This window comes from Schistocerca americana, chromosome 3 (assembly GCF_021461395.2).
Source record: "Schistocerca americana isolate TAMUIC-IGC-003095 chromosome 3, iqSchAmer2.1, whole genome shotgun sequence".
Classification (NCBI taxonomy): Eukaryota; Metazoa; Arthropoda; class Insecta; order Orthoptera; family Acrididae; genus Schistocerca; species Schistocerca americana.
The window spans coordinates 168,700,278-168,772,366 of NC_060121.1; the positions used below are offsets into that span (position 1 = coordinate 168,700,278).

Here is a 72,089-nt window from a genome sequence, read left to right on the forward strand (position 1 = left end):
GGCATGATATTAGTTTTATTGTACCCCAGTACGACCGTAACAAATTATAAGTAGCTCTATGGACTTCCGATCATTGTATTATTAATAACAGTAAGACACGATAATAACTGGTTGTAGTAGAAGATGCAGTTATTGTTTGTACGTATACACCTAGCTACTTATTACAGCTGTAGAAACGTAGTCTGCGTGCTGAGAGAGCGAGCGAGTGCAGGCTTATCTTCCTGTCTTCGTGACGTATGCGCCGCGACCTGTCTTTCTCGTAGGCCTCGGTCCCGTTGCGAAAGGGAGCCTTTAGGAACTGCCCAGCTTGCCTTTTGCGCATGCATCCTTCCTGCCCTCTCCGCCAGGTTCCTGACGCTGCCATTAAATCTGTATAAGCAGAACACCGTGGCAGCCCCTTTAGTCAGTGATTTTAGGTCCTGATGACGATGACGGAGATAGCTGTCAATAGTTCGTACGACTTATTCGAAATGGCGGACTTATAAACCCAGTAGATTTTGTTGAAAAATCCTGCTGTATTAACTGACAGCAGATCATTTGGGTGGTGACCTAATGGAAGGAAACTGGTGCAATTATGTACCACACGGAAAAGAGGTGGCGCCGAAGTGGTTATGCTTAAGCCCCTCGTGGCGAGACTCGTATCACAGGGCACAGCGGCGGATACAGAAGGTTCGGTTTAGACAAGCTGCCATGCTCCTGTTGCTGCACATTATTTCCATCTGAGCTTCAGAGGAAGAGTCATTGGAAAGTCGGAGCTGCAGCAACCCCGCTAAACGCGACTGCATGGTTGGTGGCTGTGCATACAGCATCACTTCTCACCCACCTCCAGAAGGGAGAAATCGCCCAACTATATCTAAGAAAACATGGCTGCCAAAGGCAGGAGGTACCCCGAGCTCAGAGAGGCGGTCCCTGGGATGGATCCTCAAGGTGGCAGAGGCCTAGACGTAGGAAATATTGTCAAGTGGATCGGATGCAGCCACCGCTTATGGATCTGACCCAGAAGAAAACTGGTACGAGCAAACTGGAGGAAGATTCTCGTGCAAGATTTAGCTGACTGTTACAGGTGGCAACGAAAGATAATACCTAGTGACTTTTGTTTGCGGCGAATCTTCCAGGAGTGCACAAGCGGAATGTCAAGTCCTGTTGGTGGCATGAGTAGGATCTCTATATGAGATTCACTGTAACCCTGCACTACACATGAGAAGTGGCCCTTCTGGCAGACGGGACAGCGAGTTGATAGGAGACGCGTGTGAGATCCTGAAAGATGGTACGGAAGGTCCGCAACATGGGTAGGTCACCAACAGGAGCTACCAAACTGAGACAATTCTACTCCCTGTTCTGCACTCATAGGCAGCACACCGCGCCTGGTACACGCGGCGCTCGGGGACCACAGCACAGTTACGACACCTAAGGATGGGCTTATAACAGTCCGATACCGGTCGTGTGACAATAAAGTAACTTACAACTGAAGGGGTATTCTCAACCTCTACTGAGACAATTGTGCCATTCTGGTGATGGTGCCGCCGGATGTTCTGGTACCATTGGAGGTGGTACTTATGCCAGCCGGCCGTTGTGGCCGAGCGGTTCTAGGCGCTTCAGTCCGGAACCGAGCTGCTGCTATGGACGCAGGTTCGAATCCTGCCTAGGGGAATAGGAGAATGGATGTGTATGATGTCCTTAGGTTAGTTAGGTTTAAGTAGTTCAAAGTCTAGGGGACTGATGAACTCAGATGTCCCATAGTGCTCAGAGCCATTTGAACCATTTTTGAACTAGTGCCACTAGAGGTGATGGTGACATCTGAGGGGATGGTGTCACTGGAGGTGATGGTGACGCTTGAGATGATAGGGCCCGAGGAGACAATGGGGGCAGCGGAGGCACGATGCCCTCGAGATGATGTTGCCAGAGATGCATTTATCACAGTAGTGGTGTGGATGGTCCGATGAGATTGCCCTGGAAAGGGCTGGAGCCCACAGTAAAAGTGGGAAAGGTTATAGAGGTGGCCTAATACATTGGATTTATGGGTATTTAGTAAGATGTTGCACCTGGAGGAACGCCGAAGACAAATTATGCTGATAAGAAAGAAGGACTGGCAAGATGTCAAGGGAAAGCGTCAAGCATGATGCAGAATGTATACTATGAAGAAGAGCACTGACAATGTGAGAAGCAGGGAGGGCAGGCTTCGAGGAAGACGCCTTGCAATCTAGAGTGTCTGCTGGAACACGAAAATTGTTATAGTAGGCATTGAGATGGTCACATAAGTAAACATACAACAGGATGAAAAGCTGTACCTAGATTAAGGAACAGGTTAAGCTGCTAGGTTATGGAACTGAAGAGGTCGACGTAAGCAACAGAATAAGCAAACAGATCAGCACATTGTCCAACTTGAATAGTGGCGGGCAGAAACAGCGCGAGGAATGTAGGCATGGCTCTAACTCGTTTGAATTCCTGAAGGTTTAACGGCTGCGTCGTCGCTGCCTGGGTTGGAACAACAGACAGATGGATTAACATGTGTACGGGAAGCTGAGAGTCTCGTTGTAGGCACTGTGAGCGAGGGCTACAGTGCCGTACTGAAAGGTGTGTGGCGAAAAAGTCAGCAAATCCGAAGTAGAGCATGGAGAAGGAAGCTGACTCTAGGTAAGCATGAAAGCACAAAACGCCTGATAGTCTGGATGCTAGTCACTGTTGGGTCATCATTTCCCCAGCAAAGTGTCTTAGTTGGTATTGTAGTGGATACTATAATGTTCAGTCCATTTTGTGCATACCAGTTGAACCACCGAAACACTTCGTCCCACACGAGTAGCAATTTCCCGGATGAATTTCTCCACATTCCATCATGCCAATAATGCGCCCCGTTTCGAACTCGCTGATTCGATGGTACGGTTCGCGTGTACTTCTGCGAGACATCCTACACGTCTGCTCGATTCACACTGATCTATTACCGTCGGTTTATAAGACAACGAGAAGCGCAGGCACATTTTACCGGTTGGTGGTACTGCGCCGCAATTTCGATATTGACCTTGAACCTGCGGGCCGACATAGTTCAAATGCTAATAATTCCTGCAGAACATACTAATGTACATGTCCTGTGAATATGAACAACCCATCTCGTTCGAGGAGTACTGTTACTTTTCTCAACTACAGTGTATTTGTGGTAATTGGAAGTTATCACCAAAAACAGCGTCGGAGAATACCGGGTTCAGCTGGGTAAACTTCCGACGTAACAGCAGGAGACAATTACCATAGCGACAGGGTACAATTAGAGGCACTATTACTAGAGAACGTGACATACACTGAGATGAAAGAAGTCTTGGGAAAGTGATATGCACATATACAGATGGCGTCAGTATCGGGTGCACAAGGTATAAAACGTGCCTTGGCGGGGCTGTCATTTGTGCTCTTGTGATTCATATGACTACGTGTCCGAAGTGACTATGGCCTCACTACGGGAATTAACAGAAGTTGAACGAGGAATTGTGGTTAGAGATAGGCGCATGGCGTATTCCATTTCGGAAATCATCAGGGAATTCAGTATTCCAAATCCACAGCGTCACCAGTGTGTCGAAAATATCAAATTTCTGGCAATACGTCTCACCACTGACAATGCAGTAGCCGACGGCCTCCACTTAATGACCGAGAGCTATGGAGTTTGCTAATAGACAAACAACACTGCGTGAAATAACTGCAAATATCGATGTGAGGGGTATCCTTTAGAATGATGCTGCGAAATTTGGCACTAATGTGCTCTGGCGGCACACGATCTACGCGATTGCATTTACTAACAGCACGACCTCACCGGCAGCGCCTCTCTTGGGTTCGTGACCATATCGGTTGGACTCGACTGGAAGATGTCCCGATTTCAGCTGGTAAGGTAATGGTGCTGTTGTTCGAGTGCGGCGCTGACCTAACGAAGCCATGGACTCAGGTTGTCAACAAGGCACTGTACAAGCTGGTGTTGTCTCTGTCCTCGGGTACAACTGAATCCATCATTGACTGGAAATAGTTACGTTCGGCTACCTGTAGACCATTCACTGCCATTCATGGACTTCATGTTCTGAAACAATGTTGGAATTTTTATGGATGACAACGCGCCATGCGACTGCTTTGAAGAACATTCTGCATATTTCGATGATGATTATGTTTGGTTTTTGGGGCAGTCAACTGCGTGGTCATCAGCGCCCGCTCCAGTCTTTACACAGTCCAAAGTTTTTTACTCAGTCCAATATATCCACTGTCATGAACGACGATGATGATGACGATGAATTGATGAGGGCAACACAAACACCCAGACCCCGGGCAGAGAAAAATCCTCAGCCCGGCCGGGAATCGAACCCAGTACCCCGCGATCTAGAGGCAGGAACGCTAGCCACTAGACCACGAGCTGCGGACTGGACAATTCGAGCTCATGATTTGGAGACTTACATAGGCCAAAATCAATCCCATCGAACATTTACGGAACATAATCGAGAGGTCAGTTTGTGCACAAAATCTTGGGCCAGCAACACTTTCACAATGAAGGACTGCTATAGAGGCAGCAGAAGACTTCCAGCGACTCCTTGAGTCCACGCCACGTCGAGTGGCTGCACTACGCTGGGAGAAAGCAAATCTGACTTTATATCAGGAGGTATCGAATGACTTTTGTCCCCTCAGTGTATAAGCACAGTTCTTAGACGTCTGGAGCAAAATCGTAATAACCGAACAACAGGTGATCAGCAAGTATCAGAATAAAAATGCTTAGTTACACGACTAAATCATAACAGGGACATAAACTTACTCGCTGTAAGAGCACTATTTGGTGGCGTAACAGAACACCTGATTTACGTAATCCCTAGCCTCCACTATACCATACTGAAGTACATGATGACAGAAGATAATGAGAGGAGAAATGACAAAAGTCAAAGAGAAAGTTCTCTCCATTTGCTGGACCATCCTATAACTCCTTACATTTAATCCGCTAGCTGTCTCACGTGTCGTTCTCTGTTTCAGGCTGGTGACGAGCGCTGGGTCCTGCCACAAGCCTGGATACGCCCTATGGGTCCCCTGAGCCCGGTAAGTAGTTCTTAAGTAGGCTGCTAACGCTGTATTACCTTAGTAGCCTTCACTCCAAACAACTTTCCTCTCTGCAATAAGATATTACTTCTAGTACAGTGCTATACTGGTTGGCACAAACTCCTGATCGTAGATCGTAGAAAGCCACATGAATACTAAGTTGAAGAACATGAGTGAAACTGTATATGTTAGAGATAAAGCAGCATAATCGCAGTACAAAATTATTATGTTTGCAACTAAGTTACACAATCTGAGCAGACGTATGTGGATACCTTTTAGCAGATATTAATATGAGGTGCGTCAATCCTTCGTTTTTATGACGGTCTGAACTCGGTTATGGTCAGGTGTCTCATTGTCTATGGAGGAATGACAGCCCATTGTCTTTGAAGAGCCGAGATCAGAGGAGGCAGTAACGGAGGACATCCCAGAGGTTTACCATTTGGTTCGTATTTGGACGTTAGACAGGCCAGTCCATCTCAGGAATGTTGTTTTCCACAAAATATTGACTCATAATTTCTGTTTTATGACATCTGGCATTAGCAAACTGCTACCAAAGAATTATCCTCTCCTAACCGTTCCTCCGCAGCATGCAGTACACTCTGCTGCAAAATTTGTTCATGTACTTCCGCATTTAGCGTCATCTTATCTAGGAGATACAACCGTAAGAGCACCTCTTTGGTACTTCACTGTTGACACCATACAGATGCAGACAGTTTTCTTCAGGCATCAGGCAAACTCAAACACTTCCACGGGATTCCCACAAGATACAGCACGAGTCATCAAATGGTTAGTTCCCACCCACCTACTGTCCAATGGCGTTTGTCTTTATACCACCTTGAGCGTTGTTTAGCCTACAGATACGTCTGGGTTATGAAGACGTGCTCGACCTTAGAACCCCGCTCTTTGTAAGTCCCTACGCACGGTCACTGTACTAGCTGAACTGCTGGGAGCACTTCGGAACCCATGACCGATTGCTTGCGCTGACTTCATGATGAAGTTTTTCACAGCAAACCCTCCCCCCCCTCTCCGCCCCACACACCTGCGACGCTCAACAGTCCCTGTCCGTCAGCATATGAGGTCCACGTGGTCTTAATTTTACTGTGGTTGTTTCTTCGAGTTTCCACTACGCGACAGCATCAACAGACGACTTTGGCAGCTTTATGAGCATTGTGATGTCCCTGATGGATTTCTTACTTATCTTATATTTCTGGAGAACATTCGAAAGAATGTGATTATCTTGTTCAACGCCCAACCAGTTGAAGATTTTCAGCGTTACTACCAACACAGGGTAACAAACGCTCCGACGGTATGTAGTTGCCAAAGAGAACTACTTTGGGGGGGGGGGGGGGGGGACAATACTGTTGCTTGAAAAAAAACCACTCTCATTACTTTTCCACACACCTCGTATATTACCGAGGCACAGTATACTGAGTACGTCAGCTATAGGTGTTACTATTTTTATCGTAACGTAATTCTTCTGTGCTAGACCAACTGTAATGTTAACTCACAGAAGGCATCTTGTTAAATCTGTGATTAGTCTGGTATAGGAACTGGACATGATACACAGAAAGAAGGAATATGAAACTGCCCTTTTAAAAATGTGTCCATGCGTGAGGATATCGCACATCAATCTATCACCACCGCACAATCGTACAAACGACAAATACTGATGTAAGAAATTCGCTATGGGAAACAATTGTATGTACTCAATCTGGACACGAAATTTACTGCGAATACGATGCAGAATTAGCTCCTGTCCTAGCTTGTATTTACCGAGAACCTGTTGCGCAGCGAATAATGCCACATATTTGAAAGATCACTCCCGTTTACAAAGAAGAAACGCATTCAGAAAACTAGAGACTAACGTTGCGGACCTCCGTCTGTTGCTGCATCCGTGTGGGCTGTCTGAGTTCAAGATTACAGACGTTCGTGGAGGAAAATAAGTCTCTGTCAAGAATCAGCAGGTATTAATGTATAGCCGACCGTATAAATGGTTCAAATGGCTCTGAGCACTATGGGACTTAACTTCTGCGGTCATGTGTCCTCTTGAAATTAGAACTACTTAAATCTAACTAAATCACACACATCCATGACCCAAGCAGGATTCGAACCTGCGACCGTAGCGGTCGCACGGTTCCAGACTGTAGCGCCTAGAACCGCTCGGCCACCGCGGCCGGCCCGACCGCATAAACTACAGCTTGTTTCACTCATATACGATGTCTTGGAAGCAAAGAATGCATTTGTATAGGTTGACCTACTCTTCGTAGATTTCGGCAAATCATTCGGTTATATGTCATATCACCAGACAATAAACGAGGTAGGACTACCTTCGAAGACATGCAGTTGACTCTACAAATATGTGACAAATAGAATCCAATACATTATACGGGACGGCGAATGTTCAACAGGAACGAAAATAACGTGAGGAATTGAGATGTTCTTGATGATATGACGTGCCCTTCATGTTTGCACTGATCTTGGATTGATAATTATTGATTTCTCCTCTTGTTTCACTTATTATCTTACGTTTCTCCGTATTTATGGGATAGCTGCCAATCATTAGACTGTGAGGAAATTTGTTTATTTTAAATATGACATGACGATATGCAATGATGTTCATGATCTTCACATGCATGTTTGTGATATGACACGATACGTAGCACGGATGGAGGAGATTGTGTGAATTTGTAGAGCATAAGATCCAAAGATGACAACTTTGTCTTACCGGAACAGGTTAACGAAGTAAACGCTTTACTAACGATCTTGGTGTTTTGAAGTTTTCCTGAGTTTATGCGTGTTTCTTCGTGGCCTTTTCAAAAACTGCACTGGATGTAGATAGACCTCATTTAGTTAGCTGCAATTGTCTGATCGTGTATCATCTCAATGCAGTTCGAAATTGTTGTTGCCTACTCTGCGCAATTTTCCCGTTTTCTTCTGAACAACCTACCCTCTGTTAAAGCATAGAAGCGAGTTCGTGTAAAGCATCTTCTTCAGGTGCTTTCTGTGTTTCATCCGAAAGCTGTCACCTGTCTAGATACCGAACTCCTGACATGATATTTCACGACACTGTTCATGCTACTATTCAGAGGTTCACCTTTCCACCGACCATTCCAGTTCGCTTCTTGTCACTGGAAGCCTTTGGTCCAAATTTGATTTCACATTGTTAATGCCTATTCTGACGTAGCAGAACATTCCAGCTGATCTCGGTGCTCTTTTTAATTTCTGGGTTAAAATCATGTATTAATTCATTCTTACTTTGCTCAGTTTCCGTTTTCATTTCTTCTAAAATGGACTGGGTTCTGACCTGTTCCGAACTGTTCCCTACTCTAGTGAATCGCTTTCCTTACAGCTAAGGTGAAGGTTTCCTGATTCCATTCCCGAAGACCCCTCAGTGTATTGTTTATTGGAATGGGCTGGAAATGGAATCACTCGGGCTCGTGAGGTCAAATTATGAGCTGCTCATTTAAATAACTCCAAAACTTCACACGTGAAGTGTCGAAACGACGTCCGATCGATAGACTTCCAACTATATGAAAGCCGAACTGATCGTCAAGTTAGGATCTCAAGTAATTAATTATGTTCTTTGATGATTGACATATCAAAATAAGTATCATAATGACATTGGTTTTATTCTTTGGTGTAGATTCTCCACACTAAACATTGTAGCGTTGCTACCTGAATATGAATTGAGCAGTCCTGACGTCAGGTATCACATAAAATGTTGCTCAGTAGAACACACTCTCTAGGTCGCATTGTAGTTAATTTGAGCAGATGACCGGTTTCAGCCCAACAGCTGTTGATGTCTGTAAAGCTGAACACCTGCAACTGCTGAAATAAAATAAACTGTGTTCAAGATGCGAAATTTATAGTTTATGATGTTTTGTCGATCGTTGGTCGTTTCCAAAAGTCAAAGGGGCCTCACTGCAGGATATAAAACGGTATAAACATAGTCATATTGCATCTTGAATATACAGTACTGCTAACTGTTTGTAAATCATGTTGCTTCTGAGAAAATATTTCTTTGTGCATGCTAAAACATGAAACAAACAATGCATTCAACTACGTTTACAAATAAAATGAGTGCAATAAAGAGATGCACTTTAACGTTTATTATTGTAATAAGTGGCAACTGCCATTCAGTTGTGCTTTCCCAGATGCACTGATAACAAGTACATTCTGTCGATTTTTATTATGCAAAATATTGATTGTGTTTGCATGCAAGTGATCAGATGATATGACGTCTTGAAATATTTATAAAATCTCTTTGTTTAACATTTGTTGTTGCTTCTATTTCAAGTATAACGCTTCATAATGATTTTTGTATACCTTGCACTCTTTCTGTCACCTTAATGGACCCTGATAGTATTGTTAGATCGAAATGCACTTCTGTCACATAAATTGTTGAACCCTGGAAGCAACCAACTGATACATATAAATAACACATGGACATGGATCTAAAAATGTAACTGTAAGCAACAAACTACTATATAAGCAATTACAGATCATACATGCAGGAGTCCACAATAAACCTTTAGCTTCGAGTAATTAGTCTGCGGTTTTGTAACTTACATTTGAGATTTACTTCATAGTATCTTTTCTCTCAAGTTCAGGATAGGTTTCTTTCGTTAACATGATAACATTTGTCATAGTCGGCGATGGTGAGAAAATGGTGCTTTAACCCACCATAATTACTCTTCTAGGATTTTCGTTCGGCTGTACCAATAAAATTGTTTTAATCTAAGTTTATTATTTCTTAAACTTTCTGTCTCCATTGTAAACGTCCATTAAATACAGTTGAATGGTGGTTTCTAACAAATGACAGTGTAGCGTAAATCAGAATTTGTCTTCCTTCCCGTGTCTACAACTGCGAAACGATTCTATTGAGATATTTGGCCCACTCGGCATGAGGTTGGGCCATTACTTACCTGAAATGTGAGCGCGATCTTGAAATCATTTAATTAAAGTAGTTAAATTAATTTTAAAGTTACTGCAAAACTTGAAACATGCGTAATAATACCTGAAACTCATTATATGCAAATCAGTTCTGCTTCATTTTTTATGAGAGGTGGAAGGAAATATTATGTGAATAAATTTAGTGAAAATGTAAACTTCTAGAGGTATCCAAAAGCAGCACGAACTTTGAGGCTGCCCTTTATTGAGCTCAAAAAGAATCACATTGCTAACTGCAAGCTAAATCGCCTAATTAAAGTGAGACAAATAGTCAAGGCTTACGCGGCAGCCACTTGTAATTCGCCGCATTTAACTTTTCTCGTACACGAACAAGTAGAGTTGAGATTCGTAGTAACTGCTTTAAGAACAAAAACCCAATGCATGGCGTACAACGTCGACAACAAGAGGTTCTACGTTTATGGAGCTTGTATGTATTCATGCACAGTACACTTCACTTTAATTGTTTCCTCCTTGGTTCTCCTTTTTTTCATTTTTCTTTTTTTACAGCAGCGTGTAAATCTAAACCGATCATGCTAAAACCGACGCTTTCAGAGAGAGAGAAATATTAATAAAAAACAGTAAGGTATGGTACTCCACATCAACTCTGTGGCTAACATCACCATCGACAGTACACGCAACATTCACACAAATTTTGATATCATGCATTCATGTTAACTCTCTACCGCCGAATTCCTCATCAGCGATAGAGGGATGGATTTTGAAGTTTTTTTTACCTTGTTCACTAATTTTTTTCCTCAGTTCTGGTGGGGGAACAACCAGCTATGTGCGATGCAGTCTTCTTTTGATCCCATTTCAAGGGCTGTTAAATTAACATTTTGACCGAACGCTACAAAATTGAAATTCCATGCCTAAGGATATGTTAATTACGTTTATTTTCAGTATATTCCGCTCGGAAGAAAACTATTACTACAGATGGGGAATGGTGTGACTTTATGATGCTGTTAGCAGTATCTACTGCTAACACAATTCTTCAGTTACGTACTGCAACGCATTATATCCAGGGGAGGTGAACGTGAAGCTTATCGCCATCTTTCAGACTTCACTAGAGTCGAGTGAGGGGCGTGAGGGACATTGGACAGCGTGGCAACAAGCTAAGGAACGGATTGTTTAAATGACTCTGATAACTAGACATCTTCATCCACATCTACATGGATACTCTGCAAATAACGTCTAAGTGCCTGGCTGATGGTTCATCAAACTATCTTCACAATAATTCTCTATTATTCCGATCTCGTACAGTGCGCAGAAAAAAACGAACACCTATACCTTTCCATGCAAGCTGTGATTTCCTTTATTTTATTATGATTATTGTTTCTGTACATATGCGGCAAGAAAGTATTTTCGCATTCCGAGTAGAAAATTGGTGAATGAAATTTCGTGAGAAGTATCTGCCGCAACGAAAAACGCCTTTGTTTCAACTGTGTCTACAACAAATCCTGTATTATTTTATTGACACTCTCTCCCCTATTTCGCGATAATACGAAACGTGCTACCCTTCTTTGAACTTTCCCGATTACTCCGTCAGTCCTATCTGGTAAGGATCCCACACCATGCAGCAGTATTCTAAAAGAGGACAGAAAAACTAGTGTAGACAGTCTCTTTAGCAGATCTGTTACATTTTCTAAGTATTCTGCCAATAAAACCCAGTCTTTGGTTAGCCTTCTCCACAACATATTCTGTGTGTTCCTTCCACTTTAAGTTGTATAATTATAATTCCTAGGTGTTTACTTGTCTTTATGGATTTTAGATTTGACTAATTTATCCTGCAAAAGAAGTTTAATGGATTACTTTTAGCACTCATGTGGATCACCTCACACTTTTCGTCATTTAAGGTCAATTGCCAATTTTTGCACCATACGGATATCTTTCCTAAATCTTTTTGCAATTTGTTTTGATCTTCTGATGACTTTACTAGTCGATAAACGGCATCATCATCTGGAAACAACCTAAGACGGCTGCTCAGATTGTCTCCCAAATCGTTTATATTTATAAGGAACAGCAGGGGGGACTATAAAGCTGCCTTGGGGACTTACCGTCAGTTACTACGAACTGTGACCTCTCTGACAGGAGATCACGAACCCAGTCACATAACTGAGACGATATTTCATTAGCACACAGTTTCACTACAAGCCGCGTTTGTGGTACGGTATCAAAAGCCTTCTGGAAATCTAGAAATACCGAATCAATTTCAAATCCCTTATCAATAGCATTCAACAACTTAGGATGAGTAAAGAGCTATTTCAAAATTGCTAAAGCTTTCGTGACCACTTGTTGACAAACTGCCTATTGACTTCTGTCTCGCGTTCTTCGGCCGACGTTCGTCTGATGATTTTACTGCAGCACGAGTGGCTGGCATTGTCGAAGCTTCACCCTCCATTGCTGGTGGAGAACTGGAGCCGAGCATCCGGTCGTGATTTCTTAAGGCTTCTTGCCTTGGTGTGTCGTAGGTTAAGCAGCCTATACTGCTGCTCCTACAACGGCCTGTAGACTTTTCTTTCTTCTCATTTACGGATTTCCTTCTTGGTGTCACTGGTATTAGCATTCTTGATTATTTTGCTGCTGGTGCGTGTTCGCTGCCCACGCTCCACGTCCGGCCAGCGTGTGGTCGGTCGCCAGTAGACTTGGTTCCCAAAGCCACTGACAAGCTGATTGTTGGAGTCTGTCGTTAGCGCAAAAAAACTTGCAGCTAGTTGCTGGAAGCGCTGTTTAAGCGGCGGTATCCCGCCAAGTACGTGTAGTTCCTTCGTGTGGAAGTCACGTGGCAGGCGTAGTGAAAGCCTGAGGGCTTTGTTCTGCACGGTTTGTAGCAGCTTGACTGATGTGTCGGCCGCGTTTCCCCAAGACCATGGCCGCTTATTCCAACATTGGCCTGATGAGGGTCAGATACAGTGTTCTGCCGCAGTGTGGAGATAGTGTTGACTCTGTGTTCAGCAGCGGTTACAGAAGGCGCATTCTGGCCAGCACCTTTGCCCAAATCTCCGGAATATGCGCCTTCCACGTCAGGCGCTGACCATTTAACGCCGATGACAGATCAGTGCGTGACCATTGGACGGGGCCACCCATGATCTACACCGACCCGATGTCCGCGTGAAAATGATCGCCTGGCTCTTCCCTGCTTTGAATTTCAGTCGCCATTTGGTGGCCCAAGCTCCGAGCTCGTTGGAGCCGAGCTCGCGGCCGCAGACCATATGTACCTGGCTCTCCAGCGTGCGAGAGCTTCTCCCCGGTCATTTCCGCTGCGGTTCTTCTCTTGCTCCCTGCGAAGGTTGTTCGTTGAGCACGGGAGGCCAGGATCCGTTCACCTTAAGGCTTTCTTCTTTGTTGTTAAAACACAGGAATAGCTTCAACAAAAAAGGAGACACCCTTAAGGTGAATGGACCCTGGCTTCCCGTGCTGCAGCGAACGACCGTCGCAGGTAGCAAGAGGAGAACCGCACCGGAAATGACAGCGGAAGAGCCATCGACGTTGGCGCTCCAGGTACATATAGTCTGCGGCTGCGAGCTCGGCTCCATTTAACCACAAGCAATGGAGGGTGAAGCTTTGTCAATACCAACCATTCGTGCTGGTGATACGTCCGAAAAATCATCAGATGAACGTCGGCCGAAGAACACCAGACGGAAGCCAACATGCAGTTTGTCAAAGAGCTATTTGTGTTTCACAAGAACGATGTTTCCTTAATCCGTGTTGACTGAGTGTCAATAGACCATTCTCTTCTAGGTATTTCATAACGTTCGAATGCAATATATATTCCAGCATATTTCAGGATATCAACGTTAATGGTATGGGCCTGTAATTTGGTGGTTCAAATGGCTCTGAGCACTATGGGACTTAACATCAGACCCCTAGAACTACTTAAACCTAACTAACCTAAGGACATCACACACATCCATGCCCGAGGCGGGATTCGAACCTGCGACTGTAGCGGTCTCGTGATTCCAGACTGAAGCGCCTAGAACCACACGGACACGCCGGCCGGTGTAATTTAGAGGATTACTCCTGTGTGACCTGTGCAACGTTCAAGTCCTTGGGTAAGGATCTTTCGTCGAGCGAACGGTGGTATATGATTGTTCAGTATGGAGCTACTTTATCAGCATACTCTGAAAGGAACCTAACTCATATACAATCTGGACCGGAAAACTTGCTCTTGTTAGGTTATATAAGTTGCTTCACTCCTCCGAGAATATTTGCTTCTACGTTACTCATGTTGGCGGCTGTTCTTGATTCGAATTCTGGAATATTTACTTTGTCTTTTTTGTGAAGGAATTTCGAAATGCTGTGTTTAGTAATCCTCCTTTGGCAGCTCTGTGATCTATAGTATCTCTGTTGCTATCCGGCGGAGAAGGCATTGACTGTGTCTTTCTGTTGGCGTACGACCAGAATCTCTTTGGATTTTCTGACAGGTTTCGAGACAAAGTTTCGTTGAGGAAAATATTATAAGCCTCTCTCATTGAAGTCTGCGCTAAACCTTCAGTTTCCTTAGAAGATCGTCAAACTTGGAGTTTTTGAGTCCGTTTCAATTTGGTATGTTTTTTTCGTTGGTTCTGTCACAGTGTTGTGACCCGTTTTATGTACCAAGGAGGATCAGCTCCGTCATTTGTAAATTTATTTGATTTAGGAGTGGAGATGGTCTCTCAGGAATGCGTCAAGTGAATTTATATCTGCTTTTTTGAACAGGTATATTTTCCGATTGTTTTTGGAGGATTTGGGGATTACAATATTTAATATCGCTACAACAACCCTGTGTTCACTAATCCCTGTATCCTTTTTGATGCTTGTTATTAGCTCATGATTAATTTTTTGCTGAGAGTTCAAGTGTGTTATCACAACCGTTTACTATTCGTGCGGCCTTGTGAACTAATTGCTCGAAATAAATTTCAGAGAATACATTTAGCATAATTTTGGATGATGTTTTGTGTGCACCTCCTGATTTAAACACGTATTTTCGCAAACGTATAGAGGGTAAATTAAAGTCACAATAATCTATAATCGTATGAGTCAAAGTGTTTGAAATTAAACTCAAGTTTTCCTTGAAATTTTCAGCAATTGTATCATCGGAATTGGGAGGTTAGTAAATGAATCCAATTATTATTTTATTCCGGTTGTCAAGAATGACCTCTGCCCGTACTAACTCTCATAAAGTATCTACTAAAATTTCGCAACAGGCTAAACTACTTTTAACACCAACGAACTCGCCACCGCCAGCCTAGCTTAGCTTATCATTTCCGAACACCGTTAGATTCTTCGCTAAAGCTCCGGCAAAACTTACCTCCGGTTTTAGCCACTACCTATAACGATTTGGGCATCAGTGGCTTCTATTAGCACTTGGAGCTCTGGTACTTCCGCAATACAGCTGCGACAATTTACAACAGAATTGTTATACAGATGTTTCCTGTATCTACGTTCTTCCTGTGTTCTGCCTGCACCCTTTGAGGCTAAAGCTCTGTGTTTTCCCGAGACCCTCTAATCTAAAAGAAACCGACCAGTCCACGCCACATTGTCCCTGCTACCAGTGTAGCCGCCTCCTGCGAGTAGTAGACTCCTAACCTATTCCGCGAAACACGAAATCCCATAACTGTGTGGTGCAAGTCGAGGAATCTGCAGCCCACCCCGCGAAAAACTGTTTGAGCCTCTGATTCAGACACTCCACTCGGCTCTGTACCAGAGTTCCGCAATCGGTCCTGCCGACTATGCTGCAAAGGGTGAGCTCTGCTCTGATCTCGCAAGCATGAGTGGCAGTCTTTACCACTTCTGTTAGCCGCTCTCTGCCTTTCGCCATGTCTACAAAAACGTAGACTGAGAGCTTTCCTCTGAAACAGGACAGACGACAGCATATGGCTGACCGAAGGCGGCGCATAGACAGCACCTGGAACTTGCTTTTCAGACTGGGAAAGTCGTACATTGGGCCTCCTGGAAGGCAGATGACAACAACCGAATTCCGGACGGAGACTACAGGCAGAGTTTCACTAAGAACCGCTGGAACAGATCTCTCGAAGTATTGTTGATGTCTTAAGTTACTAGGCATCACTTACTACTAATGCCGTACCACGGGCAAGAGTGCCTTGCAGGCACTGGAACACTGAGTGGCATTATGTTATGTTCAGCGATATCTCTTATCATAGCTAAGGTCAGATAGACACCGACGTTTTTGTAGACATGGCGAAAGGCAGAGAGAGAAGCGATTCTCCAGATCCATACAAGCAACGAAATAATCGTAGGGGATGTACAAACCGTTTAGTTCAAATGTGTGTGAAATCTTATGGGACTTAACTGCTTAGGTCATTAGTCCCTAAGATTTCACGCTACTTAACCTAAATTATCCTAAGGTCAAACACACACACACATGCCCGAGGGAGGACTCGAACCTCCACCGGGACCAGCCGCACAGTCCATGACTGCAGTGCCTGAGACCGCTCGGCTAATCCCGCGCGGCAAATCGTTTAGCCATAGCCTACATGGCCAGTGTATAAAATGGCAGATTCCTGCAGGATAATGCACTGCACTGCAGTTCACCATACAAACTTGCACTGTACTAATCTTTGGCAGGCCTGCCCAGTCACCATAGAGCATGTCTGGTATCAGTGGCAGGACATACATGTTCATACCAGCCACTAGCAAGGGATCTTCATGAACTCAAACAGCATACTCATACTGACTCTCTGAAACCTCCCACGTTTCAGATATCAAGGGAAAAAAATACTATAGTAGATGTGATAACTACATTGTACCATATGGTAATCCATATTAAAAGTTATTTAGAAATTATCAGCATATCTCTACATGTCTATATCACGAAGACTATAGAGTCTGTATTTAATTTCTTGCTCTGTTCTTCGTAAAATGCCCTCTGTCACTATTGCAATCGTATCAGTCATACGACGTCTTAACACACTAATATCTTACACTTTGGTCATCGGAGTACATGTGATATTTGCAGTAGGAGAAAACTGACGACACATTATTTACATATAATAAAAGAGTACAGGGCCTAATACCGAAACCCAGGGCGACTGATACGACCTGCCTCCATCGCGATTTTATGAGCGGACATGATGCACTGCTGGCGAGACGTCGGATATCAGCGAAAACATTCTACATCAACATCTAATCTAAATCCATATACATACTACGCAAGCCGTCGTATGGTGCGTGGTGGAGGATATACTTTACCACTATTACCCACACGCTTTGCTGTTCCACTCGCAGAGAGAGAGATCGAAAAACGACAATCTGTGTACGGATGTATGAACCCAAATTTCGGTACCTTGTTTTCTTGGTCTTTACTCGAAATGTACGTTGGCGGCAGAAGAATTGCTAAAGTCAGCTTCAAATGCTGGTTCTCTAAATTTTCTCAGTAGTTTAAACGTCTTGTTAAGTCAGTTATCAGCTTGTAAAAACTATACAAAATGCATGACACACAAATTCTGACTGCATTTATGTTTTATTCCGACCAGTTTCGGACATAAACTACATTCACTGTCCTCTACGAAATATAAAACAAAAATCATGTCAAAATGAAGAAAGTAAATGACCTACAAGGTCACAAGATTATTTCGAACGTAAGAGCTGAAAAACCATTTACGTCGAAAAATTTATCTGCACCCAACATTACATATGAAGACCACAAGTGTCATTTATTACGAACATCACAAATATTATACCTGTGTAAAGTGCAACTAACTGAAGAAAACCAACACGAGTCATATGTTGGCATTACAGAGTAAACAGTTCAAAGATCAAGGACTACAGAGATATTACATTCGTTGGCAAGATGAATGTAGCACTAATCAAACATCTCATAGGAAAATCATATTCTAACTAATCATTTTCAACAGTACAAAAAATAAATATTTAATTAAATTGTATAAGTTTTAAATACTTAATTACTCCAAGATAAGAACATCCTTTGTCATCATGAAGGCTAAAGGGTATCATCTTTACAATAAAATATAATGAAGTTATCAGAATACGTTTTAGCTCAATTTACAAACTTTTGGGACAAAAGTAACATCTAGTAACACAATAATTATTAAACCAAATATCTGAAACATCCTCAGCAAAGAAAATCAGAAAGTATCATTGTCACAATCATGTGAAACGATAAGAAAAGGTCAGACCCGTGAGGCGGCTGTCCCATGGAATAATCCGGATCACAATCCTTCAGAAACTACAAAACAGTATAAGGTTTGACCATACAGGAGGTTAACCATTAAGCACCAGAATCTTAAGCGTAGCTTTCAGGTACCTCACAACATATCATCGAACAAAATATATAACCATAAGTATAAAACAATATGGATTATAAGTAATTCCTATAATGTTTAGGCCACAAACATCTCTAACAAAAAGTCATCTGTCACCCACATGGGCGGAAGAGCAACTTTTTTATTGATCTATGGGTAGGTTTTCTACTTTCTGGCCTTGTGTGTCAGCATGAATACATTAATTGCTCTATGTGACTGCCCTAAGCTCACTGATTATTTTTCCACTTAGCAAATTGTATTTGTGCTTCAGTTTCGTACAGTTTTGGTGAAAAATGGCGTTGTCTGTAGGAGAATCTTGCCATAAACATCGAGAGTTGTATGTATCCTTCGAAGTTATTACTTGTCAGTATGTAAATGTATACACTTTCTTAATTTCATAATCTGTTAGTTTATCACTTCTGAAGGATTGCGATTCTGATTCTGCAATGGGATGCCCCCTAACGGATCATACACGTTCTTAGCGTTTCACATGAGGGTGACCAAAATAATTTCTGATTACCATTGCTGCAGATATTACAGATATTGGGCTCGACAGTTACTGCGCTACCGGACCGTATTTCCCAAAAACATTCTAAATGGAGTTAATAACTTTTAGCCAAGTATGTTAGCATGAATTGGAAACTTATGTTTTTTACCCAATTATGATAAATTGGTTATATTTCATTGTAAAGATGTTAGTCTACGGTGTTTATGAAGACAAATGATGTTATCTTCGAGTGATTAAGTATGTTATAAAAAACTTACTCAGTGATATTTAAACGTTTATTAAATTATCTTCTTGAGAATTTTTAGTTAAAATACAATTTTTTGCGAGATATATGATCAACGTTATCTTTATCCTGGCTACGAAGTGTTTACTACGAGTTCTGTGTCTGTAATACTCGTGTATGTCTCGTGTTGGCTCTCTTCACACAGATGTAACACCTGTAATGTTCGAAATGAACGATACTTTTACTTTCAGTATGTAATGTCGGCTGTAGACAAAATTTTAGCATAAAAATGTTATCTATTTTTACATTCAAAATAATATTGTGACCTTGTAGGTAATTTTTTGTATTTTGACATGTTTTTTATCTTGTATTTCGTACGGGATCGCGAACATGGTTTATAACCGAAAACGATCGGTATGAAATATAAACAAATTGAGCATTTGTGTTTCATGCATTTTATAAAGTTTGTCAAGAGCGTTCCTCGAAAAGAGCGCCGTCTTCCCTCCAGGGATTCTCATTTGAGTTCCCTTCCCGACCGATGATTGATGTATACAGAAAATAATAGCGCTCCTATCACACGTCCCTATCGAACTCCTGACGATCCCCGTGCCTCTGACGAACACTCGTCGTCGAGGACAACATACTGAGTTCTATTACGTAAGAGCCACGCGGAGTGGCCGTGCGGTCTGGGGCGCCATGTCACGGATTACCCGGCCTCTCCCGCTGGAGGTTCGAGTCCTCCCTCGGGCATTGGTGTGTGTGCGCGCGCGTGTGTGTGTGTGTGTGTGTGTGTGTGTGTGTGTGTGTGTGTGTGTGGGTGCGTGTGTACGTCTGTGTGGGTGGGTGGGTGGGTGGGTAAGTGCGTTGCTCTTAGCATAAGTGAGTTTAAGGCAGTTTAAGCAGTGTAAGTCTAAGAGTGACCTCAGCAGTTTCGTCCCTTAGGAATTCACACACATTTGAACATTTACATTACGTAAGAAGTCTTCGAGCCACTCCCGTATCTGGGAACCTACTCAGTATGCTCGTACCTTTGTTAAAAGTTTGCAGTTAGACACTGTGTCAAATGCCTTCTGGAAATCTTGAAATACGAAATCTCCCTGTTGCCCTACATCCATAGCCCGCAATATATCATATAAGAGAAAGGAAAGCTGAGTTTCACATTAGCGCTGCTTTATAACAACGTACTTAGTCGTGGACATGAGCTTTTCGGCCTATTGAAAATTTATTATATTCGAACTCAAAATATGTTCTTGAATTCTGCAGTAAACTGATACTAAGGCTCTTGGTCTGTAATTTTGCGTGTCCGTTCTGTACATGCAAGAGTCACCTGCGGTATTTTCCAATCGCTTGGGGCTTTTTGCTGGGCGAGAGATTCGCGTCAAAGGCCACCTAAGTAAGGATCCACTGCCATAGAGTCTCTTTGTAAATCCAAAGTTGGATTCCTTTCGGACCTAGCTACTTATTTGTTTTCACTTTTTTCAGTTGTTTCTCTAGCCAGGGATGCCTGTTACTATGTCGTCAATACGTGAGTCTGCGCGATGGACGAGCTACAATATGTGTTTTACAATTTTCCTGCATGAACGATTTCTTAAACGCGGAATTTAAAACCGGCTTTCGTTTTACCATCTTCAACTGCCTCACCAAACTGGCCAACGATTGACTGGATGGAAGACGCAGACACGCTAACTAATTTTTCGTAGGACCAGGAACTTCTCTGGCTCTGGGTCACATCTTTTGCTAGGAAATGACGGTGGTACTTGTTATATGCTTCAAGCGTACATCTTTTAACGCACTTAAGAATCTCACTAACCTTTACCTGTACTCATTTTCGGGTTCTCTTTTGAACCGAGAGCCGTTGCTACCTCAGCAGTTTCCGAATTTCGTTGCTAAACCACGGTGGCATTCTCCGTCCTTAATCGGCAATTTACAATCTGTTTAAACTTTGTCCATAATCCATCCATATCCACTGTACTGGAACCAAATGGTTGCAGTTCATTGTTAACAAAAGCTTTTATGTTCTCTCAACAAAAACACTCTCCTAGCCTTCTCGACTGATTTATTAACTTTCGTAGCCACAATCGCTATGATATCATGATCACTACTCCCGCTCTCTGCACTGACGACATCTATAGGGTCCGGCCTGTTAGTGGCTACAAGGTGTAAGATACTTCCATTACGTGTGGGCTGCCGAACTAGCTGCTCAAGACAGGTTTTAGAAAAAGTGCTTAGAAGTACTTCGCAAGACGGTCTGCCGCAACGATTCCATAGACGTCCCAGTAGGTTAAAGTCACCTACGGCCAGTACTGCATCATCTGGGTATTTTCGTACTACTGATCGTCGACTTTCTTTGAATAACTCTAGAGCTGTCGCAGTGAATCCGGGTGGCCAGCAAAAACATACAAGGATTAATTTGGTTTCACCTAGACCTGTTCAAAGCGACCAGATAACTTCACTGTCACACTCAAATTCAACCTAAATAGAGACAATATTTTTGTCAGCTGTATTGAACGCTGTCCCTCCTATGGCGTATAACTCGCCAAATACCTCAGTTTGAAAGTCGGCTTTACTCTGACGCTGAAACTTCCTGGCAGATTAAAACTGTGTGCCTGACCGAGACTCGAACTCTGGACCTTTACCTTTCGCGGGCAAGTGCTCTACCATCTGAGCTCCCCAAGCACGACTCACGCCCCGTCCTCACAGCTTTACTTCTGCCAGTACCTAGTCACCCACCTTCCAAACTTTACAGAAGCTCTCCTATGAACCTTGTAGAACTAGCACTCCCGGAAGAAAGGATATTGCGGAGACATGGCTTAGTCACAGCTTGGGGGATGTTTCCAGAATGGGGATTTTCACTCTGCAGCGGAATGTGCGCTGATATGAAACTTCACGGCAGATAAAACCTGTGTGCGGACCGAGACTCGAACTCGGGACCTTTGCCTTCCGCAGGCAAGTGCTCTACCATCGTCGTGCTCAGATGGTAGAGCACTTGCCCGCGAAAGGCAAAGGTCCCGAGTGCAGTACACAGTTTTAATCTGCCAGGAAGTTTCATATCAGCGCAGACTCCGCTGCAAAGTGAAAATCTCATTCTGGATTCTCCGACGCTGTCTGATTTCCCTGTCTGCGTATCGATTGATGAATGTACATCAAAGTATAACTACCCCTTAGCCTAGAAAAGCCCCATGTGTGCCCTCCACAAGTACTCTGTTACCCGAACAGCTGCTTCCTCTGCATAGTGCACCCCTTACCTATCGAGTCCCACAATTTCCCACCGCATAAGGCAGGTCTATAAACCCGCAGCCAAGACTGTCACGGAGTGACGACTCCTTTGGTTGAGACCCTCCTCTCGGCTCGAAACCAAAGTACCCTGATTGTCTCTGGGAACAATGATGCAGACTGGAAGCCATAGTTGAACCCAGCATGCGAGGCCAACAGCCTTTACTACTTCCGCCAGCCTCCTGTGTGAACTGTGGATGGGTCCAGAACCCATGCGACAGGCTTTGTTGGTGCCAATGTGAGCCACTACTAGTAGACTACTGCACCATGCCGGCTTGATAGCCGCAGGCAAGGCCTCCTCGACATCTCCTATGAGGCCCCTTGGTAGACATTCCGTATGCATATTGGCTTTCTTTCCAGCCCTGAACACTATCTTTCTATGGGGCTCCATAAGACGCCTAACGCTGGAGCTCTCGATTAGTAACAAGCCACTGCCCACGTGTGCCTGTTCGGACCCTACGGAAGTAAGTTACCGCCTGCTCGCTAAAAGGGCGAATAGGCGACGCCACAGGCCCAGCTTCCACATTGGCCCTCCGCCTCGAACGAAGCAGATGCGTTACCACCCACTACTCACCCTGCTGCGAGAGTCGATCCATTGCGTGAGGTACACAAGGAGGTGGCTCGACAGAGGAGCCCGTAGGAGAAACGAGCGACCACTGAGGTGTCCCACGCGACATTCCAGATTCTCCGCCACTACTGCACCTGGAGGTGACTGATCGTAGCCAAACAACAATCAATTTTCCGCAAACTGCGGCCAGCTCCTCTTGCGTCCGCACCAGAGTACGTACGCATTCTAACAATCCTAGCAAGCCTAACGGAAGAAGTAAACTATTAAAACCGGCAGAATCCTAGATATGCATGTTGCTACCCTCTTGATGTGTCTCTAATGGACGCTGATGCCATTTTGCTGGCTGTTCAGTGAGCAACTATTGCGCTGCAGACTGAAAGAATTTACCCTAGCAAATACGTGAGATTGAACCTCTTGAACAGAAAAACACACACGAAATTTGAACAGTATATACAACTAAGAAAATACAGGAAAAATTAAATATTTAAGTTGCTGCTCTGTTGACATCTTGAGGTGGGCTGAGTGGATAACTAGGCTCGCTTGGATTGCACATGACGAGAAATTTAGAATGCTAAGTTTGAGGAGCAAAATGTAACTTCGGCACGTGTTAAAGGCTTTGCTGAAGTCTAAGAAGCACATGATAGTCAGCTCTTGCGCATCCAAGGTGAGCTTCAGGTCATCTGTTACCTTTAATAAGGCACATACTATGCCTGATTAGTATTCGTCCAGTAGGCTGTTTGTAGTATAATAGTTTGTTAGTTGGCCGTTGACAATATATTCTGTCTCAGAAATTGGAAGAAGAATACGCCTCGACTAACGCAGTATTATAAACTTAGCACAACAACTGTCTAATATATCAGATTGATTTTCTTGTGCTGGACACGAAAAGTGTGTTCTATAAATGTATTGGAAACTGCATAATACGGTTATCAAAATTTTTGAGGACGGTTTCTTTTTTGGGATACAGTTTTACTTCATGTCGTAAAGGCTGGAGTAGTGATTTGTAAGTGTGTTGACAATGATTATGGGTTTGCCATGGGTGATAGATCTGGAGAATGGGCCGCCCAGCGCAACATCGAACACTCTCAGTATGGAGGCAGCTCAATACAGCGAAGGTAACAAGCTCTTTTGCGTAGGCTTCGACGATAGAGCACAGCCACTGTCCTTAACGTGTTAGAAATGTAGAAATTACTGTATATGCCAATTATGCATGGTCGTGTTGTGTAGTCAGTGGTACTTCATAGCATCTTGCCAGATGCCAGAGCCATATGACGACGTCGCAGAGTGTCTGGCAATGTTCGTTCGCCACGGAGCCTGCACGCAGGGTTATATTCATCGTGATATTGTACCCAGAATCGGAAAAAGTCGACGCGGTGATGTCGCCGAGTGACCACAATCGGCGCTCATTTCTCTGCTGCCGCGCAAAGGGAATCCGCAACAGTGGTCGGCGCTGACAGCCTGTGGTGCTCTAGGCGTTCACGCACAGCCCGTGTGAGTACTTGTCTTGCAGCAAGAAAACTTATTTTCTGACTTCTGACGTTTCTGTACTTACTCGGACACACTATCAAACAACACGTTCTCTCGGGCGCTAGCCTAGTTCAGCTGTGGAGATCCACCAAGACGTTGAGTATGGCCCTCCTGAACCCAGCAACTCAACATGTGCAACAATATTGCAGGGTGATAAGCTACAGTATCGATAGGCAACTGTCGGCTTCCACCATGTGCTTGTAGAAATTTCTCTTTCTACCACGGGGCATGTAACAGTCTTCTCACAATCATCAGTCAAACGAGTTTTCGAAGTAAGGAATCGGCTGCGTAATCTTCCCGTGGATACAGACTGCAGATGGCATTCTACCTACCAACATTTTGCTGTAGTGCTGAGATGCTTATCACTAACATATCCAAACAAGTAGAGCACTTCATGCCAGATGCTTATCACTAACATATCCAAACAAGTAGAGCACTTCATGCCAGTTCGACAGTTCTTGCACTACGCCTTCATGATGCAGCAGTTTCAGTGTCTAGCAGTGTACTTGAGTACCTGTTGCAACCTGTGTTGTGGTCCAGAGTAATATTAAAGGAATGACTATCTGCCTTCAGAAAAGGTAAACGCACCACAGAGGTCGTGTTAACGGCACTGTTAATAGCGGACGAAAGACTCACGACACGTCAAGAGACTGTCATTGGATCTTATGACTTGGAAAGAGCGTTCGAAAATGTAAAAAAATGCAGAAATTAAACTGTTATCGAAACAGGTATAAACTCTACAGAAAAGCGGGCAATGTAAAAATTTTCAGAAAAATGGGACTAAGCTATACAGAAAGACGGTGCGGAAAGGGAACAGCAAGAATTGAAGACCAGATTAAAAACGGCGTAATGCAGGGATGTGCTTGCGTACAGACTGTACATTGAGGTGAATTTTACATATATAATATCGTGTCGGATAACCGTTTGCCCTGCATTGTAGCAACTCGACTTCGCATGGACTCATCAAGTTGTTGGAAGTCACCTGTAGAAATATTGAACAATGTTGCCTTTGTAGCGGTGCACAGTTCTGCAAATGTAACTAGTGCATGATTTTTGCAAGAACTGACCTCTCGATTCTGTCCGATAAATGTCCTACGCAATTCACGTCGGGCGATCTGGTTCGCCTAATCGTTCGCTCGATTTGTTCATAATGTTCTTCAAACCAGTCGCGAACAATTATGGCCCATGTTGGGGGACCCACTGAGTGGCTGCAGCTGGTCTTAAAGTAGCTGAACATAAACATTTCCAGTCAACGGTAATTTCAGTTGCACCAGAGGACGAAGTCCTTTCCATGTACACACAGCCGCCACTATCAGGGAGACACCACCAGCTTGCACAGTGCATTGTTGACAACTGGGGCGATGATGTCGTGGTATCTGCGCCATACTCGAAACCTACCATCAGATGTTACCGGACCAGACCACTGTTTTTCAGTCGTCTAGAGTGAGACAGTTATGGCCACATGCCCGGGAGAGGCGCTGCAGGCGATTTGCTGCTAGCAAAGACACTCGCGTGGGCCGCCTGCTGCTACAACCAATTAACAACAACACCAGCGCTGTCCTAACTGATACGTTCGTCGTATGCCCCACATTGATTTCTGCCGTTGTTTCATCCAGTGTTACTTCATGCTGTGTCTCTGCTCTCACTCGTTAAGTTAAGGTCCTCGGCCGTTGCATTATCCATGATCAGAGTTGATGCTTGAAATTTCGTATTGTCGGCACACTCTTGACACTCTGGATTTCGGAATATTGAATTCCCCTAACAATTTCTGAAATACAATGTTCCTTGCGTCTAGCTCCAACTACCACTCCGCGTTCAACGTCTGTTAATTTCCGTCGTGCGTCCATATTCATGTCGCAAACCCTTTCACAAATAACACCGCAGTGCACATGGCAGCTCCGCCAGTGCATCGCGCTTTCATACGTTGTCTACGCGATACTGCTGCGTATCACTGTCCCACGAGTTGTGTCTCCTCCGCCGGCCACTGAGGCCGAGCGGTTCTAGGCGCTTCAGTCCGGAACCGCGCTGCTGCTACAGTCTCAGGCTCGAATCCTGCCTCGAGCATGGATGTGTGTCATGTCCTTAGGTTAGTTTGGTGTAAGTAGTTGTAAGTCAAGGGGACGCAGATGTTAAGTCCCATAGTGCTTAGAGCCTTTTATTCTGTCTCCTGTGCGTATACTGAAGACGCAAACAGTGCAGTGAAAGGCTGGTTCAAAAGTGCGAATAAAATTTTGCGTGAAAGGATATCGACTACAAGATTGACTGATTTCATTGCTCAAGTCTATGGAATTAATGGGCTAGCTGAAATGATTGAACAGTTTATTGGGCATATAATACGGATTAGTAGTAAATCAAAGGAAATTCATAGCTCTTAGGGACTGGGGAAGTGATGTAAGTGAGCAACTTTGCATCGCAATTTAGGAATGTAGCGAAGGCATTGTGCTCAGCTGATTGTCTAGCACAGTCGAAGAGAGCAATCGTCGTTAGTAGAAGTAGACTGGTACCAAATACGGGACTTAACTTGAGAAAGAAATTTCTGAGAATGAACGTCTTGAGCTCAGCACTGTGTGGAAGTAAATCATAGACTTCGAAAAGACATTAAAGCGTTGGAGATGTAGTGTTATAATGTTACTGAATATTTCGTGAACTAATATAAAATGGGAAGGTTTTCGTAAAATTGGCGAGTAAAATAACTTCCATTGCAATAAACAGGCAAAAAGTAAAGATTGTGAAATAAATATAAATAAGTGAGAACATTGGACAATAAAAAAAAAATGAAAACGGACTACAGAGCAGTTTCCTCCATTTTGTGGTTCTTCTCCTTTGAAGATAGACGTCATCATAATGTGACGTTAAAATTGTGTAGCGTTGGAGTATTAAAATTCCTGCTTTGCCTGCGACTAATGCCACTTTGCGTGGCCCGATTCAGACTTAACTGTGTCTGCAGTCTTCAACCAAGTTCTACCCAACTCCGTAGAGACTCTCCCACGACGCTGCGAAACAGCTGCGAGTTTGTCTTCTCCAAACCATAAGGATGTTCCTGATCAGGACGTTTCCGTCTTTTCCACGATACTCCCAGAACTGACCTTTGAGCTGGTTCATAGATTGTAAAGGGTAAAATATATGATGGTGCCCTGGTAGCCTCAGTTGTATATCCTAGTTTATTGTAGCATATACTTTTAATTTGTCACGTGTGATCAGGAGGGAGTTTACGGTTTCAGTCTTAATATGGTGGTTTCTTAGGTTGGCAGCGCCTGAGGTCATCATGGGTACTCCAGTACGTCTAGAGCAGGGTACGACTTGTACTAGTACTCTGTACTTGAGCTTCAGAACTTTTGTTCAATATGGTTGGTTCAGATGGCTCTGAGCACTATGGGACTCAACTACTGAGGTCATTAGTCCCCTAGAACTTAGAACTAGTTAAACCTAACTAACCTAAGGACATCACAAACATCCATGCCCGAGGCAGGATTCGAACCTGCGACCGTAGCGGTCCCGCGGTTCCAGACTGTAGCGCCTTTAACCGCACGGCCACTTCGGCCGGCTGTTCAATATGTCCTGATCATTTCCCTTGATGACTACTGATGCAGTGCGTGTCAGCGTAATCGTTTACTGTCCACCAAACAAATTTAATTTGTTGTGTTTTAGTACAGTCAACCCAGCAACAAACTTAACGATGCCTTCACAGTGAAGTACAGGCAGCAATGTGGTGTGGTACCGTACACGGTGAGCATGAAGTAGACAAATGGGGCAGCAGCGTTAATCTCTTATAAACCGGTATCATCCTTCTTCGCAGAGAAGGATTGTAACTACACTAAATGATGATTTTCAACATATCCATTCCCAATAAGGTCTTGCAAAAAGCTGATTCCAGCAATATTTTGTTGGGAAAAACTGCAGCATACTTCCGTGTGGGGAAAAGAAATAAAAGTTATTCGTAAATAATGTATGTAAGGATCTGCAGCGTTTCGATGCTAGATATTTCGCTGCTGTTCGGATATGTTAAAGAGCCCCCAAGATCTCCTAAAGATCTATGCATATTTGACAACATACTGCATTGAATAAAACGCTTCGGTTCTTCCAGGCAACGTGAATACACTGCTACAGTTTTTGCACATCCGACAGAATTTCCATATATGCAACATTCTCCCTTTAATCTACCAGTTCAAGTCTCTTTCAATTGACCGAAAACATTATCAAAGTGCCTCCCCAATGTAAGGTGGTAATGGAGTTGGTTGGTTAGTTGGTTGATTTGCGGAAGGGGACCAAACAGCGAGGTCACCGGTCTCATCGGATAAGTAAAGGACGGGGAACCATCCCGGTAGTTGCCTGAAGCGATTTAAGGAACTCACAGAAAATCGAAATCATTATGGCGGGACGCGTGTTTGAACCGTCGTCCTCCCAATCGCGAGTCCAGTATTGGGATGGAGTCAGTCACCTACACATATCAGTGCCGTATGCGTCCCTGCGTGCAAAGACTGCGTCATCCGGCTCCGTTCTGCAGCAGGAATGTCGACCGTCCGTAATAAATATACGCCCCTGCCAAACAGTATTGTACTTGCCAGTGCTGTCGATAACATCAGATGTTAAAACACCCCTACCAGCACGACAGTTTGTGAGGAGAAACGACCCCTTTGAAACATGGAAGAACGCGATGCGTCTTCATAGATGCCTAGCAGCAGTTATACAGATAGTAATTATTAGTCGCAATCATGTACTGTCCCTCGGTGTCTCTTCTGTCGGATATCTATAATACTATGTGCACCACTGCTCTTTGACGAAAAAGTTTCCGTGCGGATGCACACTCAAAGTCCGAATTCCTACGGGAATCCGAAATCTGCGAGTAAGGGTTAATGGGCAGGGGTCGTTGCGGTGCGGCGAGCAGGAAGTTGGGAATTTTGGTGTGCCGGGGACCGTGTCCGAGTGGAATTTTCACTCTCGCCGTTGCAGTCCCACAGTGTCGTGTGCGACTGTAAGTCGTTATCTCCTTTCCATTTCTTTCCGATTGCTTTTTCATTTCTTTCACACCAAAATATTCATAGATGAACCTTATCTGTGAACCGGTTGTACGACGAAAATCCCATGACGGTGGTAACGCTGTTACAGTAAACGGAAGTACGTGGCTAAGAAACCTTGTACACATTACGTGTGGTATGGATACTAACAGTGGTCGTGGGCTACGTTCCTCCTGGCGGCCCGGCTAGAGCTGATTCGGCGATTATACGCCACAATGTTGATCAGACGTTCCCTTCTTTCACGGTCGCCCATTTCTGCAAATGTACCTGTCTCATCCGAACGTCGAATGTCTGCTACAGGCAGTAATTACATTTCCCGCTGCAGTCCGAGAAGCAATACACCTGCGGTTTTTTTTAACTTTTTTTTTGGGCCTCCTTCCTCCCCTATAGCCCTACCTTTTCTTCTCAAAAATTGCCGCCATCCTCTAGTGTCGACGCAGCACGTAAAGCAGGGTGCTGTCAGTAGCAAGAGTTATTGCCATAAACCGAAAATAAAAGCGGAGGCATACTTAGCTATGTCTCGGGGGCGACGACACACGACTCAGAAATACACTTTTTTGTTTTTTCTTTTTTTGTTTTTTTATTTTCTGCACTTTTTATTCTTTTTTTTGTTTTTTTTTTTTTTAATTTTTTTAGCCCTACCTTTTCCTCTCCAAAATTGCCGCCATCCTTTAGTGTCGACGCAGCACGTAAAGCATGGTGCAGTTAGTAGCAAGACTCATTGCCATAAACCGAAAATAAAAGCGGAGGCCTACTCTGCTATGCCTCAGGGGGCGACGACACACTACTCAGAAATACACCTCTCTCTGCAGGTGTGAAGCAAGTGATGAGTTTAGAAACTAAAAAGGAAGAAATAAATAAAGACAGAAATGAAGGTAAATTAAAAACGGGGACGGCAGCGCACACAAATGAAAACGAAACTGGCGAGATAATCCCATCGCCCATAGAATTAACGAAGTAATAATCGTCTATGATAGATTACGTGTTTTCTAATTTTCCAATAATTTTTCATACAAGGTTCACACAATTCCCATGTTACCAATTGCCATCAGTAGCATAGAAACGTCTACTCTAGTGATGCCCAGAAGGCCAATGTCAAATATTGGGTATAGGCAAGTCAAGGGTAGTTTGAAAGTCCGAGTGACAAGGATCCAGGGGTAAACTCAGGCAATTCCTGGACGGGGTGCCTTAGTCAACCCGGAACACCTTTTGATAACCATGAACCATTGCAACTTTCAGAAATCTTGCAAAAGTAATGGTATATTTCCGGTCAGATTCCGCCAGACGATGCTGGCTCCACAGGTACTCCATGAAAGAGACAGTATCGGTGAGGGAAAGGTCATAGATCGTGAAAATGGTGTGGCCCAAGAGCCACACCATTGCGTTACGTCGTGTTCGGGGGTTGGTCTGAATATCAGGGGTAAGGAACCAGTCGATTGACACATTGTCTGGTGTCGTCCCACCGATCAGCGCTAATAGCACACGCGCAAGGTCCCACACTTCTGTGACGTGAGGGCATAAGAGACGATGCTCTCTGGTGTCTACGTCACCACATGGTCCGCAAGCAGCCGAGGGCCGTAGGCGGATGGCCGCCTGGCGATGATTAGTGGGTATTGGTCGTGCAGAGCACGTCGTCCAGCTTGCTACTGTAATAATGGCATTTTTCTCAGCAACTGAAGTGTGAGAGGATTTGAGCAGAGTCCCTTGTGCTGGTTTCTGCACGGTCTGAATAAAACTTCCTGTAATTGAAACATCTTATTCTCATAGGTATCATACCCCTCATTTTGGCAACATTACTTTACTGAATTGAGCAGCTAATTCCATATTACTTTGCACATTCTTCGGAACAGTGTCATGTCGTCATACTTTGAAGACAAGCGGTTGCGCTTTAGCCTTAAACTTCTTTTGGTCAGATTTTAAAGCCTAACAAGGAAACTCGCCATCGTACCCCCCCCAGAGTTAGCAGTAAGCTGCCCCACTGGATAGCCTGTCAAAAACTGAACACAGGTCAAGCATGAAAACTGGAAGAAGGTGTACTGAACTATGAAAAAAGAAGCAAAATCGATACAATGAAGGGCCCAAGCTCAAAATGTGCAACATAGAGTGATTTTCAATAGCCAAGGTGTCGTGGTTATTTGGTCACTGTGTTGGACTGCGACGGGGGAGGTCCGTGATCAAATCTTTGTTGTGCCCAATTTTTTTCCCACAAAATTATGAACCCTCCGTCCGGTCATTGACGTGTCTGTTCACTGTATTCAGATTTGTTATGGCTTTTGCTTTCCTTTTTGGAAGTTTTGGCTCTTGAATTCCTTTGTTGTAACATAGTTTACATCCATTTACTTGTTGTTTCCGTCTCTGTGAGACGTCTATGTGGAATTTCGCTTGCTCTCACTATTCGTCACATTTACTTGCGACGCTGAATTTTCTTACCTCGTGACACATATTCTTTAACCAATGTGTAGCACGATAATTACCAAGACTACAGAAGGTGAGCAGACATGTCAGTGTCAGGACGGAAAGTTCATAATTTTGCAAGAAGAAAACTGGGCACGAGAGAGATTTCAACACAGATCGGCTGCTTTGCTGTCCAACACCGTACCACACAACCACGACCCCGTGATTCTTGCAATTTGCTCGATGTTACGTATCTTGAGCTTGTGTAACAATACGCGTCAAGATAGATGTAACGGAACTTGAATAGCGTATTTGCCTCTATTGGTTACGGTAGAGAGATCGATCTTTCGGTCCTCTCTGTATATTTACATATTATATTGCATGAATAAAGGCTGGGCGAGTGTAAAGCTATCGTTAAAAACGCACGCCGCGCGATTTGTTACGATTTGGTTGGTCATAATAATAATAACATGCTTTTGAATACAATTAAAATATAGCGCCGATACCTGTTTAGTGTTATTAGAAATAATATATAGTAAATTAATCAGTAAGGTAGCCGATCCTATAAGAAGAGGTAAAATTGGGCATATTGAAGTGTTTTGCTTTATATCGACGAAGCCGATGATACGGCGTCATTTTTTTCGTTTACTCTTAGAAAAAAAACAAGTAAAGAAGTGCTAATAGTGCACAGTGAAAAAATATAGGGGTGAGTTTTAAATAACTACGGTATACAATCAAAGTAACAAAAGGACATTTAGTTACACGAAATCGCGGATAGTGAAGTGTGGTCATTAAATTGAGTACACCTACAGAGCGGTCAATTCTGGCATAAATCTATACGCATCTCACGAGGGACGCGGTACTGAGACCGTTTTTTTAATTGTATCGGCGAGAGCGGGCTCCAATTTATGAAAAGGAGAAAAACGTTAACTTTTACACGAACTCATAATAATTGCGGATCAGAGAGAAAAGTCTGTAATTGTCTTGCGCCTAACAAACATTCGTAGAGGCGTTGGCTAAACTAGAAGAGTCAGTTACGAAATACTGTATCATTATCATTGACTGTTTGTGTCGAGCAACCAAAACTGTTCATCAAAGGGTTTCGATGGAACTTGGGAGTTAGGGTTCAGGCACTCGCATATCCTCCAAATCACAGTGTGAATGAGTGGTGAATGCGAAATAAAAACTGTGAACAAAGTTACGTTAAATAAAACAGAAGAAACAAGACAGTTTGGTCGTATCTGTTATTATTCCATAAACTGTAGCATTTCTTATCGTTGTACGAATCCTTTATAGACGATCGTTATGACAATTTGCTTCGAAGGGATCTCGTTACGAGTTAAGTTTTGAGGACTTGGTAAAGAGGGGGTAGTTCGTAGATCCTAACTACTGCAGCTATTCTGGAATCAGGTGCTACCGTGACCGTTGTGTGTTGTCAATGACTTAAGGTTACCATATCTCATGCTCTAAGATCGACGCGCCTTTCCACTTGGTATAACGGTGCCTCACGGCAACAACGACAACGCCGACGACAAAGGAAGATACGATAGTCTTGGACCGTTCAAGGTATCTATTTCGCTTCTTTTTTCATAGTTCAGTACACGTTCTTCCTGTTTTCATGCCTGATCTGTGTTCAGTTTTTGACGGGCTATCCACTAAGTTGATTTAGATCTAAATCTGGGAGGGGTGCGTAAGAGAGTGACCTTTCCAGGCAAAATAGTACAGTAGTGCGCCAGGCTTGCCAACAGCAGCGTGCGCCAGGCCTGCCAACAGCAGCGACGCCCGGCTGGTGTGGTGTTGTCAGATGGAGCGCCGTGCCGTGCCGCAGGGCCGGCGACGGTGGGCGGCGCACTCGCCTGGAACGCCAGCGCTGGCGGCGGCGCCGGGGGCGCCGGGGACGCCGGGGGCGGCGCCGGGGCCGGAGGGCCGTCGCCGGAGGAGGAGGGGCCGCCCATCTCGACGTCGGGCCCCGGCGTGGTGGTGCGCGCCGAGGAGGCGCTCATAGTGCTGCTGGTGCTGGTGCTGTGGCTGGCCGCCATCGCGCTCTTCTTCAACCGCTGGGGCAAGATCCGCATGCTCGAGCCCTACCAGCCCAAGTTCCAGCAGCAGCACCGCGTCAGCTGCCCCATGGTCGACATCAACGCCGTCCAGGTGAGGAGTACCGCACAATCTGCTCTTACACTGGGCTGGGGAACATGGTCCCGCCTGGACTTACCTACTGTAGCACCGTGTAACACTAACCAGGGATGTAAACGACCTAGAACGCTCAGTACCGAACAAAAATGTGCATATATTATAAATCACTCATCCAAAAGAACAGTGGTACAGGCCATCCGAATCCAAGACTGCTTGTCTTAGCACGAGATCCATCTGAGTGATACTGTAAGTACGCTGTTTAGGTTTTTATGTTGGTAACGTTGCGTAGCGCTCTGTATGAAAATCACTGGCTGTGCTGTGTGCAGTCTGTGGCTGGTTGGCGTTGTTGGTATATTCGCTACTGTAGTATTGGGTAGTTGGATGTGAACAGCACGTAGCGTTGCGCAGTTGGAGGTGAGCCGCCAGCAGTGGTGGGGAGAGAGGTGGCAGGGTTTTGAGAGCGGACGATCTGGACGTGTGTTCGTCAGAAAAACGAAATTTGTAAGACCACATTTCATGAAATGATATATATATATATATATATATATATATATATATATATATATATATATATATATATATATGATGACTTTTGAGCACTATTAAGGTAAATACATCGTTTGTTCTCCATCAAAATCTTTCATTTGCTAACTATGCCTATCAGTAGTTAGTGCCTTCAGTAGTTAGAATCTTTATTTAGCTGGCTGTATTGGCGCTCGCTGTATTGCAGTAGATCGAGTAGCGAAGATTTTTGTGAGGTAAGTGATTCATGAAACGTATAGGATATTGTTAGCCAGGACCATTCTTTTGTAGAGGTTATTCAAAGTCAGATTGCGTTGCGCTAAGAATACTGTGTGTCAGTTTAGTGTTGATCAGAATAAGGAAAGAGCGAAATGTCTTAGTACGTTCAGTTCTGCTCAGCTGTTTGAAAATCAAATAACGTAAGAGGTTTATCAGGACAGTCATTCATTAATTTTTGTAAGGGGACGTTTCATATGTCGACCCTTACCCGAGGATACCTCACTGGAATCTTCTGATTTATTCTTGTAGTTTGTGTAAATACTGTAGCTATTGTTTATTGCTAGCGCGTAATTATAGAGAGAATTTCCTTTGTAGTTGTAGTTTTTCATTGTTGTATAGCAAAACAGTTGTGGCATGCATATTGATTTGCACCAAGTATTTCGCAGCTGCGCTTGCAATTAACTAGATATTATTTTCAGTGCGATGTTAATGTGTTTTCTTATTCTTGCTCTTCAAATTGTGCTTTTTTTGTCATCGTGTGAAATATGTGATAATTATGGCTTGTGAAAAACATAAGGCCAAGCTCCAAATTAAATTGAGAAATGATAGTGACTACGAGCGCTGCTTATCAGCACCACCGTGTAATGAATTAACAGACATTCAAAGTAGTAATTTCGTAATTGTGGATAGGGAAATGGAGCGGGCGGCAAATAATGATGTAGACAGTGAAACAATTAGTGAACAGGGAAGCATTATCGATCGATCGGTCCCCACATCCACCACTGCTGGCGGCTCACCTCCAACTGCGCAACGCTACGCGCTGTTCACATCCAACTGCCCAACACTACAACAGTGAATATTCCAACAATGCCAGCCAGCCACAGACTGCACACAGCACAGCCAGTGATTTTCATACAGAGCGCTACGTGTCGTTACCAACATAAAAACCTAAACAACTTACTTGCAATACGTACTGAAAGTCTAACAAGGGAACAATGATTCCTGTTAATCACGGATTTACATGAGTCTTAGGTGTGTTGTAGAGGGACCTGTCCTAGGTACCCGAATGGCAAATTTTCGCGCTACACCTCTAATTTTCGAGAAAAATCTATGCTTAAGTTTTATGCTTCGCCCCATGTACGTAACGTTGGTCATATTCCGACGGGGCGAGAGCAGCCCAGACGCATAGGTAGGCGCTTGTCACGCTGGTGATACGGATTCACACTCTACCTTTGCATCTTTTTTTTAAATTTCATACACAGTATATCGTTAAGGGTCGTAGGACCTCAAACGGGCCTACTTGGAGCAGGATAGGCATCACAGGACATTTTATTTTCTACTGTCTATACTTTTACAAATAAATTCATAAAACTTTGTCAGCATGACCAGGAAGGATTCAGGATTCACACTCATAACAGTGGACGTGCAAAAATATAAGAAAATAAATTGAAATTTCATAATTTTTTCACTAACTGTTGGCTGCATTTTTAGGTATAGGTACATTTTTCTTCACAACTAAGAGAGATTCTTTGATGAATTTTGCACAGCATACAAACCATACTTACAGGTGTATGAAACTCTAGAATTTTCCAAATCTATTAAAACTGTGGTAAGAATTGAGATAACTAACTAAAAAAATTTGATTTTTTTCTAAACAGAAAGTTTAAAACGTAACAGCTCATTCATTTTTTCATAAATTAAATAGATTCTAGAGCTTCAAACACCTGTAAGTATGGTTTGTATGCTGTGCAAAATTCATCGAACAGTCTCTCTTACTTATGAAGAAAAGTGTACCTATAGCAACAAATGCAGCCAATAGTAAGTGAAAAAATGATGAAATTTCACATGTAAAAAAATTATTTTGTTATGTTTTTGAACTTCCGCTGCTACGAATGTGAATCCTGAATCCTTCCTGGTCATGGTGACAAAGTTTTATGAATTTAATTGTAAAATTATAGACAGTGGAAATTAAAAATGTCCTCTGGTGCCTCTCCTGCTCCAAGTCAGCCCGTTTGACGTCCTACCCCCTTAAAGAGTGCAAGCCATGCGAAATTATTCAAAAAATGTCATTCTCACCATAGTGATTTCATCAGTCAGTCAATCATTTACAGCACACTTTTTTTCAACAGCATATTCCGTTTTTGGTTTGTAGTTAAAATTTCAAATAATTTTACAGCTCGATCACGTAATTAATTTCGATCACACAAGCTGCCAGTACAATTCTACGTACAATAGTTCCCGCCCAGCTCAAGCAGTAAAATCTGAACAAGATCAGCCATTCCGTCACAGTATAGTATACCATAGCTTCGTCAGGAAAGACATTCCCTTGTATTTTCTTGTGAATACAACAACTGTTCTGGAAATTTGGTCGTATTGTTCGAAAAATTGCTGACAAGTTAAGTTATGAATTTAAAAAAAAAATGTAGATGTGGCCTGCACGGATTTAGGCAAGTTCACAAAAGAGCTGCAAGAAGAATTTTCAAAATTTGCATTCTTCCATTCATCGGACGAGATTAATTTCCTTACATTATTGATTCGTGGTTAGGATGGACTTATCGGACATTTTACGATAAAATCTTTGTAGAAGTAGACAAGCATAAACAGCCGCATCGTGAAAACTATTTCACCCAAATGTGCTCCACTTTGCAACGATGAGATGTTTATTTTTACAGGTAGGTTAAATATATTCTAAATGCTCCCGATTTGTTAAATAGTAATAGAGAAACTGCTTTGAGGGACGTATCCATAAAAATGCATTCTTCAATCAATATAGAGCATTTGTTTGGACAGGATTATTCAAATTCGCGTGGTTCACGTCGACGTTAACAAAACGTGCAACAACCTTTCGGAATCTTACACCCAAACCTCCAGGTGTCAGATAAGCAGATCGATATCAAACGTTGCGTATCGATAGAGTATCAACCAGAACTCCTATTTAGTTCGTACTATGTGCTGTCGCCCAGTAGAACGAGCGTAAACGTTAATTAAAAATAACACCAGAGCTACGGGGCACGGGAAAAGAATAACTGCGAGAAATTAAAATTAATGGCTTCCGTGGGCTACTTGTGGAGCGTTAGGGCGTCGTACCAAGAGTCCTGGCTTCAAACCCCAATGACCAACTTTTTGGATTGTATTATGCGTGGAAGCGTTATATGGGTCAACATGGTTATGAGTCTGCTCTCGCTTCGTTTCTTTTAAAGTGGTAAACCTATGGAGTAAATTTGTTGTTTCACAGAATATACGAGGGTGAGTCAAATGAAAACCTTAAATTTGTAATAACAAATCGAAATTTCTCGCTGTTATCCTTTAAGGTGGTAAGCGTGCTACAAACAGATAGCAGAATGGCCTGTAGGTGTAAGCATAGTGCAGATGCACACATACCGTCGCAGTATCAGTTTAAAGATGGCCTCTCCACTTGCTACTTTGCACCAAGGGAGAACAGCGTTCTGTTATTCGGTTTTTGCGTAGTGAAGGTGTGAAGCCTATTGAAATTCATCGACGAATGAAGGTTCAGTACGGTGATGCATGTTTGTCACAGCAGCAAGTCTACGAATGAAGTAGGAAGTTCGCAAATGGTGTGACTTCAGTGGAAGATGCTCCTCGTCCAGGTCGGGCACAACGAGTTGTGACTCCATAGAACATTTCCGCAGTTGAAACCATAGTGAAGGAAAACCGCAGAGTGACGCTGAATGACATTGTAGCATGTTTACTGATTAGTCGTGGGTCGGCACACCACATTGTGCATCATGTGCTCCAGTTTCACAAAGTGTCTGCAAGATGGGTGCTGGCTCCTGAAATGAGAGAACGACGTGTTGATGCTTGTGAAGAACTTCTTCGGCGCTAATCGTTACTGGGGACGAAATCTGGGTTCACTTCCACCAACCGGAAACGAGGAGAGCGAGCAAGGAGTGGCGCCACTCCTCATCACCAAAACCAAAGAAGTTTCGAACAAAACCATCGGCAGGGAAGGTTATGCTGACTCTCTTTTGGGACGAAAAAAGAGCATTACACGTCTAGAGGGTCCACTGCCACCAGTGCATCATACACAGATCTCCTAAAAACTCATCTGCTCTCTGCAATCAAATCTAAGCAGCGTGGATTGCTGTCAGCAGGTGTCCTTTTGCAACATGACAATGCAAGGCCCCACACTGCTCCAACAACAGTTGCAACAATCACATACCTGCGTTCTTAGTGTCTTCCTCATCCACCACACTCACCAAACCTTGCCCCAAACGATTTCCATATCTTTGGACCACTCAAAGACGCAATGGGAGGAAAGAAGTTCCGTTCTGATGAAGAGGTACGCCATGCGGTGCATGAGTGGTTGCGCGGACTACCAAAACATTGTTTTCTAAGGGAATTTATGCACTTCGTAAGCGCTGGAGGACTTGCATTGACCGTGATGAAGATTATGTTTAAAAGTGATACAGCTTTGTACCACTTCTGCACAATACATTATATTTTAAAAAATATTTAATGTTTCCGTTTGACACACCCTCGTACAAGCAGAACAGAAAAATAAAGAAACAATTGCATCACATGTGCTGAAGTAATGGTAATAATAATAATAATAATAATAATAATAACAATAATAATAATAACAATAATAATAATAATAAACTCCGTGGAGGCCCGGGAAAAGAATAGGCCTTCGGTATGTTCTGCCAGTCGTAAAAGGCGACGAAAAGAACAAACCACTAATAGGGCTAACCCCCCTTTTAATGTGATTAGTTGGTTCTGGACAGAACTAATGAAGCCTCGGACAAGCGCTGTCATGGTCAGGGACAACGCTTGAACCCTATGCCCGTCCACAATGGTAACGACACTGCTAGCCACACGGAAAATGATTTAAATCCAAATAGAGCTGTTTTGCAGGATATGCTTCCTGTAACCACTCTAGAAGGAAAACAAAGACAGAGGATGAGGTGGTCAGATGAAGTTAACCGACACCTCATGTTCTGTTATTACCAAGCAACAAACTTAGGAACAAACACAACCGGATACAGATCACAAGTATACACAACATTTATTACCAGATACCCAGAATTAAAATTTTTAACAGAACAACGACTAGCTGATCAGATCCGTGTAATAATCAAAAATAACAAGATACCACAGTCAGAATTAGAAAACATCAAACAACAAGTACAACAAATACTAGAACAAAATAATGTGCAATCAGAATAAGAAGAAAATACAGTAATGGACTCAAACATCTCAGAGCAAACAAACAAAGAACAACACGCATCAATTAAACAATCAGAGGAAAACGAAATCTTAAGACAGCCACCAGAACAAGCAAAAATAGAACATGAAGTGACACACATGTTATATATAGAAGAAAAATTTTACCTGACATATGTAGAATACAAAGACACAAATACAGACATTACACCATTCTTGCATAGACCACCAAATAACCCACATATCGAAACAACAATAACAACTATCAACACAATCATACACAACAAAATAAATGGAAATACAACTATGGACGTGTTACAACTGCTGATTTCTATAGGAGCACTCACTACACTAAATATACACACTAGGCAGAGATCAGAACCAACCAAGACGCAGAAGAAACCCACAAAACCAGCATGGCAACACAGGCTACAGATCAGAATAGAAAAACTGAGAAAAGACATCAGACAGCTAACACAATTTATAAGAAATGAAATATCAGAAAAAAAACCAAAAAGGTTAGGAAAAATCTCACAACAAGAAGCGATAGAGCAGATAGACGAAAAGAAGCAGAAATTACAAGCATTGGCCAAACGACTTAGAAGATACAAAAAAAAATGAAAATAGAAGGAAACAAAACCAAACATTCAACACAAACCAAATGAAATTTTACCAGACAATAGATAATACACACATTGAAATAGACAATCCACCAAACATAACAGACATGGAACACTTCTGGAGCAACATATGGTCAAACCCGGTACAGCATAACAGGCATGCACGGTGGATACAAGCAGAAACAGACACATACAAGGGGATACCACAAATGCCTGATGTGATAATTTTGCAACATGAAGTCACCCAAGCAATTAATTCTACTCACAATTGGAAAGCCCCTGGAAAAGATAAAATAGGAAATTTCTGGCTAAAGAAGTTCACCTCAACACATTCACATCTAACTAAATTATTTAACAGTTACATTGCAGACCCATACACATTCCCTGATACACTTACACATGGAATAACTTATCTGAAACCTAAAGATCAAGCAGACACAGCAAACCCAGCTAAATATCGCCCCATAACATGCCTACCAACAATATACAAAATATTAATTTCAGTCATTACACAGAAATTAATGACACACACATCACAGAACAAAATTATAAATGAAGAACAAAAAGGCTGTTGCAAAGGAGCACGAGGATGTAAAGAGCAACTGATAATAGATGCAGAGGTGACATATCAAGCTAAAACTAAACCAAGGTCGCTACATTACGCATACATTGATTACCAAAAAGCTTTTGATAGTGTACCCCACTCATGGTTACTACAAATATTGGAAATATACAAAGTAGATCCTAAATTGATACAGTTCCTAAACACAGTAATGAAAAATTGGAAAACCACACTTAACATCCAAACAAATTCAAATAATATCACATCACAGCCAATACAGATTAAGCGTGGAATATGCCAAGGAGACTCATTAAGTCCTTTCTGGTTCTGCCTTGCACTGAACCCACTATCCAACATGCAAAATAATACAAATTATGGATACAATATTACTCAAACACACCAACAAAAAATCACACATTTGCTATACATGGATGATCTAGCAGAACTGGCAGCAACAAATCAGCAACTCAACCAATTACTAAAGATAACAGAACTATTCAGTAATGATATAAATATGGCTTTTGGAACAGACAAATGTAAGAAAAATGCCATAGTCAAGGGAAAACACACTAAACAAGAAGATTACATATTGGATAACCACAGCGACTGCATAGAAGCGATGGAAAAAACAGATGCCTATAAATATCTACGATACAGACAAAAAATAGGAATAGATAATACAAATATTAAGGAAGAACTAAAAGAAAAATATAGACAAAGACTAACAAAAATACTGAAAACAGAATTGACAGCATGAAACAAGGCAAAAGCAATAAATACTTATGCCATGCCAATATTGACCTACTCATTTGGAGTAGTGAAATGGAGTAACACAGACCTAGAAGCACTCAATACACTTACACGATCACAATACCACAAATATAGAATACATCACATACATTCAGCAACAGAAAGATTCACATTAAGAAGAAAGGAAGGAGGAAGGGGATTTATTGACCTAAAAAACCTACATTATGGACAGGCAGACAATTTAAGAAAATTCTTTATAGAACGAGCAGAAACTAGCAAAATACACAAAGCAATCACTCATATAAATACACCGGCAACACCACTACAATTTCATAACCACCTCTACAACCCTTTAGATCACATAACATCAACAGATACGAAGAAAGTAAATTGGAAAAAGAAAACACTACATGGCAAGCACCCATATCATCTAACACAGCCACACATAGATCAAGACGCATCCAACACATGGCTAAGAAAAGGGAATATATACACTAAGACGGAAGGATTCATGATTGCAGTACAGTATCAAACAATAAACACCAGAAATTACAGTAAGCATATTATTAAAGATCCCAATACCACAACAGATAAATGCAGACTTTGTAAATAACAAATAGAAACAGTAGATCACATCACAAGCGGATGTACAATACTAGCAAATACAGAATACCCCAGAAGACATGACAATGCAGCAAAAATAATACATCAACAACTTGCCATACAACATAAACTAATAAAACAACACGTTCCCACATACAAGTATGCACCACAAAATGTACTGGAGAATGATGAATACAAATTATACTGGAACAGAACCATTATAACAGATAAAACAACACCACATAACAAACCTGACATCATACTCACCAATAAAAAGAAGAAATTAACACAACTAATCGAAATATCCATACCAAATACAACAAATATACAGAAGAAAACAGGAGAAAAAATTGAAAAATACATCCAACTGGCTGAGGAAGTCAAGGACATGTGGCATCAGGAAAAAGTGGACATTATACCAATTATACTATCAACTACTGAAGTCATACCACACAATATCCACCAGTACATCAATGCAATACAGCTACATCCAAACTTTTATATGTACAACTACAGAAATCCGTAATTATTGATACATGTTCAATTACCCGAAAGTTCCTAAATGCACCATAACTTATACCGTACAGTTAAAAGGAAGTGACGCTTCATCAAGGTCCGCGTCACCTTCCATTTTTAACCAGACTTAACATCTGAGAAAGTAAAGAAGTAATAATAATAATAATAACAATAATAATAATAATAAACAAAATAATAAGATCAGTTACAAGTACATAATGTTCAGAAAGGAGTACAAGCGAGACCAAACGCACAGACACACACATACAGCGAAATTCATTCAAGTACAAAGGCTTCACAATAATGGTTCCATATGAAGAAGTGCTTGAAACAAATTACATATAACAGTTTTACGCGTAAACAATTTTAAAAAAGTAGTTATCAGTGAGGTTTGAAGGCTGGACCTTCGGTGCAACGACATCACGAGCTACCGACTCACCCAAGCGCAATCTACGAACAGTTGTTCACAGATAATCTATTCCTGTGCTCCGTAGCTCTGCTGTTACTTTTAATTGCAGCCTAGGCATCTTCTACTGGATGACAGCACATAACACGAACCGGATCGGTGTAGTGCTTGATACTCTACCGACATACAACGTTTGGTACCAAAATGTTCAAATGTGTGTGAAATCTTATGGGACTTACCTGCTAAGGTCATCAGTCCCTAAGCTTACACACTACTTAACCTAAATTATCCTAAGGACAAACACACACATCCATGCCCGAGGGAGGACTCGAACCTCCGCCGTGACCAGCCGCACAGCCCTGACTGCAGTGCCTTAGACCGCTCGGCTAATCCCACGCGGCGTTTGGTACCGATCTGAGTGTCTGACATCTGGAGGTTTGGGTGTAAGACCACAATTTTCATGAAATGTGCGGCGTGCACTACGAATTTGTATTCTTGTTGCTTTTGCGACGAATACCACCCGGATTCCTGTTCTAACACAGCGAGCGATCCAGACAATAGCGAGTAAGACGACAGTGTAATCTATTCTGTAAGAAACGGAATACAAGACCGAGGTAGGTGGCGCAGTGGTTGGCACACTGGGCCGGCATTCAGAAGGACGATGGCTGAAGCCCGACCATCCAGATTTAGGTCTCCGCTTCAGCCAAACGCCGAGCTGTTTTCTTTGAAAGGGCATGGCCGAATCCTTTTTCTATCCTTCCCTTATCTGGTGGACCGTTGACCTCGCTGTTTGGCCCCCTCCTCCAAATCAACCAACCAACCGGAATACAAATTTGAAGATGATTCATTTATTAATGAGAGTACTGTAGCGGAAACGGTTATTTTTGAATAATTCTCGAAGACACATACTTTCTAATCATATTGTGTAAGTTGAAATTTTTGAAAAATATACAGGGGCGGAACCTACCCCGTATCGTGAGCGTGGCAGGCGTAACCACAGTCCATGCGCCGAGCTTACTTTGTCGGACCAGCGCGAACGATGTAGATATATGAGGTACGCATAAAACTTCAACATCGATTTTCTCGGAAGCTAGGGGCCGAGCATGAGATGCCCCTACCGAAGTACTGTGGTCAGGTTTCTCTACAACGTACGTAAGACTCACTGCGGAGAGACTTTTTGAACATCCCGTATAGTAAGAACATCAAGTGTATCATAAGGATGTTTAAGAATGATATGTATGTCAACGATGTGGCTATTTTGTTTAAATTTGATGTAGATGACAGCTCACGAACACCCGTGATGTTTCTTTCTACCAGTACTAATTCGGTGTGAATGATATACTTGTTCAGCTTTACTTTTTGAGGTGATAACGAAAACTGTACGACTACCCCTCGTAATGAAATACCTTAAAGAGAGGAAAACATGCTGATTGGTATCGGCAAAGTGTTTATGCACCTGATACACCTCTCGAGACAGGTTGAGGCACTCCAGAGATGTGCTCACGAAAGTGGTGCGTTTTGCCTCTGAGTTTGCTGTACTTTCTAAGGGACATTGTTGGCATCAGCGACTGTATACTATATGACAATATTTAAGACTGATAACATCGCCTACAGTACCAATAAATTATCATTTTCCAAAAGAGGAAAGCACAACCAGGTGCATACAATGTCCGCTTAAGTCACCTTATAGAAGTATGGATATTCAGTACAGCTGAAGATGTGACTGGTCTTGAAATCGTGCTGCGTTTTCCTTTTCCGAAAAATAAAAATTTATTGCAACTGCAGCAGATGTTATAAATTATGAATAACATACGATAAGAAAAACAGCAACACGAAGGGAATTATCCGAGTAGGATGGAAATCGATAAATGCGGTGCACGTATCCAGAAAGGCAACTAATTAGATGACTTAGTCAAGAGAAGAAGCATAAAAAATTGAGCATGTCAATAAGGCGTTGGCCACCTATGGCCCTTGTTCTGGCAATTATTTGGCATGACTGACAGAGTGCTGGATGTCCTCGCCAGAGATATCGTGCAAATTCTATCCAATTGGCATGTTAGATTGTCAAAACCCGGATATGGGTAGAGGACCATGCCTATAATACTGTCAGCGTTCTCAGTAGCGAAGAGATCCGGGAACCTTGCAGGACAAGGTAGGGTTTGGCAAGCACTAAGACAAGCACGAGAAAATCTCCTCGTGTGCGGGCGAGCATTATCTTGCTGAAACGTGAACCCGCGGTGACTTGCCATGAAGGGCAACAAAACAGAGCGTAGAATATCGTTGACGTTCCGCTGTGCTGGAAGACTGCCGCGGCTGACACTCAAAGAGGTCCTGCTATGAAAAGAAATGGCATCCCAGATCACCACTCCTGGTTATCAGGTCGTACGGCGGGCTCTACCTTGCCAAGTTCTACACTGACCAGCAAGACCGATGGGTCTCTCCCCAATTCAGCACGTTTAGAGTATTTTCGGCAGGGTCCTCAGTATTTCGAGAATTTACGATTTAAAGCCCCAGTTAGACAGAATTTGCCACGATATCCCTCAGGAGGGCATCCAACAAGTGTATCAATCAGTCCAAGTCGAGTAACAGCTTGAATAGGTGCCGAACGTGGACCAACTCGTTTTCAATTTCTTCAATTTGTGAAACTCTGAAACGCCCTGCTAAACCCGCAAGACAGGACAAATAGTAGGAATTGTGGAAGGGGGCCAGAATGAGCGACTGTCAGCTAAACTCCCAACATAACACTTTATTTAGTTGTCCAAACATTACTGCGCAACTTCTAAGTTTCACTACCGACAGAAAACGTCTTTCATTCTAAAACGGCTGAAGGCCCATGAATTAAATACAACTGCTATAACAATAGTAATAATTATTGTTATTATTATTATTATTATTATTATTATTATTATTATTATTATTTTTAGACAGAAGGCTGTAGGCTTTAACCTTAAATAGTGTTTAAGGCCAAGCGATGTAAGACTTAACTTATCAGATAGATTACAATTTTAAAAGCGGCTGAAGGCCCATAAATTTAAAACAACGTAACTACAGTAACCTTTCAATAGGCAGAAGGCCCAAGCTTTATGACCAATAAGAAACCTTACTTCAAACGGCTGAAGGCCTTTGTTTTAAAAAAAACTGCAACCAATTTTCCAAGGCAGAAGGCCCAAAGCTTTCAACCTTAAATAGTATTTAAGCCCAAATGATGTCGGACTTGATAAGTAAGAATCCAAAATTTTGAAGCGGCTGAAGGCCAATCATTTTAAGAACAACACAACTACAATAAATTTTCAACAGGCAGAAGGCTCACAGCTTTATCTTCCAAAAGATAATACTTGATATGTAAGATCCTTAAAACGTAAAGTGGCTGAAGGCCGATGCTTTTAAAAACAATACAATGAATTTTCAACGTTCAGAAGGCCCAAGCTTTATCTTCAGACAAAGTAAGACTTGCCCAATTTAGAAAAACTTACTTTTAAAACGACTGGAGGCCTTTAATTTTAAAAACACAATTACAAGCATACAAATTCCAATCATCGGCTATGAGCCATTAAAAATATACAGTTAAAAGCCAACAAGAAAGGCAATATAGCCAACGACGCTCAGAGGTTTCCAAGGGGCTCAGTCTGCCCTTGAAATCTTAATGTTCGCTTAGGTGAGACAAGATGTCGGCCCAACTATACTCGATCAGCCGGCAACACAACCAAGAGACAGTCAGGGACCCACCGACAAGACGACTTGCTAACCACCGACCAGTATACGAGAATTCCAAAGCCAAAACATTACAGTCATAGCTGCCCACAACCAAACATACATTAAGCTGTCAAAAAACTACATACCATGTTGGACAGCGACAACAGGTGAGGAAAGGACACTGCCTGAATTTACGTCAGTTACTCAGCGACCAGGGCAGGTGCCGGAACACTAACGGCACAAAATTCCGCTGGTGCACTTTATTGGTCGGTTTGAAATTCAAGTGCACCACGCGGCGGCTAACTCTTCACCAACTCGAACACTCGCTGTTGCTCCGAGAAATACCGCCAACGCCGAACCACCAACGAATGGGACAACGTGAACAGACGTGGCTTCGGTAATTTAATCACCACTCAACTTTCATGTCCTGGGTCGGTGAGCCACGAGCCTCGTAGTACTCGGAACAGCCCCCATACACTCCGACACTGCTTAGAGAACGCCAGCGGGCCCGGCAGACTGCGCCGCGCGGAGACTTGCTTGCTGATCCGCTCCAACCGACCGACTCACTGCCAGCATGCCGTCAACATTTAAAACAAGTTGTCAGTGGAAATGACACACACAGTTTGACAAACACTTGCACAAAGACTTGAACGGCACTCAGCGGTGGCTGTGCAATCACGAAGACAAATCGGAAGTAATAGCAGTGCAGCAAAGATAACACGTGAGGGCTATATCGATAGACGCTGCTACCGCTGCCGACAGGCAGACAAAGCAGCAACTCATTGACAACAGAAATTGAAACTAACATAACCAGGCGGCAACACGAAAAAGCAGGATGTAAAATAAGACATGGCACGAGCGCGAGCCACGCACGGCTCATTTAATGAATCATCAAATTTTTTCTGAAGCTGTAATCATTTTTCTCTGCATGTTCAGTCGTGGACAAAACGAGCGAGACCCCTCGCCTTTTCGTTATGCTGATCCGCACAGCTTTGAAGTCTGCTACACAGCATAACAGGCAAGGCGACGAAGTGCTACCAACATACTATGCAAGTTCGCTCAGCGGATGTGCTAAGACAGCTAGCACTAGAGAAACTCGCGCTTCGAAGACGCCACAGCATCGTGTCTGCCACCACTTCGTGGGAAACGAAGTACCTCAAGTATTAGCCAATGTGTTGTATTCACATATCTGTGTCTATGACTTGGATCCAAAGTGTGGTTATGAATAGTAGGTATGCTCAAATTGTGAATCTAACATCATGAATAAAGACAAGGGGAAATGACTTAGGCGTCCTTCCTCTTCCGTAACATCAAATATATTTTAATTATTCTTTCTCAAATGAACTGCGCAGAAAGTCATTCACCAGAAGTGAATAACTTTTTAGTATCACCAGATGATATTAACAGCTTGCCGGCGCGGGTTAGCCGTGCGCTCAACGGCGTCGTATGGCAGACCGAGCGGCTCCTTGCGCCGTCAGTTCGAATCCTTCCCCGGGCATGGGTGTGTGTTAGGTTAGGTAGGTTTAAGTAGTTCTAGGCCTAGGGGACTGATGACCTAAGCAGTTTGGTCGCATAGTTGTTATATCAATTTTTTAACCTTCCCCGTAAATTTTCTTTACATAAACGGGCGTATCTTTAGATTGCGTTACATAGTTCACTTTTACACCACCAGGGGACCGTATACCGTAGGAAGTGCGATACATTTCCGCTTATTATGTCCACCTGTATTCGAGGTAGACGGGTTTTAAGGGTTGGGTAGACAGACCAAAAAAATGGTTCAAATGGCTCTGAGCACTAGGGGACTTAACATCTATGGTCATCAGTCCCCTAGAACTTAGAACTACTTAAACCTAACTAACCTAAGGACAGCACACAACACCCAGTCATCACGAGGCAGAGAAAGTAGACAGAGAGACGGTCAAGAAAGTGAGACTAGTAGGGTTCCATTTTTACCGATTTACGTGACGAAATCCTAACAACGAAAATAGCTAACACAGTTACTGAAGATGAGGGCCGCATAATAATTTCCCCTATTGTTTATTCGAAATGTTCTAGTTGCAGTCGATACATCAGCATATTAATCGTAGCTACCTTTCGATCCAAATCACGTTTACAGGAATGCAAATAAAATCCATTTGCCTATACACGTGGTAATTCAGATCCCATTGTTAATGCCACCGCGAGCATTCCCATTGCTAGCTACCTTAAGGAACACTTCGGCTAATCAACGTTTCCAAGCTGTGGCACGTCTAATGGAGAATTCGAAACATTGTAGAATACGTTTGACAGGTACGTCGCCGTTTATTTCCTGAGTGGTGCAGAATTATCCTATTAAATGTACTCGTTAGTAACAGTTTTTTGTTAGCCGGCCGGTGTGACCTTGGGGTTCTAGGCGCTTCAGTCTGGAACCGCGTGACCACTACGGTCGCAGGTTCGAATCCTGCCTCGGGCATGGATGTGTGTGACGACCTTAGGTTAGTTAGGTTTAAGTAGTTCTAAGTTCTAGGGAACTGATGACCTCAGACGTTACGTCCCATAGTGCTCAGAGCCATTTGAACCATTTTTTTTGTTATTTCGATAAACATCCGAATAATTGTCACATAAGCGGTGACATAAAGGTAGACAATTCATGTTTTTAGTGGTGGTGGCGGTGGTTAGTGTTTAACGTCCCGTCGACAACGAGGTCATTAGAGACGGGGCGCAAGCTCGGGTTAGGGAAGGTTCAAATGGCTCTGAGCACTATGGGACTCAACTGCTGAGGTCATAAGTCCCCTAGAACTTAGAACTACTTAAACCTAACTAACCTAGGGACAACACACACATCCATGCCCGAGGCAGGATTCGAACCTGCGACCGTAGCGGTCGCGCGGTTCCAGACTGTAGCGCCAGAACCGCTCGGCCACCAGCGGCCGGCGGTTAGGGAAGGATTGGGAAGGAAATCGGCCGTGCCCTTTCAAAGGAACCATCCCGGAATTTGCCTGAAACGACCTTGGTTTAATTTTAGCTTGATATGTCACCTCTGCAGCTATGAGTTGCTCTTTACATCCTCGTGCTCCTTTGCAACAGACTTTTTGTTCTTCATGTATAATTTTGTTCTGTGATGTATGTGTCATTAATTTCTGTGTAATGACTGAAATTAATATTTTGTATATTGTTGGTAGGCATGTTATGGGGCGATATTAAGCTGGGTTTGCTGTGTCTGCTTGATCTTTAGGTTTCAGATAAGTTATTCGATGTGTAAATCACGGAAAACCTAAACCAGGATGGTTGGAGACGGGAATGTTTTTGAGTCCAGAAAGTATTATGCAACAGATAATCCAGATCATTTTGTCATTTTCTTTGCGAAATTGCCGGCTTGTTCATGTCTGGGGTAATAATAGAGGGCTGTTTGCGTGGGTTGTCTGCTAGCATAGTGAAAGGTGTTTGCTACTGCAAGGGAGGTCTGGTTTGTTTTCAGTTCTAATCTCGATGGAGGCAGATAGACTATCAGTAAAACCATTTTAAGAAATTCTCGCACCCCCAATACGTTTTATTGCTACCTTTATTCAGTACCTGCGCCCTGTGGATGTCGATACGAAACTCTTGTAGAAGTTCATACTCATTACTGCCTACTCTTTCCGCTTCTGTCAATAATTGAATTGACTTAAGTGTGGCACTGAATGATCTTTAACTGTATTTCGTTACGAATCTTCACGCATTGCTAAATTTGAACACTTTCATGGTAGGTCAGGAACGGTAATCCAGTATGACTGGTCTGCAGGTTGAAGCAGTTCGTTTCGCTGCCGAATGGACATAATATTTTGCTAATTCGTAACGATCTGGGGTACTTTGTCATACTAAAACAGTTATGTTATCTCGATAAGCTGAAATTAATTTTCATTAGTACAGTTCATACTAATTAGCGTTTCTTCTTTCATTTATATCTTACATTTAGGTGTTGTGGTTACCACACTAATCAGCATTAATATAGTCTTACACATGACTGAAAACAGTGTGACAAATTTCGGATAGTTCGTCAATTTCACGCCTGTGCGTAGTATGTTGGCAGCACTTCGTCGCCTTGCCTGTTATGCTGTGTAGCAGACTTTAAAGCTGTGCGGATCAGCATAACGGAAAGGCGAGGGGTCTCGCTTGTTTTGTCCACGACTGTACATCACGTCTACCGATTTCCGACCCATGCAGATAATTCCTGATTGATGCGCCTTTCGTAGATTTTTTTTGTTTTTTTTCCGTAGAGTGTGTTTACTACAGGTGCGGATGTCCAGTCAAGAGAAACTTCTGTATTAGAGGATAAGTTGCATTCCTATCGCGTACAGTAATGGTCCACTACCATCACACAGGACGGCTCGCCTCTTCTCCCGCACCTGACTATGTGTTGTTTCCCTTTGCTACCACAGCACCGCTCGTTCTCCAAGTTCAACCTGAACTGCCTGGGCGAGGCAGGTTCGGGCGCTCCGCCGCTTCGGCCGCTGCTGCGCCCGCGGCAGAACTCTGTGTTCGTGGGCGGCTCGGGCTACATGCTGCCGCCACACCTGGGCCCCCCGCGGAAAGCCAAGTCGGCTGCCGACCTGCAGACGCTGGTGCTCGACGCGCCGCCGCACGCCGACCCCGACGCCGCCTCCGCCACCGCCTCCGCCTCCGGCCTGGCCGCCCCCGCCGTCGCCAGCGCCGCCGGCAGCACCTGCCGGCTCGACTCGTACCGCGTCACGCACGTCTGAGGCCTCCGCCTCCCTCTTCACTATCCACACTCAGCCGTCGAACTCTTCCTGTCGTCACACTTACTTCAACAAGTAGCTTCATCTCTACAGACTCTAATCGACAGATACTTCCACGGACTGCCAGACAGTCTGAACAACTCGCAGTCCTGGGAGCACACTCATCTATAAATATCTAATCATGTCGACATAATGAAGAAATTTCGTACTGTGTTATTTCTCTCTCAAGTGATCCTTCTCTTGAACGTAAATATTATTTTTGAGCTAATGGGAAGCTGTCAATAGGCCGCTATTGCTCTTGTGATTGCTACGTTTCATAGGTTTTTGGACAACATGGTTGTGGAGATGAAGCAGCGATTACTATGATTAATCAATTATTTAAAAACACTCTTAATCGCATTTATTATTATTATACCGCCAACCGGTTTCAACTCGATGTAGGGGTCATCTTCTGGGCGTTTACACCATTGGTCGACTGTTAGTGGTGTCACTCCAGGATAGTTTCCTGCAGATATGTTGACAGGAGTGACACCACCAGCAGTCGACCAATGGTGTAAACGCCCAGAAGATAACCCCTACGTCGGGTTGAAACCGGTTGGCTGTATAATAATAATAATAAATGCGATTAAGACTGTTTTTGAATAATTGCTACGTTTCCAGTATTAAACTGTGACTTTTATCCTCGCTGCGTCTTATCGATTCGAGCATCTGGATTCGACTAGGCGGCCAATCATTCATCCAAACTCAGCAGTAGTGCCAAAGTGAACGAAATTGTTGTCACTAGCTGCTATCCAGCCTGATAAGCTCGCCGTCGAGGAAACAATAGACTTTCCAAATGTGTAATCAAGCTGACGTACTGCAAATATTTCATATTATAGTTATTTTCTCTCTAATGCGATATCTATACTGACTGTTTAAGCTTGGAGTTCAGTGTCTGTAATCATTGCTTTCTCAAATTCGAGGTCCTGGTTGTATGTTATCAGCTCCCGAGCCTGGATTTTGCTTAGTAACGAGTCAATCACACTGTCTTAACAGCAACGGAAGTATAGTGTCTCGTCCGAAATATGTTGCTAGACAACACGAAAAGAACTGTGTGTTTCATCGTACTTATTAGTGAATTTCCGTGTGGAGGGACAATTTCAGATGCTCCTGTAACATTCACGTGTATATGGTGACCACACTCCAGAGGCGTGCCGTCAGCTTGAGCTGTTTGCTAAGTGACCTCAGGCAGTGGTCCTAAGTTGTTTACTAAGTGATCTCAGGCAGTGGTCCCACCATCCTTAATAAACCGTTACACAGGCACCTTGTTTCCGATTAGAACAAAAGCTGAATAGTGACAGTTCTGTCTTGTTATGGACTGCAATTTACAATTCTCATTTTCATTTATTTCTTCATTGGCACCAGTCATATGATCCGCTCTGGAACAACGCCGTACTTATTACAATTTCTACCTAAATAGTGCATGTGTATTGCGCTGCTGGACGGTTTCTGTCATCTAAGCACCTTCCTGTAAGACAATTAATTTCCCATCCTGTCAGTTTAATAGACATCCTGTGAGTTTAATACGTAAAGCGTGTCACAGTAAATATGAGCGACAACAACATTTCATATGCGTCAGCGCTTTAAAATAACATTACAAACGTAGTAGTATACGTACGTAAGCATAAAATGTTGTAATATATCCCACAGCACGTTGTAGTACCAGGCTTGATTCAACACTGTCCAGTTTACAGTAAGCAGCTTTTGAAAGACATACCGACAAAATATCAGCTCCATCCATTTTCTATTGAAATTACATCTTGTCCGCCCTATACAAAGTATCTGTCATCTGTCACAGTTAATTTTGTAGCTCCCAGACCTTGACAGGGGCTTTCCTTTGTTGATTACATGGTTTGTCAGTCGGTCCCCTATATGTTCAGTACGGAAACTAATAACTACTTTTTTTCCTTTAAATCCCAGAAATTCTGTCACAGATATTTAGCAGTACACGGTATCGAGACACATAAGGTTTTCCTTACTACCTAATCCTCTTTAGCCAGAATGTTTTTCGTATCAGTTGTGTAATAATTTTTCTCATTGATTTGAGTACACTTTATTCATTTTTGGTTCGAAATAGTTGTTTATCGTCCTATCGTTGCATGGATGATTACCAAAGAGCGTTAAAACAACCCGGGTAGAGGAGCTTTCTGCGCTATCTACTATAGTTGTTACGTACTTGTATCACTAGGGCAGTAATGTTATTTCAAAGCGTTAACGTATATGAAATGGTGTTGTCGCTCGTGTTTACTACGAGAGCGGTTACATATTAAAATGACAGATATACATCTTTTAGACTCTCAAAGGGTAACTGTGTAAATTTACGAGTATAGGAGTAAAAATTTGAAAATGGTAAACAGCCGAAATGAGCTGATCGTAGTATAAGTTCCAACGATTATATAACAAGCAGGACAGTGAAGGGAATTCTGTTTCGACATATTTGTAACTTTGCACCCGAAAACAAAAAAAGGAAGGAAATAATGATATGTTGCCTAACCAGGTAGTTGATAAGGTACTCCGGTAGAAATTAATTAGAATCAAATTACCTGAGATAGTCGAACATAGTTTAACAGACACTGTGTAAAACACAAAGTGATCTTAAAACAATATTGACCACTTTCTATTAAGTTTGCGTCTCCGTCGTTTCTGTCGTCTTAGTATCCAATAAACAAGGCACTTGGTCCCTTTACCATAAAAATGACATGCATCGTTTCGTTTTCATTGCCTTCATAATTACACTCTTAAGCTTTATGCTTTCAATCAGCAGTGGAACAAGGCTTGCTTATATAGCAGCGTATCACCATCCTACCCACAAAACAATACACACATTTCCCATCTAGAGCTACGTGCATTTGAAATGCCTTACGAAGCAGTTGGTTTTTCCTCGCAATGCATTCGAAGTTAGCAAATACTCAAAAAGCAGAAATGTTTCTGTGTCATAGGAACAGCCGTTTCTTAAGTATTATCTTAGCAAACTTTCAAGTGTAGCACACGACTTCTGAAGTACTTGATGCTGTTGCTATGGTTATCAACATCGTACGCTTCACAGTACAAACGACAACTGTGGAAATAAGGTATAGATCTGTGTTACATACTCTTTACATAAAGACCTTTGCTCTTAGATAAAGATATTACTTACGCCGATTCAGCTACCTAATTGATCGCCACCTACTTGATAAGCTTATAACAAATCCCGAAATGTTACTTGCAGAATGTATACGAAAATGTAGTTAGCCAATCGCACATATCCAAAGTTATGGAAGAACTTCAAAACCTTGGAGACTTTCTAGCAGTCAGCTTCAACCACAAAATATCAACCGGTGCGAGAAACAGCTTGTCGAAAGTCTCCGAGCTACTCGGAGAACACTGTAATCCTTTGATCACAATTGTTTTTGAAATAGAAAACGTGACAATAGCAACCACCTACAAATTTCCAACTGAGCTTGTGGAAATATCGGAGTCGCAGAGTTGGGAAGACGTTGGAGACAAAGAGATTGACTTTAACTTATTGTAAATTATATAGCCTGATGATAAAATTCTACCACTCTGTTTGTCACTGGATGAATTAAAATACTCTTTTATTTTGCATTCATGACTGCTCAGTTTTGATTTTGTAGCCATTTTCAAATTATTGTATGAAAAGCATATCGCCTGTTGCGGTTTTTGTGATTTTTTTTTTATTTTTTTTTGCAAAGACTACTTTGATGCGTCTTTCCGCGCTAGCCTATCCTGCTTGTGGTCCACTTTTCACTTCCGCACAAATACTTTCAGAAAAGACTTCCAAAAAGTTAAATCAAGCGTTACTTAGTTGAAACACAGTTATCAAGCAAGTATAGATGAAGTGATTAAAAGAAGGCTTTGGTAGTACAATCCATGAAAAGAGCATGCTTGTGTTACACAACGGCAAAAATCATAAGGTGTTGAGCCCGTATCCAATAAAATTAACCACAAGTAATTGTGAGAATGGTTCCATGCACTACGCACAGCAACAGCTCGTATCCAGCCGAACAAAGTTAAACGTGATCTACAAGATACGCTATGTCTGTAATTCAAATGAAATTATAGTAAACTTTCTTTACTTAACCAACTCCATACGGTCCAGTGCGCACCTACACTTCTAAGGGGTGTGTTGTGTCACTTCTGTCCACGAAAATATTTGCATCGTATCATTAAGTTCGTGATAATATGTTTTGTTGCACAGCGTTCTCTCTTACTGAAGTTCTTAATTAATTTCACTTAATTTGTGTTTAATGTTATTGCACACCAGGCCTACCCACAAGTATTTTCCATCGCGTGAGTTGAAAAATTAACTGCAGCTCAGTTATGTCCATTTGATAGATTGCACTATGAAAGTCCACTTTACATTCTTTCGAAAATAACGTAAAAGTTTGTTTTATATTTGTGTTTTACCTTTGTTTCACGTGACATGTATTTCAGAGAACTAAAAAATAAAATTTTGTATCTCTCGACATAGAATATTAGCCGCAGCAATATTATCTCAGTGGTCCGTTATATATGATAAGCTAACCGTGGGCCTCAAGTCTGAAGATGATTGTAAACGATAGATAGACATACATTTTATAAAGGAATAGCTAAACCTCTTTCTAAACATGCTTTAGAGTCGTCGTCATTATGTAAGCAACGAGAAACGAGTATACGTGCTGCTGAAATGAAAATAATCAATTACTCAAAAGATTGCTGTCTGATGTATTATACCGAGTTGTAGAAAAGAGAAGAGAATACCACTATAGCCGACATATTCGCGTTGAGATATTCGGCAACTGTATTGATATTTATGATAATTCTGATTTATTGTTCCGTCTCAGGTTGCATATTTTTAAGCTAATCAAACATTTGCAACTGAGAAGCAACAATAAATGAGAATAATCTTAAAACGAGATTATAATCGGTAGAACAGATCGATAAGATGACACAATGGAGAAACAACGAAACAAGTACTGAAACAGAAACCTTAAATGAAATGAGAGCCGGGAAGACCACAGGAGGGATGAATAGACAGATCAGGTGCCACTTTAATGGTTGTGAGGAGGAAGTAATGTTTCAGACCCTCATTTGAAAATGCCTCCATAGCTGAAACACTGTAGCAGTTGATGTAAAATAATAGGAAATTTTAATCCATCCAAAAACAGTGTGGCAGAGTATTATGATCCTGTAAACTTTTGATGGCTTCGAACCATTTTATAAGTTAAATATTAGAAACAAATTCTCTCTCTCTCTCTCTCTCTCTCTCTCTCTCTCTCTCTCTCTCTCTCTCTCTCTCACACACACACACACACACATACACACACACACACACACAAGTCAAAGGTATATTTAAGCATGTAAGCCGTGTTGGTGGAAAAGGATACCAGATCTCGTTTAGACCATCTTTCAGCACATTGTCAGGAACCTTTAAACTGCGTAGGTCACGTTAGTTGCTCTATCAGAACCCAGATTCTGGCAACAGTTCTAAAGCTGTTTCTCTAAGAGTCATACACACGACACGACCAACACATTTCTGGTAATTATTCTCCAAGAATTAAGAGACAATGCAGGATCTGCGTTCAGAGGCACCCCAGTGCGTCCGCTTTATCAGATCCGCACCCACGAATGTGGCGCTCAAACGGTGTGCAGCTTTAATGAGAGTGAATTACGCAGGGGCTGGACCCTGCCGCTCCTGTGTCTCCACAGTTTCCGGTACGCCCGTCACAGAAGGAACAGGTCTCTCTCGGTGCGGTGGAAGTGGTGCTCGTAGCCTCTCTTTCTCCACTATTCCCTATTCACCTCCATTCTTGCGTACCCCCACAGTTATATTCCACGTAACGTTGTACTCTTCGTATTGGCAAGTTCCAACTAACTTCAATCAGAAATTTATCATCTGCCAACAAGCCACTACTTTCAGTAACTTTAATTCCAAACCAAGGCGAATGACAGCCTGAAGTAGCTATGCATAACCACGTTATTCATAACAAAGGTGCTTTGCAATTATTAGGATCTAAATTCACCTGTCCACAGCAATATTATCATTTCCTTTTGCCAACTTTGTGGTCCTGTTTGCTTAACGACATTAAGTATGAACAACCTGTCTCCAGAGGCTGCGTTATCCTTCATTCAAGTAGTTCCATAGCTGCTAAAGCAAAAGGTCGCCAGACTTCGTTGTCATATTTCTGATTCTCTGGACATCTCTATCCTCCTGCATTAACTTTCGTGACGAAGTAGAGAAACCGGCCGCTGTGGCCAAGCGGTTCTAGGCGCTTCAGTCTGGAACCGCGCGATCACTACGGTCGCAGGTTCCAATCCTGCCTCGGGCATGGATGTGTGTGCTGTCCTTAGATTAGTTAGGTTTAAGTAGTTCTAAGTTCCAGGGGACTGATGACGTGAGATGTTAAGTCCCATAGTGCTCAGAGCCATTTGAACCATTTGAAGTAGACAACTATCTACTGCACTGGGTCCATCTCAGATTTGTCTATTATTTTCGTTGAAATGACGGTATAGTCCATTTTTTGCTGCTGTGGTTCGATAAATAAATTGAGTTGTTGACCTTAAACTGAACTCCAGCATTGGTAATTCTCACATTGATCCACGTAGTCGAAAACTTTTGAGTGCATATTTCAATGTGCTTCAAAGTGACATTCTTATTTTCATCATGTCTCTCAAACGCTGCTCAACCCCAAAATTGTCACTCTTGTAATCATGACCGAATAACCATTGATTAGTTAAATATCGTCCATTCGCCTTAAATGGAGAATTGTTATTTTACTTTTACTGCAGGCGTGCTTCTACATCCTTCACCCATATCACTGTCTTTATTTCCTCTGCAGCTAGACTCGCTTTTTTCCGATTATCTTGAATGTGATTCTTAGCATATTTTATTCATTCCATTCAGACGTTAATGATCCTCCTTATATCACTGAAATACTACAGTGCGCTGCGTAGCTGGTTCGACTACTGTGCTATAGGATCTACCTTAACGTTAGATATGTTTCGCATATCTAAAATCATTTTGTGTGTCACTTCCAGTTCCACTTCTCTCGCTCTATTAACTTCCTTATCTGATCCTTTAATTTGTGTTATTTGTTCCTGAGTCTTCAGGAGTTTCAGTTTTCCAGTCTCTCGTCGAGTCACTGTTCACCCCTAACGTTACTAACATCTGCTGAGAGAAGAGCAATTCCCCATATCTCAGCAAAGCCGCATCAAACTTTACGCTAAATTTTTCTTTGGATTAGCGGTCCCTGTCATCTATGACGTACAATGGGCTCTTCATCCGACTGTATTTTACGGTAGGACAGGGTGAAGCGGACATGTCCTGAATAGAAAGAAATAGGCACCTATGAAGGTGCCTCTATATCCAAACTCATTCTGAAGTTACCTTTGTCTTCTGATTGTTTTTTTAAACTGTTTGCGGTTAGTATCCTTTTACAACCTCGTCCAACTACGCTTTTGCTCCGTCTCTAATGCCCCACGATGTCACCGAGACATTTAATCTCTACTTCATATTCCTTAATGAATGATAACATGGTTCTGATTTTACTCCTTACTTCATTCACGTTTAAAGCAACTCATAATTTCTCATTTTCTTAAAAGAATAGCAATGATTTATAAAGAACGAAGTCAAATTTTCCGTTGGAAATTCCACATGGAGTGTCCTTCAAGTTTCTTGATTATTGTACAAACTCCCAGCGTGGAAAAAAGTTAATCAGATTACACACAAACCCTTCCTAATGCTTGAAATACTGTCAGAAATCAGAATACTAGAAGAGGCCCCCAGTATGCCCTTACCAATCCCTGCCTTCTCGCCTCATTCTGAGGTGACGACGATGGCTGAACCTTCTCGAAATTTTCTCTACATCACACGATCACTTATCTATTTCATAATTTCTAGGATCACACGCGAAGTGATATTCGTTGGGGTCGTACACCGAAAGAAAGCGTAACAGTTTCGCATCATTTGTTGGGACAGAACGTACCATCGTTGTACTGTCTCCTCCAACTTATTCACTATAGAAATTGAATTACTTATCGTATCGTGGAATTAGTTTTTGCAATTGAAAAGAACCCTGTCACCTGAGAGCGACAGCCTTCCACGACCTTCTAAAAATGCGCGACGGACAAAAAATCATTCGGCTGTAAGGAAAGAAGGGAATCGTTAGTGCCAAGGTAGTTGCTAATAAATGGGCAGTCGATCACATCCATGCGTAACGCTTGCAGGCAACGCTTTATGCACTGAGTTTAGCGTATCGATGGTTGAGCACAGGCCTTTCCGGATTATCCAGTGCCTCCTGTTGTAAACGGCTCCTGATGTCCATTTAAAATAACTTGTACTATCAATGCACATTCCATGTACTTACAACGACTGGACTAAGCGTTACATGAAGCTCATAGAGGGTTGCAGTTGGCACTATATTTTGTGTGTTCTAAAACTGTATCACTAATCTAATCCCACTGATTACAAGTTCTACGCGTTGCATATCACAAATCTATAGTATGTTCCCAGCCATCTAACACAGTGCATTACTAAGTACCTTGCTTCTCCGCTGTGGAAAGCTTCCTTTCTTGTTAATATCTGGACCTATGAAATTTGCTATCATTTACCGTTTACAGGACAAAGCTACTCATGTGTAACAACTCGTATCACTGTTTGTTAAGAAACTGATTTGTGATAAAAAATATTCCTTAATCTACTTGGCGCCGGATTATACTCACCACCCAATCCGCTTACAATCACAATCACTTTAGGAAAGCAACTATGAACTCCCGACAAAGATACATGACGGACAGAAGACAAACGGTGTGCATAAATATGAGGTAACAACAGGTTGTTTTCAGAAAGTTTATCAGAGAGTAATCACACTTATGACTGTAATCCGGGTATGAAAAGCTTATACTGATATTTTATGCAAATCGGTAAGAACGACTGTAAGTGTTCAAATAGATGGACTCACGGAGCGTAAATTAATTGATCGTGATTGCTGAAGCACACATTACGTGTAGAAACATACATAACGTAGGTATGGAGTATAACGTCTGTATGGGAGAAGTAGAGACAAATGCTAAGCGATGAACTTCTGTCTGACTAACCTCTCTCAGATACCTGTCGAGGTAAATGTAACTAAAGCAAAGAAAGCTTGCCTTCTCTCTCCCCGTATGGATGTGGATCGTAAAAGGTGCTATAAAATTGGGCCTTGAGGCCCTGTTTCCAATTGTATGCCAACTTGCAGCATGTTATTGTCACTATTATTATTATTATTATTATTATTATGAAAAATTAAAATATTTTATCATTTTTAATCGTAAGTGTTAACACTATCGAAGAGTTTTGTCAGAAGGTTTAGGGGTAACCTTTCAATCTCTCTCTGTATTCCTAGAAAGAAGAAACTTCATCTATATACAAAATTATAGAATAGAAGATGTAATAGTTGTTTGATATTTGTCATTACTGATAACCATATCTTTCGTCGAATCTGTAACGTGGTCATACATAATTCTTACATGCATCGCCTGTTTCACATACTGCATGAAGAGCTAAATTCGTGTAATGCGCCGTCCTACATTTCACAGTATTTTGAAACACTCATTTCAAACTTCTTGCTGTTCCCATCACTGATGGTGCAGTTTGTAAACACATAAATTTTGCTCTGTCAATAACTGTAACTGACTGATCGAAGTTGTGCCACTCAAGTTTCTAAAGTAAAGCGGGTTTTATAACTTTCGTACGTTTGTATTTCAAACCATGACGCCTGTCTTTTGTTCAGCACATCGAATACTAAAATATCAAGTAAGGCATTTCATACAAAAGGAAAATTATAAAATTTTGAGTAAAGTCTTCTATTAGAAATGACGTGCCTCGCTAGCGGACGGCAAGTCACAGCAACTGAAAGCTGACGATCACGTTACAGAAATCTGCTTCTGGCTTGAGAGGATCTATTCTTGAAATATAAGTATTTACAACTGCATATACATTTAAAATCTTGCAGGTCTACTGTAAAAATGTGACCTAAGTATTTCTATGAATTGTTGTTGAAATTAATATATTATTTTTCATAAATATACACATTAGAAGAAACTGTACGTAAGATTACACATTTATCTTTTCTCTGTAAAGGAAAAAAATTATTTTCGATACTGTTCCTGGAAGAATTACATCAACTGACAAGTTATTTCTGTTTCGTAAGTTTCATACCAAATTTTAAATGAACCAATATAAATAGAAATCTGAGATACATTAAAGTAACATTTCTCGTTAATGTAAGCAATCTATAGCCGACTGAATGAATGTAATTGCAGTTATTTATTGTACAATGAAATAACCTATAATTGTAATCCAAATGATGTTATATTTAAGAATAAATTAAATAATATACTCTTCCAGTGGTTTACAACCATTTCCTTACTACAAATGTCTACCGGTGCAAAAGATTACTAGGAATAAAGGAATACTTGTGGAAACTATACACGTCAGCGTAACTGAAAGATAACTTCTTACAGGAATTCAAGACCAATGACGGTACTAGCTATGCATGAATGCAAGTACTGAATTCATTAACATATTAAAACGCCATGTAGCTACTTAGTGTAATTTATTCGAGATAACTGTACAGCAGCTATGATAAAAAGGTGCCAGTCGCTCATCGTTGATTCTATTCTCGTTATGTGTATCACGTCTTAATGTTCACTATAGCTTCAGAAGCCAGAAGCTATCAATTTCTGATGCCAACAAATAAACAAGCTGACACCTTAGTGAGCAGACGTTATATTTTAGTTGAACGGAAAACGTTGTTTAAAATCTATACACGAGACAAACCATTTAGATGAGTTTTTACTTACTTTTCCTTTTCTTTAGGATTAATTATTTACATATTTAGAAACATAAACGTATATACTCAAGCAGAATTACACTGTGATCCGGCTCTTTTATTTCACAACGCTACTTACATATACCAACAATCTCAAAGAAGACAATTTGGCAGGAAACTTCTAAATTTGCTTTTGCATTTTGGTACACAGTTCTGGAACAATACATAAAAGGAAACCATTTTAGACATGTGGTGCAATCAGCTGTATCCATACAGCCCAGAGCCTTCTTATGAGATCTGCAGAAGTTTGCATAATAAAAGAAGGAACCGCAACGCAGGTAAGAAACAATAGATAAAATACCTCTTTCATATTTTTTCCTTAGCTGTTGCACAGACATTCATCCAGAAACATAATCTTAGATGAAGGATCCAGAAGGAGACCACGGAAGTATTGGGTAATTTAGAATTTTTTTCCGCTTCTCATATTCTGAACAGAATACGAATTTTAAGAAAATCGCTGCAGTGCTGTGCTCTAGACACGCACTGTACTGATTCTCTTGTATTTGACACATGAGGCAATTGTGACAATGAGTTTTTAAGCCCTTTATGCATTGCGTTGTTTCTCATTTTACTGGTAGAAGATCTTAATCAACGTTCCTTCAATCAAACTTGAAGGCAACTCTTAAAATGAACTGAGGTCAATAGTGCCCCTCAAAATACTACTCTGAAACCTTTGAAGCGAGGTTTAGTATTATTATTTATTGTTGCCGTATGGAATTACAGAAGACAAACATACATACCAAGTTTACAAGATAACGTACGGGGAGCTACCACGAAAATTAACACTGGTTACAGCTCACGAATCTGTCTTTTAAACACTGAGTGTGGCATAATCTATTATTGTTCTAAGAAAATGAATATCAGTTTTACTGATCACATAAAAATTGGTTTTCACTGTGGCTAATGAAACATTTTGTTCTTCTCAGGACAGTAATAGATGATACTAATGAAATGAAAATTAGTTTTATTACTGGCTTAAAAGGACATTTCTTTTCTTAAGTAAGTAATAAACTCAATATTCGTTTTCTTCAGTCAGTGTTTCTACTCATATTACGTTATGTTTAAGTCGTATAATGTCTCGACTATACGGTTTAAAATTACGTTAATTGACAATGAAGAACAAAGTGTGTAATTGCGTAGGGTTCTGCGATCACAATCATCTGCTGATCAGTAGAACCAGAAGACCGCTATAACCGTGGGCGGAACGTTGGTTCCTCCAGTATAGTTTGATATGTTAATGACGTGGTGCGATACTCAGAAAACTTTAATGCCAACGGACTCCGACCGCTGAAGCCTATGCAGTTACATACACCTCTGACCAGTGCACACAGAAGACGGTCACCATTGTAACTGTGGCCAAAACGTTGGTTCCTCCAGCATAGGTTGTTATTTCATGATGTGGTACGACAAGCAGAAACTTTTTGTGCCTAGGAACTGTGTAGTTACAGAGGGACATATTTTTGGGAATTATCATGAGTCTATTTTCGTTTTTGTACAATAAATTGTTATATAGCTAGGGAAGGCCGAAATGCACGCTATAAGCTCACGCAGGATGGCGTGAGGTCTGAAACAGGATACGTAATGAATGCTATAAAGAAAAGTACGTAGCTGCTGGAATACTTAACTTTAATCCATCATTTGTATACATAGTTCTTGATGAGACATGCTTCATACGATAACTATCAATTGCTATGGCGCCTTGCTAGGTCGTAGCCATTGACTTAGCTGAAGGCTATGCTAACTATCGTCTTGGCAAATGAGAGAGTCTTCGTCAGTGTCTGTTGCTAGCTACGTCGGCTGTACAACTGGGGCGAGTGCTAGTAAGTCTCTCGAGACCTGCCGTGTGGTGGCGCTCGGTCTGCGATCACTGACAGTGGCGACACGCGGGTCCGACATGTACTAATGGACCGCGGCCGATTTAAAGCTACCACCTAGCAAGTGTGGTGTCTGGCGGTGACACCACATAAATTTTGGGGAAGTGTGGTTTTCACAGTGCTGTGTTTTGTTCAATACGTTGATAGCTTATTTCCTTCCACTACGTACATCCAGTAAACCTCATTCCTCTCAGTGGATTTTCGCACTGTTTCTGCGTAATTTTTATTTTTTTCCTACAAAATTGATACCAATTACTGAAAAGTCGTGATAAGGAAGACCTAGGTTCCAAGTTTCTACTGCTCCGCTTTCTTAGAGATCTCTATGGTAATTGAGTTACCATATTTTGCTATCGTATGGCATACAGTAAGGGTTTTTGAAGCAGAAGAATAGCTATGCGTATACAAAGATTGCAAAACAATTACTTATCAACTATTAAACGCAGCTTCTCAGCATTATACACTGAAGAGACAAAGAAACTGGTGCACCTACCTAATACCGGGTAGGGCCCCCGCTAGCATGCAGAAGTGCCGCAACGCTAATGTCTGAAGTAGTGCTGGAGGGAATTGACGCCATGAATCGTACGGGGCTGTCCATAAATCAGTGAGAGTACGAGGGAGTGGAGATGTCTTCTGAACAGCACGTTGCAAGGCATCCCAGATATGCTGAATAATGTTCGTGTCTGGGGAGTTTGGTGGCCAGTCGAAGTGTTTAAACTCGGTAGACTCTATAACAGTTCTGGACGTGTGAGGTGTACCATTGTCCTGCTGGAATTGCCCAAGACTGTCGGAATACACAATGGACATGAATCGATGCAGGTGATAGACAGGATGCTTACATACGTGTCACCTGTCAAAGACATATATAGACGTGTCAGGGGTCCCATATCACTTCAACTGTAAACACACCACAATTACAGATCCTCCACCAACTTTAACAGTCCCCTGCTGACGTGCAAAGAACAAGGATTGATGAGGTTGTCTCCATGCCCGTACAGAAAATCCATCCGTTCGATACAATTTGAAACGAGGCTCGTTCGATCAGACAACATGTTTCCAGTCATCAACAGTCCAATGTCAGTGTTGACAGGCCCATGCGAGGCGTAAAGCTTTCTGTCGTTCAGTCATCCAGGGTACACGAGTGGGCCTTCTGCTCCGAAATCCTATATCGATGGGGATGTGTCGTTGAATGGTTCGCACGCTGACACTTGTTGATGGCCCAGCCTTGACATCTGCAGCAATTTGCGTAAGACTGGCACTTCTGTCAGGTTGAACGATTCTCTACAGTCGTCGTTCCTGCAGGATCTTTTTCCGGCCGCAGCGACGTCGGAGATCTGATGTTTTACCTGATTCCTAATGTTCACGGTACACTCGTGAAATGGTCGTACGGGAAAATCCCCACTTCATCGCTACCTCTGAGATGCTGTGTCCCATCGCTCGTGCGCTGACCATAACACCACGTTCGAACTCACTTAAATCTTGATAACCTGCCATTGTAGCAGCAGTAACAACTGCGTCAGATACTTAATGTCTTATATAAGCGTTGGAGACCGCAGCACCGTATTTTGGCCGTTTACATATCACTGTATTTGAATTCGCATGCCAATACCAGTTTCCTTGCCGCTTCAGTGTATGACCCAAACGACAATAGCTACAAGCGAATATCAAGGTTTTTATATAGTTTAGCTCATCTCTTGTCACAGATCGTGTTTCCAGCAATTCCACACCATCCGATATGCTGCTTAGCTCCAGAAGCTCAATCACTAGTGGACAACCCAGAAAAGCAGAAACAAGAGTAGCACGTGAAAAGATACACAGGAGGACATCACAAAGGTGCCCACCTAAGATTACGTGTAGTAGCCTTTCTGACACGAAAAGGCAGCCTTACTCTGCCAATGTTATCTGCCGCTGAGCACCTTGGTTGTGCATTGAGTCAGCTGGAAAAATGAAGCTATTCTCGATTTCTGTATAGCTTTATTTATGTCAGTACACGTTTCTGGCTTTTACGCAACCTCATTTGGTGTTTTTTACAAGCGGTTTCTACTAAAATTGTGTGCCTACGGAGTATTTTATCATATTTTCACCTGGACTCGTGATTTCCCATCATAAAGATCACAGTTCGTCCCCAAGGAAAGGTTATAAACGCTCTGTTGTTTCTGATATACCCACATGATTTAGAAGACGATCTGAGCATTTATCTTAGAATATGAGCAGACGATGTCCTCAGTTACCGTCTTCTAAAGTCAACGAAACATCAAAACCAATTCCATTTACACACGGTGTCTTTATGGTGCGAAGAGCGGCAACTGAACCTAAGTAATGAAGAGTGTGACTTCATCCATAAAAATACTAAAAGGTATGTGTTAAGATTCGGTTACACGTTAAATCTCGCGTATCTAAAGGCGCACAGTTCGATTAAATATCTAGGGATAACAATTAAGAACAACTTAAATCGGAACTATCACACAGATTAATACGAAATGGCAGTGCCTATGTTATTAAGAAGTTGCTTTCGCACATGCATGCGCGCATGCATGCATGAACGAAGGAAAATTGCACCGTACTTCTTAATAACACAGGTAATGCTATTTAGTATTTATTCGCCAATACCAGGCCTCACAATAAATATATATTTCTGGACGGGAATGTAAGTAATCTACGAGTGCAGTTTATGACACAAGGGGAACATAGGGAAGTTTGGGTGTCACAGTGATTTGTGTACAGACAGCCGAAGTGGTTTAAAAAAAAAAAAATAAAGTGGTTAAGGTGGCCGCTCGCGTAAAATATCCGGGTTTGAGTCTCAGACCGATATAAATTTTCATTGTCGTCATTCTAATATACAGTAGAAGGTGGTTCATATCCTCAACTGAAAGTACATTTCCTACATTCATAATTGTTTGTCTGTTTGTTTGTTGTACATGGCCACCAGGGATTGTCCTTTATTTAGCCACCGAAAACATATGTTTACTTAGAATGCATAATCGTGCAGAGAAAATACATGATGGATATTTACAGAATTGAAAGCTCATGCTTCAATTTGTTTCCCTACAAATGTTAAACATATAGAATGATAAGTAAACTCGGCACTTTTATGTTATCAGTCCGAACTACTTAAATTAATAATAAGTGATACAAATAAGTTAAGTATGAGTCTTATTATAATCTACTCTTAAGGAAACTGACAATCACTTAATACAGCCGGCCGCGGTGGTCTAGCGGTTCTAGGCGCGCAGTCCGGAACCACGCGACTGCTACGGTCGCAGGTTCGAATCCTGCCTCGGGCATGGATGTGTGTGATGTCCTTAGGTTAGGTAGGTTTAAGTAGTTCTAAGTTCTAGGGAACTGATGACCACAGATGTTAAGTCCCATAGTGCTCAGAGCCATTTGAACCATTTTTTGAACTTAATACAGGCGAATGTCTTTAGAAACCAAAAGAGAAGACGCTTATTGATGGAGGGTGTAACTCACAACCATCTAAGTATGGAAAGGTTCCGATCATTCGTTGTTAAATTTCGAAACAAGATGTGGTTTACATCAACAGTTGACTCAGAATTACAGTCACTTGCTAGGGAACAGTAAATTTTGATTCTATACAGGATGTTAGACATGGTTAAAGCGGAGTCGAATCGTAACGGAAGTCGTAGATAGGTCCAAATGCGTCCTCGTAATGCCACATAATATCCACCTTTCGTTTGTTGGGACACTTTCCAAACCTCCTGCCATTAGTGTTTTCCATTGTTATTGACTTCTCGTACGTAGTCTGTGCACTGTAATTCCTAATCGAGAATAGTTCTTGTAGACGCAGCTTGCTTCGCTAAGACATCAGCTTCCCCGTTATAGCAGATGACAGCGTGGGGATGCACCCACAGTGGAATGATTATCCGACGTCTCCTTTTACTGCTAATACATTCCCGTACCACATCCCAAACATGACGGAGAGTTGTTTCATTCCTTCTTTTTAAGAACACTGGGATGCGGACACGATTACTATATTTAACAAGGAAGCTGAAAATACGAACTTAATTTCTTCCAAAACTGCCACAGTCTCGGCCGTAAAAGTTGAAGCACTTATAGACAGTCTGTAGGCTGTACTGATTTGGAAGTGACGGCGCGGAGAAGCACATCCAGTATTCTCCTCTTGCGGATCAGTCAGTGTATATGCAGATACAACCAGGCCACCGAGCTTCATCGAGACGATTATATTTGCAGTTTGCGTTAATATTTTGCGAGTTTGTCACATTATAATAACAGACTGGAGTCTGGCAGCCGAGTGTCTCAAGATCGTATTCAAGGCAAATGTGAAGAACGTTGCAAAGAATGTATGATAAGACACCAGGAGTCAAAACTTCTACAGAAGGTCGTAATTTTAGTTCTTCTGTAAGAGGGGCTGTTAAGTGGAATATCCACTCTTATAGACAGGACTATCCATGACGGCTATTCCTTGAAAGTAAAATTTATCTGACAGCATTTGACGTCTACTGCTTAAGAGCCTCTGTCCTGCTGCTATTAGAAGACCGTTTGTAGTACTCACGGCTCCAAGGCAGGTAGGACACTCTCTGAAGGGAAGAGTAACTTCAAGAGGTAAATCTTAGGCATATTGTGACACACCATGCAAACATACTCCACTCTAGATCAAATAATCCCCCGGTACATTGCAAGTAGAATACTTTGGTGCCCTCTCCGCCACAAACGAGTGAGTGAAATGCATTGAAAGCTTTCTCGCATTTATTAACAATAGATTATATATGAGCCTTCAACCTGAGCCGAGAATCAAATATCATTCTGAGCAATCGGGCATGAGATTTTACCTGGAAAGTATACTCTCCGCATGTGGCGTAATTTAGAATACTATCAGTGTTCGATTTGTAAAATGGTGCCATTACCGATAGAGGAAGCGGAAGACAAGATGCAACAACCCAATAGAGACACTGACTACAATGTGCTAGTCTATCTTCTGCTAGAGAACTTCTTTGGAGTATAGGGTCCTTGCCAGACACGATTGATGGATCACATGGAAAACGGTCAAAGACGGGCAAGTCGTTTTCTATTATCGCGAAATAGATGAGATTCACGGGTATGATACACGAGCTGGAGTGCGAAACACTAAACCAACGGCCCATTTACGAGCATATCGGAAGCAATGATTATCCTAATAAAATATGAGAAAACATAGCTTGTGCGGAAGATTAAAGTGTTGGCTTTCGCCGCACGCTGTTCGAAAGTGGAACGTCAGAGAAATAGAGTTAATTTCTTTCTGTGAACCCTCTATCTCAGCAGCAATTGCAGAGTAGTCATGTGAATGTAGAACACGCTTATATCTTCGTCAGTATAAAGTTTCTGTGTGTAAAGTTTCTATCCAATTTTATTATGAATCCTGCAACTGGATTTTCTCACTACGTTTATATAACTCCTTCAGAAAAAAGGCAGCTGCAATATTCAAAACGCAGTCGACAGAAATACTGACTACGCCAGCTGAGGTTGCGTAAAAGCCCGAAAAGCGTCCTGGCATAAATGAGGCTATACAAAAATGTGGCTGATTGCTGTATTTCTTCAAGTAATTCAATCAACAGGGAGAGAGCGCAAACACTGTTAACACGGACAAATTAAGACGACGTTTTCTTGCCTGAAAGGCCTGTGGAAGCAATTTCATTTTATGTTCTTCACTTTTTACTACCTGTTCCTGTTTCCGCCTAACTAATATACTCAGTGAGGATTAGCTTCTAGAGTTGACCGATTGTTGTGGTGGTGGGGAAATAATGGAAACATTTTCCATATTTCTTCATTTCAATAGGTCTTTGCTGCGGCAACATCAGCTGTATACCTTTTAATCCGCCTGCTATGAAAGATGAATACTACAGGGTTATTACAAATGACTGAAGCGATTTCACAGCTCTACAGTAACTTTATTATTTGAGATATTTTCGCAATGCTTTGCACACACATACAAAAACTCAAAAAGTTATTTTAGGCATTCACAAATGTTCGCTATGTGCCCCTTTAGTGATTCGGCAGACATCAAGCCGATAATCAAGTTCCTCCCACACTCGGCGCAGCATGTCCCCATCAATGAGTTCGAAAGCGTCGTTGATGCGAGCTCGCAGTTCTGGCACGTTTCTTGGTAGAGGAGGCTTAAACACTGAATCTTTCACATAACCCCACAGAAAGAAATCGCATGGGGTGAAGTCGGGAGAGCGTGGAGGCCATGACATGAATTGCTGATCATGATCTCCACCACGACCGATCCATCGGTTTTCCAATCTCCTGTTTAAGAAATGCCGAACATCATGATGGAAGTGCGGTGGAGCACCATCCTGTTGAAAGATGAAGTCGGCGCTGTCGGTCTCCAGTTGTGGCATGAGCCAATTTTCCAGCATGTCCAGATACACGTGTCCTGTAACGTTTTTTTCGCAGAAGAAAAAGGGGCCGTAAACTTTAAACCGTGAGATTGCACAAAACATGTTAACTTTTGGTGAATTGCGAATTTGCTGCACGAATGCGTGAGGATTCTCTACCACCCAGATTCGCACATTGTGTCTGTTCACTTCACCATTAAGAAAAAATGTTGCTTCATCAATGAAAACAAGTTTCGCATTAAACGCATCCTCTTCCATGAGCTGTTGCAACCGCGCCGAAAATTCAAAGCGTTTGACTTTGTCATCGGGTGTCAGGGCTTGTAGCAATTGTAAACGGTAAGGCTTCTGCTTTAGCCTTTTCCGTAAGATTTTCCAAACCGTCGGCTGTGGTACGTTTAGCTCCCTGCTTGCTTTATTCGTCGACTTCCGCGGGCTACGCGTGAAACTTGCCGGCACGCGTTCAACCGTTTCTTCGCTCACTGAAGGCCGATCCGTTGATTTCCCCTTACACAGGCATCCAGAAGGTTTAAACTGCGCATACCATCGCCGAATGGAGTTAGCAGTTGGTGGATCTTTGTTGAACTTCGTCCTGAAGTGTCGTTGCACTGTTATGACCGATGTGAGTGCATTTCAAGCACGACATACGCTTTCTCGGCTCCTGTCGACATTTTGTCTCACTGCGCTCTCGAGCGCTCTGGCGGCAGAAACCTGAAGTGCGGCTTCAGCCGAACAAAACTTTATGAGTTTTTCTACGTATCTGTAGTGTGTCGCGGCCATATGTCAATGAATGGAGCTACAGTGAATTTATGAAATCGCTTCAATCATTTGTAATAGCCCTGTACCTATGTTCTTTTTAAAAGGTAAATTCCTCACAGTACCCTAGAACGTAATCTCAATAATTGCTAGTGTCACTTACTTAGGAAATTGTCATAAACATTGTTTACTATAAAAGCTAATCTATAGCTGGTATGAACCAGCATTTAGGTGAGGATGAAAATACGGAGAGTGCGGAGCACGAGAAGCTATAATAATACTACAAATTTCGTTAGAAAACAGAACAGTGATGAACAAAGCAATGTTGAAAGCTTTGCCTAGGTTACTGAATGTTGGCACACAGAGTTGTAACACAAATAGGCATCCGTGCAATTAGGAAAGATTATCGCCGTTCTCGAGGTGATATGGAGCAAAGATAAATGACAGAAAAGGCAACGCTTTAGATATAGCTACTATATCGTAATCGTATCATGTTTATAAGCTCGTATGAGTCAAGATAAAGAATTGATCT

General features: G+C 42.2%; 1 protein-coding gene across 1 annotated transcript; it reads left to right on the plus strand.

The window, feature by feature from the left end:
* Positions 1 to 1,787: 1,787 nt before the first annotated feature.
* LOC124605947 lies at positions 1,788 to 51,559 on the plus strand (the record flags this gene model as incomplete). Its single annotated transcript, XM_047137907.1, has 5 exons — positions 1,788 to 1,919; positions 4,984 to 5,046; positions 10,162 to 10,291; positions 33,690 to 33,916; positions 51,374 to 51,559. Coding segments are annotated over exons 1-5 (738 nt in total), but the record flags the coding sequence as incomplete, so codon positions are not given.
* Positions 51,560 to 72,089: the final 20,530 nt, after the last annotated feature.